The 72,089-nt window shown below is 34.0% G+C and overlaps 4 protein-coding genes across 4 annotated transcripts; 2 read left to right on the top strand and 2 right to left on the bottom strand.

Annotated features, from left to right (window-relative positions):
- Nucleotides 1-9,928: 9,928 nt before the first annotated feature.
- Nucleotides 9,929-10,582, top strand: LOC126710192 (uncharacterized). Its single transcript, XM_050410575.1, has one exon. It carries the CDS (start codon nt 9,929-9,931, stop codon nt 10,580-10,582), a length of 654 nt encoding a protein of 217 aa, XP_050266532.1.
- A 7,316-nt stretch (nt 10,583-17,898) lies between these two features.
- On the top strand, nt 17,899-19,524 carry LOC126710191 (uncharacterized). Its single transcript, XM_050410574.1, has 2 exons — nt 17,899-18,095; nt 19,086-19,524. The coding sequence occupies exons 1-2, from the start codon at nt 17,899-17,901 to the stop codon at nt 19,522-19,524; spliced, it is 636 nt and encodes a 211-aa protein (XP_050266531.1).
- A 25,196-nt stretch (nt 19,525-44,720) lies between these two features.
- Nucleotides 44,721-46,860, bottom strand: LOC126709364 (dehydration-responsive element-binding protein 3). The gene is made up of 2 exons (XM_050409577.1): nt 45,904-46,860; nt 44,721-45,063 (listed from the first exon to the last, which is right to left on the bottom strand). The coding sequence occupies exon 1, from the start codon at nt 46,623-46,625 to the stop codon at nt 45,936-45,938; it is 690 nt and encodes a 229-aa protein (XP_050265534.1). The 5' UTR covers nt 46,626-46,860; the 3' UTR covers nt 44,721-45,063; nt 45,904-45,935.
- Nucleotides 46,861-62,057: 15,197 nt separating this feature from the next.
- On the bottom strand, nt 62,058-70,479 carry LOC126709317 (uncharacterized). The gene is made up of 5 exons (XM_050409517.1): nt 70,321-70,479; nt 69,969-70,224; nt 69,317-69,517; nt 69,141-69,211; nt 62,058-62,482 (listed from the first exon to the last, which is right to left on the bottom strand). The coding sequence occupies exons 2-5, from the start codon at nt 70,128-70,130 to the stop codon at nt 62,236-62,238; spliced, it is 681 nt and encodes a 226-aa protein (XP_050265474.1). The 5' UTR covers nt 70,131-70,224; nt 70,321-70,479; the 3' UTR covers nt 62,058-62,235.
- Between the last annotated feature and the right edge of the window lie 1,610 nt (nt 70,480-72,089).

Below are 72,089 nucleotides of genomic sequence, written 5' to 3'. Positions count from 1 at the left end.
CTTGTCCCCATAAATCATGACAAATAAAATCGATCCCCTTTGTGGACAATTTATCAATGTGACTCTACCTTTCCGACTCAGAATACTAATTTAATGTGCCACTCACAAGTTCTTCCACCAGAATGAAAAAGAAGACTATCATGATTTGGACCTTTTTTTAATTCTTTGTTAAGTCGGCAATAAAAATATATACCCATAACTTTTTCCCTTTTGAAGTTATGTAATAAATTATTTTGTCAAGACTTGGCATAGGAGTTGGTCTCATACAGTCATCATCGACCACACGATTTTTTAGATGATACATATGACTCAAAAACTGCATGAAAACTATAGACATATCTCTTCTTCTTCTTTTTTGGTTAGAGAAAACTATAGACATATCGCGATGAATGTCTATGTTTTTAGATATTTTGTGTCATATGCGGCACCGACCAGAGGGGGACCAAGGGTGTTTTGGGGAAGAAAGGAACTCGTTTATTTAATTTTAGTTTTTTCTTTTCTTTTTTTCTTTTTAAATTTAAAGCCTTGCTGTGGGTACTTTCTTGCAGATTTTTTCTACCGTTGTAAATGAGTGGAGCTGAGAATTATAAGTTTAGGGTTATTCATTTAATTTTATTTCAAATATGAGCTGAGTTTAAGTTAATTCCCAAACAAAAATACATGTTGAAGCTAGATTCATTTTATTATTGCACAAACTTGAACTTGTTCATGGACCACTTGACTAACTTATTTTTTTTCCAGTATATATAAAAATTATGACTAAAAATTTTTGTGTTCACAAATCTTTAAATTTTACCATGAATTGACTAATTATATTATCAATAAACTAAAAATAATAATTTTATATTATATTAACCTATTTACAAACTTATACAATTCAATTTCAAGTTTATATAAATATATTTTTAAACAAGTATACATATAAAAGTATAATATTATGTTTAGTTAAATTGAGCCTCATGTTCACAAGTTTATTCACAAACATATCATTATGTAACTTGCTGGCTCGTTGAATAATTAATTCTAAACTTAGGCGTGTGCTTGACTTATTTACTAAAAAAACAAATATAATTTTTTTTTTTCATGAATCGAATCGAGCGGTTCATAAACAGCTTGCGGCCTAAGTTTTTTTCATTTATGCATCCACCAACAAGCATAGAACAAATATTATAATATAACTGGAACAAATGGAACTAATAACAATCATTTTCTTTCGGTTAAAAAAAAAAAAAACAATCATTTTCTTTCTTTAGAGTCAAATCAAAGGTCTACTAGCTAATTTTTCCATTATTACGAAGTAGACACAAATTTTGTCGCTTTGCCTAGCTATAATATCCAAGGCCCCATAACAAATTAACAATTATACAATAATTACAGATTATAAATTGAGTCATTCTTTACAATCATTATCGATGGAAGAATCTTGATTTTTAACACCCCCCTCCAAAGAAAAAAGAACGAAAAAAGAATCTTGATGAAATATATTTTTGATCACTATTTACACTACAGATCAAATCAAGTAGCCCATTTAATTATGCTACGTGTCTAATTGTACATAACATGTTACACACATTTATATTTTTAAAATTTATAACATAAATTTTTCAGTTTATTAAAATACAAAATGTGTGTAACATACTGTGTGAAATAAACAACACCCTTATAGCTATTCATATTTTTGAGTTGTTGTAATTTTTATTTATTACAATCCTAAGAACCTAATCATGCTTATTTATTTACATATAATTACAATATAAATACTCAATAGAGTGTGAGACGATTACTACAATTAATGACACATTAATTTCAATTTTATCATTTATGTGGCATGAAGAATTGTAAACTGTCATTAATTCACCAACTTAAAAGTTTGTTTGACATTAATTAGCTAAGTTTGTTTGACATTGATTAGCTTTTTTATTTATTTATTTATTTTTAGTTTATTAATTTATATACAATATTTTAATTAAATTTTAGTTAAAACTTAAAACCAATCAAAAAAAGGTCAATTAAACAAAATTTGGATCACAAACTTCCAAATTTAAAGCCGACTACTTGGTTGCGGAAGTCACAGTCATTCCAATCCAATCCCATCCCAATACAGCTAGAATTTGGAGAACAAACTTCCAAATTCTTGTAAACCGTGTAATGACCTATGATTAGATAAACCAATTAAATAAGGATGAACTTGAAAGAAAATATTGTGTGGTAATAAACAAAGACAAAATGTCATTTTAAGTACTGCAGAGTTGAGCTAATCTGCTGTTGATTCTCAAAAAAAAAAAGCTAATCTGCTGTTAGAGCGAGACATAACGCTGATAAGAATTAGTTAAACATAATCATATCGATACACGTGGCCTGAGTTAGGGATGCCGACAGTCGTTATCAGTTTCAGTCGTAACATGTCGTTGTCTGAGTGAAGAGACAACGATATTGACCATAGGTCGGCTTCTTCGCCGGTCGTGCACCCCTTGCTTTTGCGTTGTTACCAGATTTTCACACCAACAATGTCAGCAATGACATACCAATTTTGACTATCTCCAATCTACTTTGAATTAAAAAAAATAAACAAATAAATACTACTTCCAATCCGACATCTATGCACTGTACCACTTTTTTTGTGAAAAGCAGAAAGCTTTTATAGGTTGAAAAAGAAAGTAGGGAGACTATAATCTAAACTTTCACTTAAAATATACTAGCAATATGTCAAGGGCTAATATGCACCACCTATGACCTATAACTGATGCCGTTGCCACCCATTGTCTATCTATAGGGAAGGATAGGGAAGGATAGTCAAGTAAAGTGTCTAGTGTGGGGAAAATTGTATAGTCCCCGACAATATTCTCTCTCTCATATAGGATGGACCTCATGGTAGGTGAGACTTATCTATCTATGAAAAGGAAGTATAGTTTGGGACTATACAATAACAACCTCTAATGTAGTATGTCTCGAAAGTTGTACTACCACATATTTTATTTTATTTTTTTTGAGTGAGTCCATTTCCCATTTTTTTGGAATTTTTTTGAATGGTTATAACTTTATTAAGAAAAAGATAAATTCAGAATACCATGAGTAATAACAAACTCAATTAGCGATGAATTTTCCTCTATCCATGTTACAGAATTGTCCCTATTAACTATATCTTTGACATGTTTTGTCAAGATATGTGTTGGTCTATTTCATTTTTCTAGAATGCCAGTAAGCATGAGGAAAGATAAATCTCATTTAAAAAAAGAAAGATAAACCCTAATGCTCAAAAGAAAAAATAGCATTTAAGGAAACAACAAAGAAGCACTACTGATTATATATGTGTTGCTCATCAATCTGATATTAACATGGAGTCGACTAAGGTGATAAGGTTGTGGCCTGTGGGTGTGGGAGTCACTATCGAGTAATGGACTAATGGGATATGCCCTGTCTTATGCTATGGGGAGCGTCACCATCTCACAACCAATTGTTATCAGGGTAAAAATAAAATAAAAATAAAGAAAAAAAGGAAACAGTAGAAAATTCTGGCAAAGTTGGGATTACTCTACCTAAACGACCCTTTAGGCTTTAACTTAACAACATGAAACTTTGCTTTGGTTCCAACTGAAAATAACATGTTTAGACCCTAAAGTACGGCGCTTACTACCAATTTGACTAAGTATGTAATTAATAGTCTAAGGATTTAATTAATTAATTACAAATGTGATATGGATAAGGTAGTAGTCAACTACATGAACAACCACACGCATGAGACGGGGAAATTGTTTATGAAGTGAAAACCTAATCAGGAAAAACACTCTAGGTCCTAACCCATGCTCGTCAAATTTACTATAAAAAAGTTACGAGACAAGCTAACTTACAAGACACCAAACCCAACACATGTAATAGAAAATATTGTATCTAAGCTCCCCGATCTTATTGCAAGTCAATCATCTTCATAGTGATCCAATGTTGCAAGTGGATCGCCAATCGCAAAACCCATCTCTTAGTTACTCTAAGGTCACTGGAAATTTTTGTCATCTTTGTGTCATCTTAGTGTTTGAGTGAAAATCTCCTCTAAAAGATTATCAAAGGGCCGGGAGAGGGTTGGAAGACAAAGAATTAATGCTCCCAATAGGGTTTTCTTTATTTTTTAGTAACCTTCTATCTTCTCACAATATTAGGGGTGACATAGGGTTTTTATATAAGTATGATTTGGTTTTGGGTTAGAGATGGTTACAAAATCGAATTTTGGAGAAAAAAACATAATTTTTGTAAGAGTTTCGGTTGATCGAGACTCCAACAAGAGTTTTTATTTGATTTTACATGATTGAGCATGTATGACCTTCACATAATCAAGCTTGTCTTTCTTGCATAGTAGATAGACGTTTCAATATTCAACCTTCATTACCACATATTACATTACAATATCAAAATTCGACAACTACAAATGAATTTGTAATGAAATTTGTGGGAGGATGAACTTGAGCTCGAGTCGAGAGCCAATAGTCTAGCATATCATGTCTTAAAAGATGGGCCCAACCCAAATATATGGATACAAGGATGGAACCAGGATTTGAACCTAGGGGGGCAAAAGCATGAACCAAAAAATTTCATGTAACATGGTTTATTAAAAAAAAATCATGGTAGACAAAAAATTGCACTTTATTACCTAAATATTTAAGTCAAGAAGGATATAATATGAACCAAAAAAGTTGAAAGTTACAACATGATATTCTAACCTTTTTCGAAGAAGAAGAAAAAAAGAAGAGGACTTTTGATATCCAGATTTTGGGTAATTAGAATTAATATGTTGATTTTATCATATTTACCAACTCACCAATATGATAATCTCATACTTTTGGATGCAACTGAAAATCATACTAATAAAGTTTTTCAAAACTTTGTTTGAGAATTTTAAAAAATTGGGATATTAATATTAAGAGTTGGCAATGCTAAGTTATCAATATTGGCTTCTAAAAGAATTTTGGCATTTTATCTTTTGAAAAAAATATAAATATTGTAATTCACTTTCCCTTAGTTTATAAATCAATTAAAAAAGTCATATAAATTGTTGTAACCCCCATAAGAGAATTTTTTTTTTCTATGAGATTTTTTTGGTTATGAATTATTGAATCATGATATTGGTGAATCGGGGATTTTTTGTTCATCCTATATACTATTTAAATTTTTCAAAAAAATTGGGGGGGGGGGGGGGGGATGGCCCCCCTCAACCCCTTAGTGGGTCCGCCTATGTATGGATAGGGTTGAAGAAGCTTAAGGAGTAAAAGATAACTCCCCATAATAGATCCCGGGGAGATCCGAGGTAGTAAATAGGGCTTTTCCTATAGTAGGTGCGTAAGGGACCATTAGTAACCGAGTCCCTTTTTATCCGAGATGCTATCGTCACTAAACTCGCCTCGGGAAATGTCACGAAAGGATAAGGATCACAGAGGCAGTCACCTCCGCATTAATGAGATGTTTTCTATCTAATCTCTTTTGCATTAAATGCTTATAGACTAGCCTGAACAGTGGAAACACCTCCAAAAGTCCTATTTCATGATGAAAGGATGGCATAACAAAGGTGTGATTGGACAAGTATCCCTTGAATCTAGTTGGAATCAGGTCAGCTAAGGAGAGAAGAAAGGGAAAGGTGCCTATAAAAGGAAGGGAGGTGCAACATGAAAGGGGAGTTAAGAAAAATTGAGAGATAATACTTAGGGAAGAACAAGAGAGAGAAAACTGTAATAGTTGAGTAGATATAAGAGCTTTTAGCTTTCAACCCAACTCTTTGTACCTCAGGAAAACAGTTTGCCTATCAATAAATAGTCTTCTTGTTCCTCATCACAGTTTGCCTATCAACTCTTTGGATCTCCCATTGTGGAAGTTTTATCTTGTAGTTTATATAATTAAGTCATTTACATAGTCATTGGAATCTAGTAGTGTTTGTTTTTGACGCCCACAAAATTAACCAAACATAAAGAGCCTAACAAATATTACAAGACTTATGCTTAAGAGATGTCTTGTGTCACTCCATGGTGCAAGTGGTCTTCAAGTTAATTTTGAATATGAGAGACTACAAACTTCTAGCCATTGGCATGGTATCATTTATCATGGTGACAGATTGTTTTGTCAGTCAGTGAAGCAAAGGAAACTCCAATATGGAATGTGGTTATGAGCAGCAAGATACGGGGGCAGGCACAGCCCATGATGAAGCATAATTTCATCACAAAGTTGAAGCAGGAGAGGATCTGGGAGTTTTAGAGTAGGAAGAAAAAAAAAATTATGGAACAGTGTTAGTAGCTCTGGCCAAGTACAAACAAGAAAACTAACTACAATATTTGCCTTTTTCAACCATGAATATTGTAACAAAGTGGAAGAAGATTTTCTTACAGATAGATTGATTTTGCACATTGAAAGAAAAATTGTAGTAGTATTTAGGAAAAAAATAATAATAGATGATTTTATTGATTCAAAAGAATATTAGGGCATGTTTGGTAACTGTTTTTTCCCCTTATTTTTTGTTTTTAAAAACAATTTTCTATTTTTGAAACTAAAAAACTTGTTTGGTAACCCAAAATGGACAAAAAACAAAAACTGTTCTCAAAACTTAGTTTGTGAAGAAAACTAAAAATATGTAAAATGTTGTTTTCAGTTTTTAGTTTTTAAAAGTCAATGAAAACACGCATTTGATTAAATGAATCTGTCTCATTTAAGGAGTTAGCATTAGAATTCAAATTCTAGTAACAACATATTTTAGTATTTTCTATTTTTTTCTTCAAAAAACTATTTTTTTAATTTCAACTAACCAAACATGTTTTTTATTTCAAAAATATAAGAAAATTGTTTGTGAAAAAAACTAAAAACATGCAAAAGGTTGTTTTTAGTTTTTAGTTTTCAAAAGCCAATGAAAACATGCATTTGATTAAATGAATTTGTCTCATTTAATAAGTTAGCATTAGAATTCAAATCCTAGTAACAACATATTTTAGTATTTTCTATTTTTTTTTTCAAAAAACTATTTTTTTTTTTAATTTCAACTAACCAAACATGTTTTTTATTTCAAAAATATAAGAAAATTGTTTTTTCTTTATACTTCCAAAAACAAGTTTTTGAAAATTGAAAACAAAAACTGTTACCAAACATATCCTTAAGTTTCACTTTACCATATGTCAAATGATTAAGTTGAAATATATTAAGAAACCACTAGTTTTTTTTTTTTTTTTTTTTCCTTGTTTATGTTACATTGATACAGCCTGAATATTGATTTCAATTTTCATATGTTAATTTAGGTGCAGATGTTATTATATATTTTACTTTCAATTGATTTAGACAAAATACAATACTTTGAAACCCCCTACCCCACCCCCAAAAAGCGATATTTTGATAAGATATCTTTTAGGAACCGTCTAGATGGTAGGTTTAATGGACTTGAAAAATGTGTCCTAAATCTAAAAGTTACAAATTCATCCCCTACGCTATTGGGATTTCCGATTATATCATAAAAATGAAATGGATTATGTTGACAAAGTAGGGATGAAAACTTCTTTAACTAAAAAGGAAAGATTCTACCCCTACCTCAAAAGAGTAAAGACAGATATACCTGGCATATTTTGAATCCCCGCAAGACTCACGGATTACTACAGTTGCAACAACAAACAATGTCTTGGTGACAATACAACATTCTCTAGAGGAAATTCTCAGTTCCCTCAAGAGTCAAGATTAATAAGGCAGCACCACCATATTACTAAGGTAGAAACAAGGTATTGGCTCTGGACACCACCCCCACCATGCACAGGAATATATATATATATATATATATATATATATATATAGAAACAAGATGTTGGGTCTGGACTCCACCCCCACCATGCACAGGTATATATATCTGTACAAAATGAATTACAACGCAACCATGTCGAATGATTAACAAATGCATCCAAATTGGAGTCACTATTAGAGATAAGATAGGGAGATTAGAGATTTTATTGCAGGTGCGAGCTATTCTGAGAGTTTGGTCACAGATTTGGTAGCAGCAAAGGCCCATGCAAGCAGTAGTGCAAGCCATTGTGTTTGCAATATATGGATGTAGGAGTCGGAGATGTCATCATAGAGTTGGATTCTCAACAAAAATGAAAAGACAATTGCAGCAGGAGGAGCAAGATTTTTCTAGCATTGGTCATATCATGGTAGAGACTGAAAATGCTCACTCCTTGGGTATATTCAATGTACATGTATGGTTGTACATTTTCAGTATATTTCAATAATGTTTATAACTTTTTTTTTTTTAATAGATTCAATAGAATTTTAACTTATAGTATTTGCTATATTGTAATTGCTCTTTATCATCAGACCAAGATACAAATTGGTTTCTAGTATAGGCAAGATTTGAATCTTATATCTCTTTTTTGAGAAGAATTGAAGTAATTTTATCAGTTAAGTTAATTGTAACTCACAATTATAACTTATTTGAAAAACATAATATACATTAAAAAAAAAATCAATGTTTCATAATAACAAAATATTACTTTGATTAAGTATATACACAGGTCAAACTAGTTACTTAACTTCTAAATAAAATATAACATTTAAGCTTGATATCTTCATTAGAAAGATTTCAATAATTGGGAAAAAAAAAGTAATTTTTTTTTTATACATTCACACAAATATTTTCAAATATGGTTTTTGAAGAGGGTAAAATGGAGGTAGACGGTCTCATTCTACGAAACCAGCCACGAGTGACGGTACTTTGGCTCGTGATCAAGATGAGGGAAGAAGACGGAGGCGTGTACACAAGAGGATGGACCTAACATGGCAGATGGATCAGAAAGCCAACGGATACAAAGTGGATGATGATAAGGTCACATGGCATCTCTATGGTTTAAGTAGTCCTCAAGAAACTTCAAAAAGTAATACCTTGCGCCTCACGATTAACCTTAATCAATAAAATCGCTATATAAAAAGGATCCCATAAAATATGTACTTTGATGAGGATTTTCTTTATAAGGAACAATTATTCTTCACCAAGAAAGGAAAAGGTTGGTTTTACACTACTATAAAAACTCCAAAGTACTCCCAAACCAAGGTACGTATAATTCACCCCTAACTCTGGAACTCTAGGGTTGTGAAAAGCTTTCTAACATAACTTTCGGAGGGTTTTTTACCAATACCACACCGGTACTCTCCTAAGGTCTTCTTCTTCTGTTTTGTGCAGGTGTTGTCTTGAGCACATGAGGATTGTGTGACTTACTGAAGATTTTCGGCATCATCAGTTGGCGCCGTCTGTGGGGAAGAACAAGCACAACTTGCAAACCATACTATTGCTTCACAGACAAAGAGTTGCATGGTGCTTATTCGCTCAATGGCGACCACTAACAATGTTCAAGGAGACAAACCATGCACCGCCACACTTAAGAGACAGGTTCAGACTCTCACCGCTATCGTAGAATGCCTCACCAAGCAAAACCATAATCTAGAAGAGCAATTGTTCTAGAAGAATGCAGGGCTTAATACTCAGGAGGAAGATCAAGAAGGCACCAGCGCTAAGAGAAGGGACCACGAGGGGCCGGAAGGTAGCAACATCCCAAGCAGACCAGAGCGATAGGACACGAGCCATCCATTCGCCGCAAATACGGTTCCACATTATATGGTCGCGGAGATGCAGATGATGAAGGAATGAATGGACTTCATGATGAACGCCCTCAGAGGATGGGTATTTAGAGACCTCAATGACTTGGTCCATCGAACTAATTCACCATTCACCGCATCTATCACATCTTTCCCTCTTTCACCGAAGTTTCGTATGCCTCAGGTGGAGAGCTACGACGGATTTAAAGATCCACTGGATTACCTGGAGTTTTTCAAGACACTGATGCACCTGCAAGGAGTGGCGGACAAGATCATGTGTAGGGCCTTCCCTACTACGCTGAAGGGCCCCGCAAGGGTTTAGTTCAGCAGGTTGATGTCCAACTCCATTGGTACCTTTAAGGAGTTGAGTGCCCAGTTTGCCTCATACTTTATCGGTGGACACATGTATAAGAAGTCCACTGTATGCCTGATAAGCATTAAGCAACGGGAGGATGAGACGCTGAGGTTGTACATAGCCCGCTTTAACAAGGAGACACTCTCAATTGATGAAATTAACCACAAGATAATTGTGGCCGCATTTACAAATGGGCTACGGAAAGGTAAGTTTCTATTTTCCTTATACAAAAACGACCCAAAGGCTATGTCGAATGTACTCTACAGGGTTACTAAGTACATGAACACGGAAGATGCACTGCTGGCTCGCGAAGAGAAGCCCAAGAAAAGAGAAAGACATGAGGAACCACGACAGGACACGGGGCGGAAGATAGCGAGGACAAGAGATAGAAGGGAAGATAGACGCTTTAAGCCTTCCACCGGAAGGTTCGCAAGCTTCACCCCACTGAACATCCCGATTGATCAAGTTCTGATGCAAATCAAGGACAAAAGAGCCCTGACGTTCCTTGGCAAACTAAAGGGAGACCCTAGCAAGAGGTCTAGAGATAAGTACAGTCGTTTCCACCGTGACCACGGTCATGACACATTTGACTGCTGTGACTTAAAGCAGAAAATAAAAGCTCTTATTAGGTAAGGGAAGTTGCAAAAGTTCATTGGTAAGGAAAGGACGAACTAGCCCCAAGAACCACCTACCCGGAGAGAAAATAAGCATCCCAGACGCCCATTAGGAGACATAAGGATGATCATAGGGGGAACCATAGCATCTGGCTCATCCAAGAAGGCAGGCAAAGCCTACCTACGGATGGTTCAAAATGTCCAATTGATAGGATTCGTCCCAAAGATGGCACAGATCGATAACCCTATCATTGGGTTTACAGAGGAAGATGCCAGGCGTCTCCACCACCCACACATTGATGCACTTGTAGTTAGCATTCAGGTGGGGGACCACAACATGCATTGAGTCCTTGTGGATAATAGGAGCTCTACCGACATCCTCTACTACTCAGCATTCCAGCATATGAAGATTGATAGGGAACGGCTAATTCCAGTTAACGCACCACTTGTCTGATTCAGAGGAACAAGGGTACACCCCTTAGAAGTAGTCACTTTGTCCATAACAGTAGGAGATTACCCACAGCAGATCACTAGGGATGTCACGTTCCTGGTTGTAGACTGTTCATCCGCTTACAATGCCATATTAGGTCGTCCTACTTTGAATTCATGAAAGGTGTTAGGTTTTAAATGTTTAGAACAATTGGCAAATTGTGAACACAAACTTGTCTAGATATAGATCTTAGAGTCTATAGGTTTTATTAAACAATGCTCAATGTAATTCAAGTCAAGATTCAAGAACATACAAGCTGCAGGAAGAAGATTTCATAATCAGTTTGGTTCGATCGATCGAAAGATAGGCTCAATTGATTGAAAGTCGTATCTGCAGAATTTTAACTAAGCACAAACAGCAGTTCAAGCCCATTAAGGATTAGGGTTTATAATCTACTTCTCCCAGTATATAAAGGAAACCCTAAGCACGTTTTTATGTAGCTTTTCAGAGAGAAAAGAGTGTGCCTCTTTTGTATTTAGGGTCTTGTTCCTAAAAAACTCTCTTATGTCTTCTACCGGTATTATTCCTTGAAGAATCTCAAGATCCGATATTGTAGAAGTTGCTGTCTTCTCTTGTCATCAAAGGTGTTGATGATCTAAACCTTCAAGGGTGGTCTTGGAGTCACAAACAGGAGAGTTTGTGTTGCTAAACCTTTGAGTGGGATCTCAAAGTCACAAACGGGGGTGTTTGTGTTTTGCAAAAGCCAAAGAAAGAAGGAGTCCGTGGATTCGAAGCTTGCACGTGCTCGTGTCAGTAAGTTCTACTGGTGGATAGCAATAAGAAGTCGAGCATGGGGGCTTGTAAGTCTTATTGTATGAACTTCGATTCTTTCTAGTGGATTTGCTTTTTACCTTGAGGATAACTAGATTAAATCCTCCCCAGGTTTTTTACCGGTTTGGTTTTCCTAGGTTATCATATCGTTGTGTTATTTATTTTTCCGCTGCTTTGCATGATTTGATCTTTGTTATTGTGATAACCTAGATTTGTTAAATTGGACTAAGTAATAACTTGGTTAATTACCTAGGTTAAATCAATTGTTTTAAGGGGTCTAAAAACTAACAAGTGGTATCAGAGCGGGTTGCTCTTTTGTTTAGATCTTTTGATCTAAGAGTTGATCCTTGACCCCTGTTGTCATGGATAATTTGAAGTGTCTTTCTGATCATGTTTCTGCTCATGCTTCTATTGATTTTATTGATGCCTGTGAAACCCTTCGTAAAGAATTTTTGAAATCTATGAAAATTGCTAAGAAATTCAAGGAAGAGTTAAAATTGGCTATCTTGAAAAAGAGGAATTGGTTGTTAGATTAGATGAATTTCATAAAAAGAATGAATTTTTGAGAAATCAAATTTCCTCTCAAGATGAGAAGATGAAAAGCTTGGAACAAGAGTTAGTTGAATCTAAAGCTAAAATTGAAAATTTGACTTGTACCAAGTCTGCTATTAATAATAGAAGTGTTTCTGTTTCTCTTAAGTCTAAAACTGATAAAGTTTATATCCCTCCTTTCAAAAGGAATAATAAAGAAAAAGCTTATTTTGCTAGGTTAGACAAAGGTAAAAGTTCTAATGTAAACGCTGAAATTTCTAAACCTAAGTCTAAACCTACTGTTAGAGAGCATAATAAATTTGATTTTGTGCCTACTTGTCACCTTTGTGGTGTTGTTGGTCATATTAGACCAAATTGTTCTTTGTTGAGGCAAAAACCAAAATCTGAGACTAGATTTGCTGTTAGGAATACTGATGTTCCTAAATTTGTTCTTATTTGTCACTTTTGTGGTGTCCATGGTCACATTCGTCCTAATTGTCATAAACTGAAATTTAAGCATTCTGTGTTTCAATCTAGGATTTGTGATGATATTTTTCCTGCCATAAGTCCATATAAATTGTTTCATATTATTTTGAAAAATTTAAGCTTGTTGGCTTGTGAAAGGAATTTGCAGGATTTTAGTCTTTCTCAGAAGATTGGTGTAGTTCCTCAAATACACTCTGCTTCTCATGGATTTTCACCTACAAAGCCGAAGACTCGTGCTATATGGGTGAGAAAAAATTCTCTAAGGTGAGTGTTGCTGACTTGGCCCTGATTGAATTCTTTCAATTATTTGTGGACATGTCTTGTTTTTTTTTTTTTTTTTGGTTGTTTTGTTTCTTTTAGAATTTTTTTTATTTAATAAAAAAAAATCCAAAAACATTGAAAAATTTTCAAAAAGACAAAAATATTTTATTTTGTGTCTAGTTTTATTTTTCTTGAGGATTACATGAGTTATGATATCTCTCTCTTGATTTAGAACATGCTTGATATTGTGGAGAAACTTGAATAGTATGTCTTAAATAAGTGCTAAACTATTTCTGATTTTGTGTGAGTATGTATTAGTTCGTACATGTACTCATGGGTTAATTAAGAAATTGATATTTCTTGTTTGTGTACCCTCTATAACTTAGTTAAACACTGTCATGCATTGCATTTGCATTGTTCATTTAGCATAATGTGTGCTTTTTGTTTTTGGTCATAAATTTTTTAAAACCAAAAAGATTTTTGTGTTTTGTATTTCACATCTTGGATCTATAATCAAAGATTGACCATATTATCTTTACATAACAAGTTTATGTACCTTGTTTAGCTTTGATGAGCTTACTTATTGCACTTTACTAGTTGAAACTTTGTAGTGCATGTTGTGTGGGAAAGATGTCTATGGTTTGATCACTTTGTCTTGATCTTAAAGTCACATGTTTTTTGACTGTCGGACTTGATCCTTTTGAGAAAGGCATAAATAACCATCTCACCACTGTTTACTAGCCAATCATGAACACCTTAGTGCATATCATAAGATTTTGTGCTCGAGAAAGTGTAGCACATGCACAAAAAGAATATAAGGTGTAGCTTCGATTATAAATGCTAAAATTGGTGTGTACATTATCCCGGCTATTTTAATAAGTTTCTGAACAATTAAAACTGGTGTGTATATTATGAGGCAAAAATCAAGAAATTTACATGATTGCAAGCTTGTTTTCTAGGAGATGTGGGAGTTATATGATGTATCTCTTTAGGTGATAGTCTCTTTCAAATTCTCTGTGATAAATTTTGTAGACTTTGTGATTGATTTCTATTTATATATCACCTCACATGTATCTTAAACTTTTGCTAGTTGCACACACTACACAAGTTACTCTCTGCTAAACTCGGTACATTATATTGTGTGTGATCTTGTTGTGGCCATCCAAGATTACATGGTCCTGGATTTTGATGCAAAATGTCTTTAATGATTGAGACTTGAGGTCAAATTGTTTGAAAAACTTGTTTTTGGAAAATCTGGATTGAATTCAAGTGTTTTTGAAAAACTTTTAATCTCATACTCATGCATTTCATTCATGAAATATTGTGCTTTGAGGAGTTTCTGCATTAAATTGCTCTGTTTTTTCAAAAATTTGATTTTTCCATGCATCATTTATATTTAGGATTCACATGCATTGCATTGTTTTTGTATCTATCTTGCAGTTTTGCAGTCATATCTCTCATCGTTTTCGCACATAACATGCATACACTTTACTACATTGGGTACTAAACTTGATCAAAAAATTGATTGATTAATTTTTGAGTTATGTACTTTCTAGTATATGCCTTTTTTATGTGTGAACTGTAGAAATTTTTTTCATAAGAGATATGATGGATAATCAATGTGCAAATATTTTCTCTACTCATGCAACTATTTATGGGTCACATAGTGCCATGTTTGCATTTTATTGAAAAAGAGAATATTTTTTCTTCATGTGTATCCTCAACTTAGTTTTTTTTTAAAACTTGGTTTGTGTCTTTTTATTTATCCTCAACCCCTTTATTTTTCCTTAAAACTGTTTTTCCCAAAACTTGTTTTGTTTTTCCTATTTTTATAGGGGGAGAAATTTTTTTTAACCTTTGTGGTTCTTAGGGGGAGTTGTTGTTCTTCATAGGGGGAGTTGTCTCTATTTTCTATTCTCTGTTGCGTATGTTTTCTGTCGACCTTCTGATTGGGTTGTTTTTGTCAATACGTGACAAAAAGGGGGAGAGAGATTTAGATGAGAATCTGTGGGAATCCTGTTTGTTTTGTTTAGGGGGAGTTGAATTTGTTTTTGAAAGGGGGAGAATATAAAAACTTTTTGATGTATCTAACTTAAGGGGAGAGTTAGTTTACTTTTATTTTTTTTTTTATATTCTATTTCATATTATTGTTTATATGTCTTTCTTTCCACACATGTGGTGATGTGTTTGTTGAGAGTTTCAGGAAAGACAGGTGCATTCTGATCAAGACCTTCTACCTCTTCTTGCAACTTCTAGGTTAGGAGTCTTAGATTGGGATTTGTGATGTAATTGGGCATTTTATTGTATTGGGTTGTTCTTGTATTTGAGCATTTCATTTTGTATGAAAGTTTTGTCACGAATTGCCAAAGGGGGAGTTTGTTAGATTTTAAATGTTTAGAACAATTGGCAAATCGTGAAAACAAACTTGTCCAGCTATAGATCTTAGAGTCTATAGGTTTTATTAGACAATGCTCTATGTGATTCAAGTCAAGATTCAAGAACATACAAGTTGCAGGAAGAAGATTTCATAATCTGTTTGGTTCGATCGATCGAAAGACAGGCTCGATCCATCGAAAGTCGTATCTGCAAAATTTTAATTAAGCCCAAACAGCAGTTCAAGCCCATTAAGGATTAGGATTTCTAATCTACTTCTCCTAGTATATAAAGGAAACCCTAAGCACGTTTTTATGTGGCTTTTCAGAGAGAAAAGAATGTGCCTCTTTTGTATTTAGGGATTTGTTCCTAAAAAACTCTCTTATGTCTTCTACCGGTATTATTCCTTGAAGAATCTCAAGATCCGGTATTGTAGAAGTTATTGCCTTCTCTTGTCATCAAAGGTGTTGATGATCTAAACTTTCAAGGGTGGTCTTGGAGTCACAAACAGGAGAGTTTGTGTTGCTAAACCTTTGAGTGGAATCTCAAAGTCACAAACGAGGGTGTTTGTGTTTTGCAAAAACCAAAGAAAGAAGGAGTTCGTGGATTTAGAGCTTGCACGTGGTCGTGTCAGTAAGTTCTACTGGTGGGTAGCAATAAGAAGTCGAGCGTGGGGGCTTGTAAGTCTTATTGTATGAACTTCGATTCTTTCTAGTGGATTTGCTTTTTACCTTGAAGATAGCTAGGTTAAATCCTCCCCAGGTTTTTTACCAGTTTGGTTTTCCTGGGTTATCATATCGTTGTGTTATTTATTTTTCCGCTGCTTTGCATGATTTGATCTTTGTTATTGTGATAACCTAGATTTGTTAAATTGGACCAAGTAACAACTTGGCTAATTACCTAGGTTAAATCAATTGTTTTAAGGGGTCTAAAAACTAACAGAAGGCCGTAACTTCAACTTACCATTTGATGATCAAGTTCCCAATGGAGTATGGAGTATGACAGGTATGAGGAAATCAAGTAGCGGCGCATGATTGCTACATTGCTATGCTGGAAATGGACGATCATTTGCACTCTATGTGTATAGAGGAGTAGCGAATAGTGGCAGAACCAGTGGAAGGATTGGAAGAATTTCTCCTTGACGACTCAAAGCTGAATGGATTACGAGAATCGACACTCTGACTAACCTGCCAATCAGACAAGCACTGACAACATTTCTAAGGGAAAACCAGGACATGTTCGCCTAGAGCCATGAGGACATGCTTAGAATTGATCCATCCGTCATAGTCCACAAGTTAAACGTGTCGCCCTCTTTCTCTCCCACATGCTAGAAAAAACGTGTGTTCGCGTAGGAGCACGACAAGGCCATAGCAAATTACAGGAAGCAGACTTCGTACGAGAAGTGTACTACCCTGACTGGTTGGCCAACATGGTGATGGTCAAGAAAGCCAACAGAAAATGGAGGATGTCTGTGGACTTCACAGACCTAAACAAGGTCTGCCCCAAGGACAACTATCCTCTCCCGAGGATTGACATCTTGGTGGACTCAACAACAAGACACCAACTTCTAAGTTTCATGGACGTGTTCTCTAGTTACAACCAGATCAAGCTGGATGAGGCCAACCAAAAGAAACTTCATTCGTCACCAACCAGGGCCTCTTCTATTACACAGTGATGTCGTTCGGGCTCAAGAACGCAGGCGCTACGTATCAAAGGCTAATGAACAAAATGTTTGCACATCAGATTGGGAGGAATGTGCAAGTTTAAGTGGACAACATGTTGGTAAAAAGCATACGGGAGGACGACCACTTAAACAACCTTCAAGAGACCTTTGACACCCTGAGGTCTTATAACATGAAGTTAAATCCGAGCAAGTGTGCGTTCGGAGTGACGGCAGGGAAATTCCTGGGGTTCATGGTATCCCAAAGGGGTATTGAGGTCAACTTGGAAAAAATACAGGCCATACTGAAGCTAGCTCCGCCAAAGACCATGAAAGAGGTGCAGAGCCTGAACGGTAAGATAGCCGCACTAAACAAGTTCGTCTCAAAAGCAACAGACAAGTGTCTGCCTTTCTTTCGCACATTGATGAAGTCCTTTGAGTGGACAGCCGAATGTCAACAAGCGTTTGAGGAACTAAAGAGATATCTTTCTTCCTCGCCATTACTAAGCCCGACCAAACCAAGAGAAGAGTTTTTCCTATACCTAGCCATTTCCCTAGTTGTTGTTAGTGCAACTTTAGTCAGAGAGGAGGACGGAGTTCAAAAGCTCGTATACTTCACGAGTCGAGCGCTCTGGGTGTAGAAGAAAAGTACCCACCAATGGAGAAGCTAGCTTTTGCCCTGGTGACAGCAGCTCACAAACTCAAACCCTACTCTTAGGCGCACACGGTGATTGTTCTAACTGACAAACCTCTACAACGAACCATGAGCAGCCCCGAGGCAGCCGGACAGATGGTGTTGTGGGAAATTGAATTAATCAAGTTCGATGTACAGTATCGCCCCCGTACAACTATAAAGGGACAAGTGATCGTTGACTTCATCGTAGAGTTTACTCTTGTGGAAGGCCAGAGGGCAGAGATGAGCCCACAATGGAGCGTCCACATGGACAGATCTTCCAATAAGTAAACAGGCGGAGCTGGTGTGGTACTCCATAGCCCAGAAGGGGATAAAATTGAATGCATGGTCCATCTAGATTTCCCTACAACTAATAACGAGGTGGAGTACGAAACTTTAATAGAAGGGCTGGATCTCGCCAAGGCGGCAGGAGCTGCAAATATGGTCATGTACTGCGATTCCCAGGTAGTGACCAGTCAAGTTAATGGTGACTATGATTGCGAGAACGAATGAATGAAGAAGTACCTCGAGTAAGTGAAGAATAGGGTAAGCGACCTCCAAGTAAAATTTGTTCAAATACCAAGGGAGGAGAATGAGAACGTTGACCGTCTTGCTAAAGCTGCGTCAGCAGAGTACATGCTCGTCCCTAGTCAGGTACTATCCTTTGTTCAAATCTCACCATTAATAGACGACATCAGTGTACAAGAAATAGATTTCGAGGACTATTGGATGACACTAATAAACTCATACTTAAAGGACGGCGTGTTGCCTGACGGGAAAGAAGCAACGAGGAGGTTGAAGGTTCAAGTGGCATGTTTTGTCCTGATCAAAGATGTTCTATACAAAAAGGGTTTTTCCAGACCGTACTTGAGGTGTCTCATCTCCAAAGAGGTAGACTATTTCATGCAAGAAGTCCATGAAGGAGTCTGCACAAACCATTCTGGGTCACGGTCATTAATGTACAAACTCATCTGAGCAGGATACTATTGGCCTACCATGCGGAAGGATGCCATTGCTTATATCAAAGCATGTGACAAGTGCCAGAGGTTTGTCAACCTCATTTAGCAGCCAACGGAAGAATTCACTCCATTGACGGCCCCATGGCCTTTCGCGCAGTGGGGATTGGACATCATGGGTCCATTCCTAATAGCAATTCAACAGCTAAAATTCCCAGTGGTCGATATAGACTATTTCACCAAATGGGTAGAAACTGAAGCTCTAGCTACCATCACAGAGAAGAATGTGTGAAACTTTGTCCAGAGAAACATCATCTATAGGTATAGTATACCTAGAGTATTAGTTTCAAACAATGGGAAGCAGTTTGACAATGACGCATTCAGAAAATTTTGTTCACAACTAGGGATCAAGAATCACTACTCATCGCCTACCCACCCTCAAGCTAACGGACAAGTTGAGGTTATGAACCGATCCTTACTCAAAATTATCAAGACTCAGGTCAAGGGGGCAAAGGGGATATGGCCTGAAGAATTACCAAGCATCCTATGGGCTTACAGGACAATTGCAAGGATGCCTATAAGAGAGACACCATTTCGTTTGGCGTATGGAAGTGAGGCAGTCATCCCGGCCGAAGTAGGACTCACAAGTTACAGAGTGGAAAACTATGACGAGAGTAGGAATGATAAAGTTATGCGCCTACAACTTGATCTGATAGATGAGATCAGAGCAACTGCCGAGCAAAGACTAGCACGATACTAGAACCTTATGGCTAAGCACTACAACTCCAAAGTCAGACGCAGAGACTTCCAGGTTGGAGATCTTATTTTAAGAAAGGTGATGGGCGCCACAAAAGACACCTCCCAATGGAAGCTTGGACCTAACTGGGAAGGACCATACATAATCGCATCATGGCATAGGAAGGAGACCTACCACCTAGAAACACTAGACGGGCAAAGACTGCATCACCCATGGAATATAGAGCACCTAAAAAAGTACTACCAGTAGACAGTAGCAGGGACAACGACACTCCTTATTTCCAGTTTATTTTCTTTTAATTAATTTTTTACAGCACTTTTAAGCCAGAACGGCAATTTTCTTTCTATTTTTTAAACAATTATCTATGCATATTTATCACAATATAAGGAGTTATTCAGAATTGCCATGTGTATGCTATCTACATTTCTACATGATCATTAAGCCATAAAAAGGACGGGTTCCTCCCAGAGGGATGACTCTTGTTTAATAAGTCCCTATATAGTAGATGGGTTCGTCCCAAAATAATGTCCCAAGTTTACCTAATCCACAAGGTGGACAGGTCTCATCCTTAAGGGATGGCTCATGATAAGTCCATAAAATGGACGGGTTCAAGTTTGCCCAATCCAAAAAGGGGACGAGTCCCATCCTTAAGAGATGGCTAATGATAAGTCCATAAAGTAGACGGGTTCAAGTTTATCCAGTCCACAAAGTGGACGGGTTGGGTTCCATCCTTAGGAGATGGCTAATGATAAGTCCATAAAGTGGACGGGTTCGAGTTTATCCAGTCCACAAAGTGGACGGGTCTCATCCTTAAGAGATGGCTTATGACAAGTCCACAAGGTGGACATATTGCACCCTTAGAGGATGACCTATAAGCCCATCAAGTCCATGAAGTGGATGGACTAACCCTAAAGGGATGAAACCCAGGAATTGGACGAGCTCAATGGTTAATTTATAGCGCTTAGTTTGCAACATGGACGGAATCATTCTAACCAAAAGACTTGTATTTATTGAAGTTTACAAGAAGTCCCAAGAGTTGGTTTGCAAATACTAAATCCCAAACAAATGGATATCATGCACAAATATTTATATTGATAAGCATAAAATTAAAATTTTATAAAAGCCCATAAAGGGAAATGTCTACATGCCAAGTAATAGGCGACGGATAAATTAAGCATAAATATTGTTTTTCCAGTAGATTTTTACACTTTAACAAAAAGCTAAGTAAAAAAGGAAAAAAAAAAAAAATGAAAACTACTACTGAACGGTAGGGGTGTCTTCGTTCTTCTCTTCCATGATCTGTACATCTTCAGATTGACAGGTACCATCCTCAACGAGTTTCTCTTGTTCACTAGAAAAGGCATCCCCATCACCCTTAAGGTCGACGGTTGCGTTGTCAATGAAGAGCTCATCTGTTCCTTCCGAATCAACTGGACGGGTAGAAGTCTGGCCTCTGGCATCAATTGAGATGCAGGAAAGGTCCAATTCATGAAAAGAGGCTTTGACCTGCCGGAAGCAGTCATCAAAGCCATTAGCAAAGGAGCCAACGAGCTCCCTGAGGAGGTCATCGGAGTCGTGATATTCCTTAATAGCGTTCTCCTTTGCTTGACGGAGTTGATTATTCACCTCCGTAATCTCGCCCTCTTTATCCTTCAGAATTTTCTTTAATGCTTCAACTTGAGCCTCCGACTCCATCAGGAGCTGTTTGGTCAAGTCAAGCTTTCCAACCTAGACATTCTTCCAGGCCAGCAACTCCTGTAGCTCCGTCTCCTTAGCACAAAGCTTCTCCCTCAGACAGCTCAGGACCGTCTCATGAGAAATACAGCGGTCCATCAACCCCTTCATCATATCCACCCCCTGCAGAAACCAAGGACAAATTTTAGACAATACAGCATTAAAGCAAAGCAAACACAAGTAGATGGATCGACGTACCTGTGCCAAACTAAAAAGGCCCATCTCCCCCATGGCCTCCGTCGCGTGATTACCCAAGTCTGAATAATCATTGTCCTTGATGATGGACAAGAGCTGCTTGAGGGCAGAGCTTGAGTCTTCACGGAGGAGGATGGGGCGCTCCTCGGTGGCAAGAACCTGGTCCTTCATTATTCCTTTCCCTTTACCTGGACTAGGTTTAGGGGGCAGCTAACTGATGGCAGGGGTCTTAACAACAGTTGACCCCAACCTAACCTTTGGTTTTTTGGGTGGACGGTCCACCTTCTCTGACGGTTTTCTCTTGGTGGACGGGTTAGCCTAGCCCGTCTTAGGGGGTTGGCTACCCTTCAACTTCTTCCTAGCAACAGCTTGCTGCTTGATGAAGGCTCTCCTCTTGCTATCTTCCATTTTTGCATAAAAATGGATGGGTTAAAAAATAAGCTGCTAAAATACAAAAAAGGCAAGTACTAGGCAACGGACTTACATTGACCACAACCTCTCCAATAGCTTAGTGGTCGTAAAGATTTTTTCCAAAAAGCTCCACTCTTCATGGGTGACTTCTAGACGATCCCAAGTTGGAAACAAAGACGGTTAGAATATCAGATGAAATAAGTAGAAGTAAATAAAGACCTGAGACAGACGAATACATACCGGACGGGGGCATTATACCCCAAGTTTTGTCCACAGGCATATACTCCTGATCGTCGGGATGACACATCCAATTGTCCCCTTGAATGAAAAAATAACGACTCTTCCAGTTTCTATTCGAATTCGGAGTGTTGCATACTAACCTAAGCAATGGACTCCTAGGAACGAAACTATACATGCCCCTTGATTGGATTATCTCGGACGGACGATAACAATGAAAAAATTCTTCCATCGTCATCCTCCGTGCCTTGTCGGACATGACCCCGTATAGGACTTTTGCACCCAGGAAGACTCTCCAACCGTTCAGAGAGATTTGGGTTACAGATAGTCCAAGGTATTGAAGAAGATGACGGTGAAGGGCACTAAGAGGAAATCTCAGGCCCGCTTTCAGCATCTGCTTATACACACCAATGTCTACCAGGCCTTTATAATAGCACTTTTCATGTTTAGAGGGTATTTCTCCCTCTAAGTGTGTTAAAGTGTGTTTGCTTAATGGAAGAGTTTAAGTCATTAATTGTCCACAATGGAATCATAATAAACTCCCTAAACCGGTCAGGGCCTATGACGGATTTAGTGGGGGGTTCAGCACCAGTTAAGTCATCACTGGAATCACTCTCTGACCCATCCACATCTAGGTCCTCATCCTCCCCCATGAAAGGCGAGTTGGCTGACGAAACCATTTCACTGTCGGAGGTGCGGGGGTCACCTTAACCTGACGGAAACACCTCATCATAGCCCGCTCCTTCGCGGACCCACGATTGATCACTCGACGCCTCACTAGACATTGGTCACCTACACATGACAGATAAAAACCCTAAGACTCTACAGGTCTATACAGGCGACAGGCGTGCAATATTTAAGTAAAAAATTGAAAAGGGTGGAAGTTAAGTGTGAGAAGAAGGGTACTTACAATTAAACAGTGCGAAGCAAGGGGATGAATGAATTATAGCAGACAGTCACACCAATTGGATGGCACAAAGGTTTATTGAAGAAGACGGTAGCTCTCTGATCAGGAAATTGGCTGTGAAAAGTAAAAAATGAAAGGAACGAGCAACATATATATAAGGGGAACAGCATAGAAGATGAAGGGACGCTTCGGTCTGAGCGATTAGCCGCTAAAAATATGACATGTGCCCTTATTGCATTAATGAGCCTAGGCTAGCTTGTCAATTAGAACGCATCTCCCAAAGTTGAGGTTAGACCGTCACTCCACGGATCTGTCCCAACATTATGCGACGGACTCGTAAAGTGAGGGGGCAACTTAAGAGGGTAAAATGGAGGTAGACAATCTCATTCTACTGAACCAGCCACAAGCGACGGTACTTTTGGCTCGCGATCAAGATGAGGGAAGAAGACGGGGGGCGTGTACACAAGAGGACAGACCCAACATGGCGGATGAATCAGAAAGCCAACGGATACAGAGTGGACAGTGTTAAGGTCATGTGGCATCCCCATGGTTTAAGTAGTCCTTAAGAAACTTCAAAAGAAAATACTTTGCGCCTCACGATTAACCTTAATCAATAAAATCATTGTATGAAAAGGATCCTGTAAAATATGTACTTTGATGAGAATCTTCTTTATAAGGAAAAATTCCTCTTCCCCAAGAAAGGAAAATGTCGATTCTACATTACTATAAAAACCCCAAAGTACTCCTAAACCAAGGTATGCATAATTCACTTCCAACTCTAGCACTCTAGGGTTGTGAAAAGCTTTCTAACTTAACATTTGGAGGGTTTTTAGCCAGTACCACACCGGTACTCTCCTAAGGTCTTCTTATTCTGTGTTGTGCATGTATTGTCTTGAGCACGTGAGGGCTGTATGACTTATTGACGATTTTTGACATCATCAGTTTGTATAGGTAATTACAACTTAAATTCAGTTAAAAGTTTCCACTCTAACAAATGTCGAAGTGTAATTGTTAAAGAGAAATCTAACAAATTTCATTACATTAGAAAGTAGCAAAGATTAATAATCAAATACCTCTTTAAATAAAATTTGAGCAACTCAAAAAAATAAAAATTAAAAAAAGCCAATTACAATAAATAAAAAAATCAATCTTAACTAGTACTCTTAACTAGTGCACCCAACACTCATTAACAAGACCCAACACATACATTTCATTAAAAATTCTTATAAATAATATTTGTTAGAATAATAGAATTTCGATTTTCCTCACTAGGAAAAGAAATCAACATCGATCCGTACATAAACAACTAACAATTTATTCGAACTTTCCGAATCAACCAGTCAATAATGGATTACGTACAGGATTAATATTAGAGTAAGTGGTTCTTTTGTGTACGTGGGGTACTTACAAGGAAGAACAGAACAATTTACGTACCCTGCTTTTTAAGACAAAGATGTCAGTGCTCAACATATATAATTGGATCACAGCTATGAGTGTATGACTCTGAAATGACATTCAGTTGCCCTATCATAATCAAGAATCTTACGCTGTGATAAATCATAGATCATAAATGTTACGGGAATAGACTAGTACGTAAATTATACCCTCTTTTTTTTCTTTCTGGAACAGTAAGCTATGATTACAATACTCAAGGAAAGTGACCGATCGATGCTCTAAGTCAAAGGTCATGATTAATTTCTAAGACTGTAGATATTGGTACCGTACTAGCTAGTGTTCGTGATTTCGCTCCTGTTAACGTAAGGCTTAGGGATTACATTAATCATACATTTTTTTTTTAAAATTATAAAAAATTATAAAAATTTGTTAAATCAATTAATAATTTTTTTATTTTTTCATAAAAAAATCTCCTAAAATGAAACACTAACACATGCTTCTAGGGAATATGTTAGTAAAATCTGTTATATATAAAAGATTCAGATTATAGGACATATTTATCATTCATTTTAGAAATTTTTTAATGGAAAATTGAAAAAATTTGTTTATAAAGTTAATCACTTTTTCATTATATTATGAAAAGTTTTTAAGAATAATTTATTAATATATGCCCTATTGGCATATGTTAGTAAAATCCTATATACGACTAGACTTGTTTGGGTTTAATTAGGTATCTGATCAGTTTTGACTTAGATAGGGGCGGCTTAATGTATTTGGGGGCCTAAGGCAAAAACTGAAATTGAGGCATTTTATATATTTAAATATGATTTTTAAAAATTTAAATTCAACTATCTTATTTTAGATGTAAAATTACTACTAATTAACATGAACCATGTAGATTTTTTTTTGAAAGTTTATAGACAAAAAATTTGACAAAACTTTTCACACCTATTAATGTGACATATTGATAATTTGATAGTGATAAGTAAAAAAGTAATGTTAGTGGTAGATTTAGATAAAAACTAGTAAAAGTTTGTCAACTCAATTTGTGAAAAATGTTGTTTTTTTTTTTTTTTTTTTTGTATATTGCTCTTTTTTTTTTTTTTAGAAGTGCTATATTCATAATATTTTCATAACAAATCTTAGGAGTTAATTTGTTATTGGTTCTAATTTGAACTCATCATTGAAATTAATTTTTTATCATTAATAATACCATGTAACAACTTGTCTCTTAGGATTTATTTTGAAAGTGTTGTAAAAAATGACGTGGATGTAACATTTTTTTTTCTTTTTTTTCATTTGATAAAAAAATATTATTTTATTCATTGGCTAATACTTGGACTTAATTAATACTATTATAATTTTTTTTTAAACCCTAATGATTAAAATTTGGGGACCTTTTTTCTACTTGGGACCTTAAGCGACCGCATCAGTTGCTTTATATATAGAGCCGGCACTGGACTTAGATCAAATTCAGGCAAAAATTGGTAGTATTAAATGGTTCTAAATCGTATAACCATTCTTCATTCTTTTCATGATCAAGTCAACCTGATGCAATCCGTGATTTATTATATGCCAAAAAGAATAAAGAAAAAAAGTAAATAGTACATAAATTTGTAAATATTGTCTAAGAGTTATTAGTGTTATCACCACAACAATATTTAGGGGGGGAAAATGACCATATCAAGTTATTAATTTCCTTAGGTGCACCTGTCACATATAAAATATCAAATAAAGTTAAATTACGTATATGTTAGGTAGAGAAAAAATAAGTATATATTATCATTTCATTTCCATCTACTCAAAATTAGTAGTAGATCCAATGGTTAAAATATTCATACTTAAGAATTGCACCCCAAGTTGGTGAGAGTAATTTCATTAGTATTTTCATTTACAAAATAGAAGTTTAATATAACTTTAGTATACAATGGAAACGGTTCAATAAATAATTAAAATTTTAAAATGGATTTAGTATTACCATCAAATCTCTACAAACAACTTTAAGTGCAACTCAAAATTTGGCAAAAAAAAGGAAAAAAAGAAAAAGAAAAAAGATTGTTATTTGATACCAAGTAGGAATTTTACCTCAAAAGCTAAAAGTTCATTCATACGCACCAACAATTACATGAATACTTAAGAGATTGTGTGTAATTAAAGAGAGCTCAAAAAATCGATTTAATTCTCCTTCCATCAGGAGAGAACATCAAACATTGCATGTTTCTTTCGATTAAGTCTAGGCTTGAAATACAAATCCTATTGAGATTTTTTATTTTATTTTTTATGTTGACATAAAGTGAACTTTCATAATAGTCAAATTCCTAATCATTCAAAAAATTAAATTTTTTTAAGAGAAGCAAAAAATAAATTTTAATAATAGACAAATTCCTAACATACAAGTCAAATTTTAATAAATTTTAATGTGTGAGCTTTTGTTTTATTTAAATCTTTCTTAAGACATTGCCTTTTTTTATATATGTTGTGGAGTAAACGCTCACCTATGGATTGAAGACTCCTCTCAATAGAGCTGGTATCCTATAAAACAGTTTCATAAGATAATTTTTTTTCTTTTGGGTGAGGGAGTTAGAGGTGTTTAAGCCAAAATCTCAAGTGCATCTTCTTTTTTAAAGATTCTTAGGCATGACATGCTACAGGGATGCAAGATATTGACATAAAAAAGAGGGTTATGTCTTTCATCTTTGGACCACCTTTACAATTTTCAAAAGGAATCCTTATAAAGGAGTTACAAGGAAAATGTGTAGGAGCATCAGCCTTATATGACTCAAGACAAAAGGGAGGGAGGGAGGGGAGGTAGGTACACATGAGTAATGACCCATTGAAAAATGTCATGATTTCTTGGTGAAACGTTTTCCCGAGACAAGTTACTATAGTAGGACCATATTCGTTTTTTGGATTCTCTTATCAACGCCCAAAAATTGATGTGTTCTTCTTCACAAAATAATTAAGCTTTTCGGTGCTTTAAAATTTAAGATGTTTTTGAAAGCTTTCAGTGCTTTTTACACTTTCCCGCACTGCGCTTTCCAAGTTTCTAATGAAATAATGTGGTTGGTTCTTCAGCATTTAGAAAAAGAAGTTTGCGTACGAACCATCTGTGATGAAATTCAATCTTGAGAGAATGAGAAAGAAGAAACAAAACTGAGTACACATCTACTAAAAGGAAAGTTCAACACTTAACCTAAAATTCTACATTTTTTTTTTTTTTTTTTGGGGTGAAGAAAATTGTATTTTTTAAAGTCCCGTGCACTACAGGAGAATCACATTCAGAAGCCATTCTAAATACCCAAAAAATTGCTGTTATATATGAGCAAGCGGTCGGATGACCCTTGTGCAAATCCACTTCTATAAATCGTCTGTTTTTAGTGGTGGTTTCATTTAATTGGAAATGCAACAAAATCGTTTTGTGAAGCCCTAGATTGATTGGATATTGAATTAAGTTAGTTCAGTCATGAGCATGTTGAGTGGTAGGTGAATGCTAAGTTCTACATTGAACATATACTAGATTGACCATGACTTTATTAATAATTATGAGGAGCCTCAAATGTGATTAGACTCCTTGCTTTGTGTGCATGTTTCACAAATACCTACACAACTTGCAGGGGCGGCTTGATGCATTGAGAGGCCTAAGGCGAAAAAAAAAAATTGAGACCTTTTATATATTTAAAAATGACTTTTAAAAAAAATAATCTAAATATTGCTTAAAATTTATTCTCTTGTTAGATTCAAAATTACTAATTAATATGAACCACCTAGAATATTTTTTTTAGAATGTCTGTAGACGCAAAAAATTTGACAAAACATTTCACGCATGTTGATGTGGCAGATTAATAATGGTAAGTAAAATAGTGACATTAGTGGTGGACTTGGATGAGAATAAGTAAAAACTTGCCAACTCAATTGTTATGAAAAATCTTGTGAAAATTTTTGTGTATTACTCTTTTTTTTTTAGAAGTGCTAAATTCATAACATTTTCACAACAAATTCTAGATATTAAGTTGTTACTAGTTCTAATTTGAATTCATCATTGAAATTATTTTTTTAACCACCAATAACAGTTAGTAACGTCCTGCTATTTAGAATTTATTGTAAAAATATTGTGAAAAATATTGTGAACGTAGAATTTCTTTTTTGTAAAAAAATACTATTTTATTTATTAGCTAATATTTGGGCTTAATTAATAATATTAAAATGAAAGAAATAACTCTATTGGTTAAAATTAGGGGGCCTTTTTTTTACCTGGGGCCTTAGGCGACTGCCTCTCTTACTTATATGCTAGAGCCGGCTGTGACAACTTGCTAATTTATTGAATGCTTGATTGGTAACCATGTGGCAACTCCTTTTCATGTTCCCTTAACATAGCATTCTTGCCTCTTCAATCACACAATAAATTAAGTAAATAAGTTTTTGCCTCTTCAGTCACACAAGAAATCAAGCAAATAAGAATCTTTACGTAGTAGATTTGGTAGCTTTAAAAAGAGCTTGATATCAACTTTAATGAAAAGTGAAAACACGTTCACTAACTGAGTATCTAATTTTTTTATCGATTAGGCCATGATTGAAAAATTGTCGAACTCGGTTCTTCGATTGACTTTAGAAGTGAATGAATGCTTGTCGAAAGGTAAATTTAGATTGATCGAGTGTCGGTTCATACAACAATCAAAAACTTGATAGAATGAATTTTTGAGACTCACTAAATACTAGTGCATTGTCATGAAATTTGTCAATCTAAAACCTAACAAATAACTATATGCACAATAGTCAACGAGGAGACGTAGTTCGCCACAAAATCATAAATTACAAATGCAGACATAGTTTTTGACAAAGTCTATGTAGTAATAATTAGGCCAAAGGTGTGAGGTATCACTGTCAGCTTGATGTCTGGTGCACCAAACTTGGGTCCATGCCTCATACGACGCAGTTTGCTACGGCAGGCCTTGGAAGACATGCAAGGTGAGGCCCTCCCCCTTGGAATTGGAAATAAATTTACCAAACCTTTGGAGATAACAATGTACCATCAAAATCATCACAACCGCCTTTAGCCAGGGATGTCAGGATTTTCAGGATACTTTTACAGCCATCCGAAAGTGAAAATTCAAAAAGAAGTCGAGAGAAAAAGATTTTCGTAATCTTGTGATTGCAATTGGATTGAGTTTGTGACCTTAAATTAGATTTTTGTAATTTAGTATCAGATTTTGATGTAGGACACAATTTACTATTTAATTATTGTAATTTATTAATTTTGGTATTTGATTTGTAATTTTTGTTATTTTAAGTTTAGTGTTATTATTTTCTTATTTTTAGGTGCTTTTAATGCTTTTTAGGTCAAATTTGATTCCTATTATGGTTATGTATTAATTAGGAGTTATTTTAGAATATATTTTCTTATCTGTCAAGTTTTACAGAGTACTTAAATATGCCCCTAAGTCTAAAAACGTTTTTTGAACAATTGTTGATATTGAAGAAAAATTCATACTTTTGTCTATTGTTTCTTTAGTGAATTCCAAAACCCTTTTAAGGAATTTTTGTGGATTCAAGGTTATTTTCAAAAACAAATGTGTTTTGTTTCTTATTTTATAGAAGTAGAGGTGTTCTGCTTCTTGACGCTTCTGCATCCCGCATCAAATTCACAATAAATTACGACTCCTTTTGATTCATAGATTGAGATTAGCTTCTCTTATTTCCAGCCCAAAGATTAGAATGGACTACATAGGTTTGCATTATTACATATTTAACTGTGAGGTAGGGAAGTCTTCACCGCAGGTTCATAAAAGAAGTAATGTTATATAAACAACAATTTTCAAAATATTTTTACGAAACAATTGAGTTAACAAGTTTTTATTGGTTCTCATTTTGGTCCACCACTGACATCATTTTATTATCTAGCTACCATTCAAAATTTTTCACCTCAACAATAGAAAAATATTTTCTATGACTCCAAAATTATTGTTATTTTTTTTTTTAAAACCACGTTATATTTACAATTTTTTTTATATTATATTTTTTATCAGAGCCCAATACAGGAAAAAATCAAGACTTTTTCAATCAAAATTTATCAATTAATTGTTCCTTTGTAATCGAAGTCACTTATGATTCAAAGATATGAAACACTGCAAGAATATTATTGCAAAAATATTATTACTGCTGGGTAACCCCACTCTCTTTCTCTCTTTTTTTTTTTTTTCTTTTTTTTTTTCTTTTTTTTTAATCTTTATGTTAAATAGTGGGCAAGATGGAATGCAAGATACGAGTGGTCACCACTTTGCTGGGCAAGCTTAGATCATTAAAGACTAAAGAGCATGCGCAACATGTTAACAATTGATTAATAATTCTAATAACCCTGTTAATCACTTTTTAATTAAAAAAAAGTGGTTCTTTTATATATGTGGCTTATGTATGACCCTTAGTATAATCATAAATTAAAAGTGGAGAATAATATGCGGATCTAGCTAACAGCCAAGGGAATTGTAAGGTTGAATTTATTCAATCAAGTGTTGGCTTTATTTCGTGCCAAATTTGCTTGTATTTTAGTAATTAGATACCCTGTATCTAGGTGGGATTTATGTAAGGGTTATATGTGAAAGAGTGTGAAGAAAACTCAAGATATGTGCAATCAAAGGAGTCTCGCGACTGGATCTCGCGATTAACTCACGATTGGCAAGTCGCCAAAATGGCACACGTGTGAAGCATGCAGGGAATTGAAGAGTCACGATAGCTGGAGCACTACAGGACTGTCAAGGGTTCTTTTTACGTTTCTTTTTCTAAGAAGGAAGTTGGGTCTGGCGCTCCACGGAATGGGCTCTAAAGTATCATTCTGCCGCTGCCAGATTGTGCGCAAACGTTAAGTTCAAGTCCAAAGGAAGACACTGCAAAGTGGACTTATTCTCTATTTCTGCCGCAGAAGGAACTTTTCTCCAATTTCTGCTATAGGACTGACTTTTCTACTGTACAGTAAAACTTTTTGCTGTGCGGTAAAACTTTCTACTATGCAGTAAAACTTTCTGCTAGTAAAACCTTCTACTGTGCAGTAAAGCTTTCTGCTGCGTAGTAAAGCTATTTGCTGTGCAGTAACACCTTTTGCTATGCACTAAAACTTTCTACACTTTTCTGCAACATGAATGACTACTCTTCATTTTTTTCTGCAAAAATACTTTTCTACTTCCTGCACATAAACAAATCTAAAACCTAAAGAAAATATCAATCAAGCAAATGTTAGTTTAAATGGGTTAGCATATTCTCAAATATATACATACATATATTCGTAAATACACTTATACGTATTCACACACACACACACACACACACATATATATATATATATAATATATGGCAGAACATAAGCTACAAGGCATATGTATATATACTTATGGCAGGATAATGATTAGTTTGTGTCAAAAGTAAAACACATAATAACAAAGAAATAAGAAAGCTTCAACAAAAAAGTTTTAGCTAGTGTAATAGCTAACACGGTAAATATAATACAAATGTACTATAGTAGAATAACTAGTACATCAAGTAAAAATATTACAGCAGGACACTAATGCAGCAAACGTGATAAAAACGTGTTACAGCAGAATGACTAAATACAACAGATATAAGTTCTAATGAGTGAAATCAAATATATTTGCAATCAAAATCAAGTATTGAATCTTCCCATACGATAAGTAAACCAAGAAATAACCCAAACCCCAACTTGAACAACCTTGTCATAGGCTTTTGCCATCAAAGTTGTGCATTTTGGAGAATATGCCTAAATGGCTACTACCTATTACTTTTGGGGACTTCAAAGAGTGGGTTTGCTAAGAGGGAGGGAAAATATGGTCTATTGATACATGCCCCTATTCCTGCCGTGTTTTCTCTCTTCGTTTTTCCACTTTCTTTCTCTCTATTCTTTTATTCTTAGTTTCTTACTACTCTCTTGCTATGGGTTATTCCTCATTTGGTCTTTTCCTTTCTTGGATCCCTCTCTCTAAGCGACTCTCTCTTTCTAAGTGTCTCCCTTAGGTGCTTCCCCCCTTCATCCATGACTACCTCTTCCTTTTATAGTGAGTTAATTCAATGAGATTTCTCCATTTTACCCCTAGGGCTTCACCAACTGTTTTTGATTTGTTGTGGGCATCCATTTAGGACTACCCACCAACCCATTGGTTGCCCTGACCATTGCCATTGCTCAGTACATGTTTGCTGCAACACTACTCATTTCACGATAAAATTCCCTTTTGTTTGTTCTTACTGTATACTTCTATCTCTAGGTTCAAATGGATAAGGATTGGACTACCTCACTACCTAGCTCTATGGCATGCATCAGATGGTCACAACCATCTATTACTTCCTTTGGTTAAGATACCGTCCTAGCAAGGTATATTCCCAAAAGAAGTCATGTCTGGAAACCAAATATAGACCTCATTTTCCCCCCACTACCAAACCACACCCTCTAAATGTCCTTAACCATGGGCCTACCTCCCTTGTATTGGCTAGGTACAGGTTGGTGGTGCTTCGGCCCTTCTGTGCTTGCTCCACTATCTTCTGCTTTTGTCTTCTTTCATTCCCATGTTGTTTCTGCCATAGCAGATTAGTTTTGTTTCGTTCTGCTGCGTGTTTTTGTCATGCGTTTCCTACTGTGTTTCTCATTTCCTTCGGTTTGGCTTTTCTTTCCTTCACGCAATTCTTGTTGCCGACACTTCCTGCTGTTCCTTGTTTCTTTTCATTGTGCTTTTTCATATTAGTTTTCACGCCTATCTTTTTATACAAAAGGATTTGGGCCTTTGTGGGCCAAATAATGTTGACTGGATCAAAAGGGTCTTGGGCCCAATTTGTCTTAATCTGCCAAAATCATTTTGCTGAAGAATTGTATTCTGTGGCAAATCTGTATTCTATTACAAATTTGTAATCTGCTGCAGATCTGCGTTTTGCTATAGATCACTTTCCCTTGCACTTCTTTCTTTGAACCTTTCTTGCTCTTCGATCTTCTTGGTGGGTCTTTGGGTCTTGCTTTTCATTGGGCTTTCCTTCGTATGGGCTACGTCTTGCAACTTATTAGGCTTTCTTCCTTATGGACCTTTGGGTACGGATTTGCAAAAATGGGCATCATCAAGGACAAAATGTACAGTCTGGCCAGGCAGTTAGTTCGCGACTCAAACTCGTCACTCGTTCCACTCGCGAGGCTGAGTCGCTAGAATGCCCTGTTTGGATGAAAACTGACTTTTCACATTCCTCACATACACTACTATAAATACCCTTATACCCACAAAATATAGAGAGCTTCTAGAGAGAATTTTGAGAGAGAAACCCTAGAGAAAAACAAAATTAACTTATCCACAATCTTTATCATTTGATTCTCCAAATTCCTCTATTCTTACCCTCTCCATTGACATATCCTTGAGAGGTTCATTTTGCCAAATCCTTATCTCACCTTACCCATATCAGTGAGAAGGTATTTTGGTGCTTTGGAAGCAGTTCAAAGATGACCAATTTATTTGGTTGATGCAATGGGCTTATTGCGGGATCCAGAAAGCTAAAGAAGACAAGGTTAGGCGTAACATTGTTGGAGCAAGAAGCTTAAAGGGCTTAGGTGTATTGGGTATATTAGGCTTGGAGGGTCTTCTACTATTCATATATCTCAACTTTATTCTTTAGTGGATCATTTGATCGCGCGGTGAAGAGGTTTTTCGTCGAGTTCTTTGATTTCCTCTTCGATAACACGTGCCGGTGTTATCTTTGTGTTTGCATCTCTCTTCCCTTACTTTTTTATCTTTAATTGCTGCTGTGTTTGTGAGTAATTATGGTATAAAGTGTTTTACCTATTTGGTTATAACTTATATTCATCATTCCACACATATATTGTTTATGTATAAGGTTGTGTTGGTATTGTTAAAATTAAAGACCTAAACATTCATTAGTGTTTTATACACTAATTAAACTTTCAAGAATGAAATTATGGCTTGATGGCTGAGGCAAGCAATTAATAGCAGAGAAAAAATGGTATTTATTTAAGTGCTCGTTTAATTAATTAGCGGGTCAGTCTAGCCCACTAACCAATGATGTAATCGCTTATATTCCATGAAGATTTTAGCAAAATAAAATTTGGTTCCTTGATAAAAATAATTGTCGGACAACGAGATTAATTGAATGATTGACATGACTCAACTGAGGGTACATGACAATTACCTGTTTAATATGTTGTGCTTAAGATGGCACAATACATTAAACAGGTAATTTGCAATTAATGACACGTGATTAACGCCACTGTCCTCTCTGTCAGTCTAACGAAGAATTATTGTTGTTGCTCACCCTCAATAAGTTGTTTTGTTTTGTTTTCTGTTTTCTGTTTTTTGTTTTTTTTTTTTTTTTACGGCTCCTTAAAAAGTTGTGCATAGAAAGTTGGGAACGAACTATATAATGAATTGTGATCATTTTCATTTAAAATTGATCATGTCACTAAATTAAGTATCAGAAAAACTTAGGCCAATAGTATGTCAATGTACCTAAAGTAAGTGTGCAGGTATATCACGATTTTACCCGAGCTTCAAATGACTATATGAAAAAAAATGTTATCTTGAAATGACACAAATCATGTTGTACAAATGCTCACTAATCATCGATTGAAACAATCATAGTAAAAAATAAATAAAAAAACAGCCATGAATCTCCAAATAGACATAATATGATAATACACTTCAACCTAACGGAGAAGTCCTATTTTGTAAAAATTGTTGCTCTAAAATTGTACTATTGAACTAGTTTCAGCTAATTTTTTTTTGTTCGATTTGGCATTCTGCTATAGTAATTGTTAGGTTTTAGATTGTTAGATAAATTTTTGTATCAAAACAATGTGTTGTAAGGGTTATAATATAAATAAGTTTGGTTTGCATGTATTAAAGTTGAGTCACTAAGCAAATTGAAGATTACTTGCTCAAGCGAAATCATTCTCGCCGGAGTGAATGTTAAACAAGAATTTTTTTTTTTTTTTTTTTTTTTTTTTTTTTTTTTTTTTTTTATAGAGTTTCTTGTCTTGAGCATAAAATGATGATTCATTGAAACCACAAAATTAATTCTTCGATTATGGGGGTCATAGTTGTTGATCATTGGAGTTCCTAGTTTTTGTAAATGATCGAGATTTGTTTACGGAGAAAATTGGCGTAGAAAAATTTCGGAATTTCGAGACATTGCAGTGGGAAGGCAAATGGGTCATATACTAAGATTACAATAGTTTAACTTCAAAGATTTTGTAAATAGACTATTATAATTGCTTCTCCTATAATGAATTGTCTCTTATAATCCGTTACTTAATAAGTTATTAATGAGTTTAAATAAATAAATAAAACTTCATTTAATATTAGAACTTGTTGAATACATAAGAGTCAAAACAATTTTTTTTTTCTTTTTAAACTTGTTAAGATGGAAAACACTTAATTAATTTCGAAAAAGTACCTCAAGACTACCTAAGAATTATTATATTTTATATATAACAACACGCACCTTCTTTATAATACATTTTTTTTTTAATAATACCTTTTGGCTTGTGCACAGGTGGCATGTCCTGTTTTTGTTGTTTTGCTCAACGAATAATAATATCAATCCATTTTTTTATTATTTTTAGAAGAGCAATAATATCAAGATCCTAAAAAGTAAAAAAAATAATAAATGGTGCGAGGCTATTCTAAAGTGACGTAAGATTCGATGATTATATTTCGATGACTTGATATAGAGGAAATTCCATGTATTTTGTTGACGCAAGATGTAATATTTTTATCATTGTTGGAATAAAATGAACTACTTTTCATCAAAAAAAAAAAAAAAAAATATGAAGTATACAACTTTTCGCAACGTCATTTGAGGACCACTCATTTATACCCCGAAGTCCAACTCACACAATAAATATGTAGAAATAGAAATAGAAAAATAAGAAATTGATCTCAGACTAGCAACACGTCGACTTATCAGAAAGAAGCCAAAATAGAAAATGGTGCAAAGACAAACATATATAGAATGATATATTAATTAAAAAGACAAAAAATGCGCCACAAGTAGCTCATCTTTTGGCTTTGGAAGAGCACCCAAAAGCCAAAAGCCAAAAAAGCTATTATTATAGACTATTGCAATGTAATGGGGTCGTGTGGATTTGGTTCCCGTACAAATAAATCTCCAACAGGTGTAGAAACCGCGTTCCATAAAGAAAGATGGGAAGTGGGCTTCAAAGATTACGGTGTCTGGTATGGCCTGTGGGATCATACATTTTTTGATTTTAGAACATGAGTGTGCGTGTGTGTTTTTCTTTCTTTCTTTCTTTCTTTTTCAAAAAAACAAAGGATCTACTTGGGAAATCAAAAGAAGATTCACAAGAAAAAGGTTTTTCTTGATGAGTTGAGCTTTCCTCAATTATTTGGATAGCCAGAAAAGCGGAATTGTCCTTGGCGAAATGAACAAAATCCCTTAACAAATTGGTGACCTTTACGAGTTGTGAAACTAGGGAGATATGTACAAAATATGTGTATGCCAAATACGTTATTATTATAGGCTTTAACTGGTTATTCTGGCACTCTAGCTAGGGCTGTCCAAACGGGACGAGGCTGATTTTTTTTTTTTTTGGAGACAAAAAGAAGCTTGTTTATAAAGGGTACTTTGTCCTCTTTTTTTTTCAACCTTCAGTTATTTTGTGGACCAACCGATAAATTGGGTTGGAAAAAGATTGCAATTTCACTCTGATTATGTCTTCTAGTTAGAGGGCAATCATATTTTCTTTTATGGATTACTGGCTAAACAATTTCGTAAATGAGGTTCCGAGATATGTATGTAATCGGGTCTAGACTCTAGAAACGAATAACGGTGTTGTACTAACCAATTGATGCTATTTTCTTGTTCAATATAGACTGACTCATGACTGGCCCAGTGAAACTGGAGTGAGTAGAAAATCATTGTCAGAGGTACAATTCATAATTTTAGCAAAATAAGTAGCTAGGCATAATTAATGCTTCCGATTCATAATTTCAACCCTATAGAATATCATGCTGCATTTTCCTTTCCAAGGTATAAATGCTTCACTTCATTGTTGCAGGGGTATTGGCAAAAGAAACCCCCCCCCCCCCCCCCCCCCTCTCTGGAGTCTGGACCCTCTTTGTTATGAAATTTATTGAGGTAAATAATAAAGATTTAATTTTGATAAGAGTAAATTGTAAATTACACCGCTAAAGTTTGGGGGTGATTAGATTTTACATCTTAAAGTTTCAAAATTTGGATTTTACCTTCTGAAGTTTGGTGGTGTTTAAATTTTACACTCTAATCATGTTTTAGAATTTTGGATTTTACCCCCTATATTTTAGAAGTGTTTGGATTTTACACTTCCAAATTATAATAAAGATTTAATTTTGATAAGGGTAAATTATAAATCACACCGCTAAAGTTTGGGGGTGATTGAATTTTACACCTTAAAGTTTCAGAATTTAGATTTTTTTTTTCCTAAAGTTTGGTGATGTTTGGATTTTACACTCTGACGTTTCAAAATTTGGATTTTACCCCCTATATTTTAAGAGTGTTTTGATTTTACTCCATAAAATTTTGAGGTGTTTGGATTTTACACCCTCAAATTATAATAAAGATTTAATTTTGATAAGGGTAAATTGTAAATTATATGGCTAAAGTTTGGGGGTGATTGAATTTTACATCCTAAAGTTTCAGAATTTAAATTTTACCTCCTAAAGTTTGGTGATGTTTGGATTTTACACCCTAACGTTTCAGAATTTAGATTTTACCCCCTATATTTTTAGAGTGTTTAGATTTTACTCCCTAAAGTTTTTGGGTGTTTGGATTTTATACTCTAAAGTTTCAGAATTTTGGGGTGTAAAATCCAAACAAACCTAAATTTTAGGGGGTAAAATTCAAGTTTTGAAACGTAAAGGTATAAAATCCAAATATCCCAAATTTCAAGAGGTAAAATTCTAATTCTAAAATTTTGAAGGTGTAAAATCTAGTCATCCTCAAACTTTAAGGATGTAATTTGCAATATTACCCTTTTGATAAATCTAAAGGTTTAAATGTACCACACAATTGAAAATCAATTACCATTAATATCATCCCTTACGCCTATAAATAAATTTATTTGAATTAGGTTTCAAAAAAAAAAAATTATTAAATTTATCTTACCATGATCGAGAATGACACTAGCTATTTCACGATGATTTAGAGTCCACACATTTGGAATGAAATCATTACAAGTTAGAGACAGGGATTCGAATCTTGAATTTTTCATTTAAAGAAACTTAAGTAATGCCATTTAATCAGAAGGTTTTTGATATAATTATTTCCTTTTTTCTTTTTTATTAAGGAAGTATATTCAGTTATTCACAAGAACTTATTGGTTAGTTTCTTTTCCATAATGGCTTTGTTGGTCGAACTAATGTTTGATTAGGCTTGGGAAACGAATCGAGTCAATCAAATTTGGGTAAAAAGAGGGGGCTGTCTTATACGTATTGTGAAAATTATGATCAACTCAATACGATTTTTTTTTTTTTTTTCATACGCAAAAAGTGATAATAATATATATAAATAAAACTTAATAATTTTGTTTTGTTTTTCATTACAATAAGAGTAAAAATAAATAGAAATACTAAAAAAATAAAAGCTAAATAATACATATTTTTTTTGAAAAAAATACACAAGCCAAAGTTCTCTAAACTAAAACCTTCAAGGCCAGACATTGCTTAGAAAGAATATATGAGTGTTTGACTCAAACACTCATATATTCTTTCTAAGCAAATAAAGAAAATATTAAGAAGTGAATTTGTCAAACATGTTTACACAGAGTTAAAAATTCAAAACAACCAAAAAAAAAAAAAAAAGCGAATAAAACATTCCGTTTGAAAAAAAATGGTCAACTTGTGTAATTTGTAGGTTAAATGTTCAAGTCGGCCCATTTTTCATGGGTAAAAAAAATCCTACTCAAACTCATATATATATATATATATATATATTTTTTTTTTTTTTTTTTTTTTTTTGAGTTAAGGTAGATTAACGAATCCGCGTCCATTTTTCATAGATCTACATTTGATATTTCTTGTAAATACAATAAACCTTTATAAATATTTTCCGTTTTTTATGTCTAATTTTTAGATAGTAATTTAAAAATCCTAAATGTAATTAAATAGACATATGTTCTATACTGTACATATTTCATCCCAGGTATTATTAGTTATAGATATGTGTTTTTGGCTAAATTACTATCTATAATTTTTTCTTTTTTGGTCAATACTATCTAATTGATAGATATATATATATATATATATATATATAGATAGATAGATATATAGTAGTATTCAGCCAATAAAATAACTACGGAAAGTGCAATTAGGATTTATTTTAAAAAAAAAAAATGGCCTATAGTGGCATTTTTTTTTTAGTAGTGTTTATAAAAAAAAACACCACTATAAGGTGCTGCTATAGGTTTTCTATAGCCACATTTTCAAGGGTCTATAGTAGCATTGTAAAACACTAGGCTTATAGTAGCATTTGGAAGGGCCTATAGCAGCATTTGATTTTGATGGTTTTGGTTATAGTGGCGGTTCGAAATGCTGCTATAGCCAATTTTTTTAAGAAAAATATAAGGATCTATAGCAATGTTTTAAAAACGCCACTATAAAGTATGGACCTATAATAGTGTTTTTATAAAACGCCATTATAAGTCTATAGTTATGATATAATAGTGATGTTTTGTGGTGCCACTATAGAAAGCGACACTATAGTCCAAAGGGACCTATAGTGGTATTTTTAAGACTTAGAGTGATGTTTTTCAAATGCCACTACAGCCATTGATTTTTGTACAAATAAGAATGACAACATCAAAACCGCTCTAACAGTAATAAAGTCTTTATCATGACCACACTAATTAGATCATTGATCATATCAAAACATTATTTCATTTTTTATTGATTTGTTGTCTTATACTCAATTTGGCTAATTCTTTTTAGCTTAAATGCTTAATATCATGAGGCAGGATTCCAAATGTGGAAATATTTTGGGTAATCATTGAAGAATTATAATAAATATCTAATTGGTGTTAGGTATCAGAGCACTAGAATTTGGTTTGGAGGTTGGGATGGACAGATCAATAGTTGAGGGTCACTCTGAGTTAGTGGTGAAGGCTTTGATCAATGAGGAATCATATTTGGCGTCTTATGGCTTACTGATTTTGAATGATCGTATTCGTGCTAGTTGTTATTCAAAATTTTCTTACTCTCATACTAAGGTAGACAGTAATAAAGTTGCTCATCATAGTTTGGCTAGATTAACAATTGATTTTTTAAATTATACGGTGTGGATAGAGAATGTTCTACCACAAGTTTACTCTATTTTTCAGGTTGATTTAGCCATTTTACCTTAATAAAAGTAGATGTCTTTCTTTCTTAAAAGAGAAAGAAAAAAAAAGGTTCACATGCTTTTAGTTTTTTGAATATGCACTTTTCCTCTTTTGCTAGTTTATTTATCAACCACCAAAAGTGACATCTATGAGGATGATATGTAAAAGAAATTCCATTTTGTCTCATTAATTAATGATAAAGGTTCTAGATTGAGAAAAAAAACAAGTGGCGATAATAAAGGACCCCCCCTATATGATACTGATATTAATGAATGAAATTGATAGCTTAATGCATTAGATAATACTCAAATCTGACATGGATTAGGGTGACAGATAGGGGTCTTTTATTAATTGTATCTCCTTTGCTGGAAGCGTACCATCCATGCATTTGCAGCTTTTTTATTGGCATAGATGAAAGTTTACTAGTATGTTGTTTTATGTCTAGATATAATTGTTTAAGGTACTGAAAATTTTGGTATGTTCTTGTTCTTGAGTAGAGTTTTACACGATTTTGTAAAAAATATTCATTATTTATTTATTATGAAGAATAATTATGAATGAGTATCATACTATCATTACAAGAGACGTTAACTCCGTAACTACCATTTAACACTCTCCATAATATATTCCTCCATTGTGGTTATATTTCCAACATTTGTGCGAGGTTTTTTTTTTTTTTTTTTTTTTTTAAGAAAAAAAAAATTATTCACACTAGTAGCCTCAAAATATTTGTTTACGACTAAAAAGTCAAATTGGAAGAGTTTTTCTTTTTCTTTTTCTTTTTCTTTTCTTTTTTGGAATAAGTCAAAGAAAAATATAGTGATGAAGAAATGACGTTTTGGGCAATGTCAAAGTGTTTGTTTGTTTGTTTTTTTTTTTTTGGTAGAAAATTAATAAAAAAAAAAAAAAAAAAAAAAAAAGAGAGAGAGAGGTAGGATAAGAGAGTGGCAATGGAAAATTTTATGTCTTTAAGGAAACACGAAAAGAGATAGACACCAACACACTCCCAAAAAAAAAAAAAAAAAAAATTTCTAGTATCTGATGATACCTCGTTAGTCGTATCAAAATTCAATATGTATGTACAAAATAATTATATCAACATTTCATTGTTACTTTTAGGGGTGTTAGTGGGGTGGTTAATTTTACATACAAATCTCTCTTTTATTGAATTTTGATACGACTAACATGGTATCATTTTGTGTTTTGATTTTTTTAAATAGTTACAACTTACAATATGTTGCTAACCCTGTAACTTGAACATTTTCTCTCCTAAACCTCTAAACACTTTATGCATAAAAATGTATTAATTCAGTTACAAGGTTCTTGGTTGGTATCATTTTATGTGAGTTTACATATTGTGAAAATTGTCATCTTTGACGGTGCATCGATTGAGGAAAAAAACATGCTACTCCAAATTTGTTTGCAAAAGTATAAAAAGAATAAGAAATCATTCTCTACTTCGTTAATATTTGAATAATGATATATAAGGATTTTTTTTTTTTTTTTAAGTATAATTTCAGTTATGCCATAATCAGAAAGTCTTAATCCTAAAAGATCTGGCCTAAACACAGGTTCCACGTCATGCTATATGATAATAATATTAAATAATTGGAATAATAAAACCTTTTCAACCATTTGTTTGGATTGGCTTGATTTTATTGGTCAAATTGAAGTTTAAAGGTTACGTTAATTGTCTTACCAAAAAAAAAAGGTTGCGTTAATTGTCCACATTAAATTCATCTAATTAAAATATGAAAATGTAAACCATATATATAGAAAAAAATTGGCATACTCTACCAACTTATAATGATTAAAAAAAAAAGAGATACGTACAACGACTTAATTTCAAGAGAATTTCTAAAAAATATTTTCTTATAAGTGTTCAAAAATTTTCAAACACTCGTTTATTTTTACTGACAGAATGACAGGTGTAATCTACTATCTCACACAATTTAAAATAATTTTGACGTCAAATTTGAAATTAGTAAATGGGTAAAATTTTAGAACAATTTAACAATACTAAAAATGATTTTAGATTAATTATTTTACGTCCACCATTTTCACGTCCTCTTTTATGTTTTAGATTTATGCATGTGTAAAATTGTAAATGCAAACAAATAGAATCTTTGATACGACTAACATGGTATCATTTTGTGTTTTTGGTTTTTTTAGATAGTTACAACTTATAATATGTTGCTAACCCTGTAATTTGAACATTTTCTCTCCTAAACCTCTAAACACTTTATGCATAAAAATGTATTAATTCAGTTACAAGGCTCTTGGTTGCATGGTATCATTTTATGTGAGTTTACATATTGTGAAAATTGTCATCTTTGACAGTGCATCGATTGAGGAAAAAATACATGCTACTCCAAATTTGTTTGCAAAAGTATAAAAAGAATAAGAAATCATTCTCTACTTCGTTAATATTTGAATAATGATATATAAGGAATTTTTTAAAAAAAAGTATAATTTCAGTTATGCCATAATCAGAAAGTCTTAATCCTAAAAGATCTAGCCTAAACACAGGTTCCACGTCATGCTATATGATAATAATATTAAATAATTGGAATAATAAAACCTTTTTAACCATTTGTTTGGATTGGCTTGATTTTATTGGTCAAATTGAAGTTTAAAGGTTACGTTAATTGTCTTACCAAAAAAAAAGGTTACGTTAATTGTCTTACCAAAAAAAAAGGTTACGTTAATTGTCCACATTAAATTCATCTAATTAAAATATGAAAATGTAAACCATATATATAGAAAAAAATTGTCATACTCTACCAACTTATAATGATTAAAAAAAAAAAAGAGATACAACGACTTAATTTCAAGAGAATTTCTAAAAAATATTTTCTTATAAGTGTTCAAAAATTTTCAAACACTCGTTTATTTTTACTGACAGAATGACAGGTGTAATCTACTATCTCACACAACTTAAAATAATTTTGACTTCAAATTTGAAATTAGTAAATGGGTAAAATTTTAGAACAATTTAACAATACTAAAAATGATTTTAGATTAATTATTTTACGTCCACCATTTTCAAGTCCACTTTTATGTTTTAGATTTATGCATGTGTAAAATTGTAAATGCAAACAAATAGAATCTTTTTCCTTTCTAAAAATGAGCACCAAGTCTCCAACAGTTTAGGTTTGATAATCTTCCGACTCTTAACCTTTTTTTTTTTTGGTTTAAATGCTTTCAAGTTTCAACACGCACATAACGTGTTCTGCGTCATGCGTGACTAGATACAGTAAAAGCGCCACACTTGTCTAAAAACTAAAACTTTGCATAAAAAAACGAAGCATCAAATCATCAATTATATCTACCCTCTTCTCCAAAAGAAGAAATGAATGGAGGACTTTGTTTCTAATAATTGAAAATTACTATTTGTTACAAATATGGAATCCTTTATTATCAGGAAAGCTGTACTCAAGTCTAGTCTCTTACCGCTTCGAAGCATATGCAAATTCATGTGGGTCTGTGATCACTTTATACACAAGTGCTAATTAATGGTGTCATCCACCCCTAAATTATTCAGCAAATTCTTCTTGGGAGGTCAAACATTTAAATCAAAGCAGGGTCCCTCCAAGATATGATTATTTATGATTGTGCTTTTAAAAATCCATGGTCGTTTTGTTTTGTGTTCCATTTCGCAACAAAAAAAGATGATGGCTTCGATTTCCTTTGTCATTATAAAATTCTTGCAAAGACTTAAATTGAACACACTTTTCACCCATATCACAGTACAGAAGGAAAATTCCTGACACTTGTTTCATCTTTTTTTGAGTAAATTTATTGTCAGGCCCTCTATCATCATTAGAAAAAGAGTAATGCCAAGCTTTCAACAACATAATTATTTAAGAGAGAGAGTTTTTCCTCGGTCTATGGCTATAGAAAGGTCGTGTGGCTTGGCTACTGTACTGTAATTTGTCTCTTGTCCACCATAAGAAAAAATTTTAAAAAAATATCAATGGTCCATCATAGATGGACACTACTCGTCTTATTAATCCTTAACAGAGAAATGGTCCAAATTATAGCTTACTACTATATGTCAGCCCTGTTCAACAAAATGCAAGAGATAACATAAAGAAATGGTCAAATGGGGGGCAAAAACAAGTAAAAGATAGACACTTGGTGGGTACCCCATTGGGAAAATTTAAGTGTCACTTCAGAATCCCAGCTCACAATGTTTCACCCATCTGTCATCTTCTGCCAATTAAAGCTAAATTCTGCATTACCCAAGCGGTACGGTCCCCTCTCTCTCTACTTTGAGTAGAATTACACATGAAACCAAATCCTGCACATTCAAAACCATCAGAATTGAAGTCCATGAGTGAAAGGGGTAGGGGAATAGCTAGGGACCATTCTTGAGCTGAACCTAGGCTATTTGGCACAGCATTTGTTGACGTTTTTTATGTTTGCGATTGCTCATAAGACTGGTAGGTTAGTATCACTTAATTATGAAAAGAACTAAAAGTGTTTGGTACATGATTAAAAACACGTATTTTTAATTTTTAAATAATATTATATATATTTTTACATATTTTTTTATTTATAATTAGTAAAATAATATCAGAAACAATATCGGACGGCTCTCAAATCTCCATCTCAATTTGTTGTCAAAATTGAATATTATAAATATATATTTGTGATTGCTTTTTCATTTTAACTTAATTCAATAATGAAAAGCACAATACGAAGGTGAAGGATATCAAGTTAACAACATGGTAAATTTCACATTTTTTTTTTGTTTACCAGATTTTTCATAGAATTTCGTTTACGTTTTTGATACAAAACCAAGGACAAGATTATATATCTTAGACGAGACTTTGAACCTTTTTGGGAGTTCGAGCTACATTATTATATTAGAGAAAGAAGCTTTGATTTGCTAACACTTTACACCAATCAAGCCAAGCAAATTATTGACATTTTCTGATTTTCCTTTTTCCCAATCCTAACACCGTACAGTTAGCTAGATAAAGAGAAGATTAGTATTAATCACAGAAAATACAGAGACACACACATAAAACCCACGCGGAGACATAGACAAAGAGAGGTTTTAGACCCTTGAGAGAAAAAGAAGAAGGGTTTTAAACCAAAAGAAAAAAAAAGAAAAAAGATTAGATAAGACACTCACATTCACATCCACAAATGACAAAAGCAGAGCAATTAACATTCCCACAATAAACCTTCAAAGCTATTTAGCATCACATTAGTCTCTGCTCCAAAATTCTCCATATTAGTCTGAAACCATGGCGGCGAGTACATCCCCCATCCATCAACCGAGTCAACAAACACAAATTCCTTACTAAAATCCTGCTCTGACTCATAACTCGTCCCCAAACTCGGCAACTCAACAATCTGACTCAACTCCTCTGACTCCTTAGACAAGTCCATCGCTGAAACCAACGTAGACAATGAAGCCGAAGGAGCTAAAGAATCAAACTTGGTCATCTGGGCTGCTTTGGCTGCCGCGGCTTGAACATCACGTGGGGCTAGTGAAGCAGGGCGTGGCAGAGAGTCAGCGAGCTCTGGGAAATTGAGAATGGCAGAGTTACCTTTGATGCTAAGAGCAGCAACGTCATGAGCTCTAGCGGCCATTTCTGGAGTTGGGAAAGTTCCGAGCCATATGCGTGATTTCTTGCGTGGCTCGCGGATTTCAGACACCCATTTGCCCCAGTTTCTCATGCGGACTCCACGGTACACTGTGTGCTTTCCTGAGTCACGCTCGTGAATATTACGCTTGGTTTTTTTTGGGTTTTGTTGTTGTTGTTGTTGTTGAGGTGAGGATGGGGATGATGGGTTTGAGTTTGAAGTGCTTTCTGTTTCTGAGTATTGTTGGAGTTCATTCATGCTCATTTTTATTCACTTATTGGTCAAACAGTTTACTTGTTATTGTTTGGAAGTGAAAGAGAGAATAAAAAGACAATGAGGAGGACTAGTTTCAGTTTGGATTGTATACAAAGATTGAAAAGATCAATGAAGTGGGTTTAATATGCAAAGATAAAGGAATTGAATTGATGAGAGGAAAAGAGGGTTATATAAGCTGAGAAAGGGAATGCACCTTGTGATTGATCATTAAGGCCTTTTTTTCCATCATTTCCCAATGAGTCACACAACACTTATAAGGTTTGAGAGAGAGAAAGAGAGAGAGAAGAGGTTTGCAAAAGAAATGGGACACCCTGCTAGGCCAGTAGACCCTATGGAAGAAGAATGGGGTCCCCTCTCTCTGGTACCACGCAACCCCATTAATTTTCAACTTTTTGATCTTTTCTACTTTCACCTATGTTGCACTGTTCATTTATCCCTTATCTTCTTAATCTTATGATCTCATCTTCTTCTCTATTTACCAACCCCATACACCCACGCAGATCACCATTTTGCCCTTTTCATTTTCATATATATATATATATATATATATATATCTTTATCACAAGTTTAATCAAGTTGGGATTATCAAAAAAAAAAGTTTGATCAAGTTGGTTGGTGCGGATTCGGTTACACATACACTCTATTTTCTTTATAATTTGAGGTAGCCTAAGAGGTTTACACTTCCCACTTACGTATTATTTTATTGAGATCTCTTTGTTATGATTGATATTTTTGAGGTCCTAGAAACTATTGTTAGTGTATAATTAGCAATGCGACAGTAATTTTAACACATGTTCTTATGAAAATCATCTGTACAAATCTTTATCACAAGTTTGATCAAGTTGGGATTATCAACAAAAAAAAAAAAAAGTTTGATCAAGTTGGTTGGTGCGGAATCGGATACACATACACTCTCCATTTTCTTTATAATTTGAGGTAGCAACCTAGGAGGTTTACCCTTGCCACTTTCGTATTATTTTATTGAGATGTCTTTGTTATGATTGATATTTTTGAGGTCCTAGAAACTATTGTTAGTGTATAATTAACAATGCGACAGTAATTTTCACACACGTTCTTATGTAAATCATTTGTACAAATCGCGGCTTTCATTTTTTAAATGTAAAAAACTTGAAATAATGTAGACATCGGATGTAAAATCATGAACATTATATATACTGTGCGTACATTATAATATTTTTCCTTAACACTATCATCTTTTATCTTTTCGCTAAAAGTCAACAATATGACATTGTTCAAAAACAGGAGGCCCATATTCATTTGGTCCGGACTCAAACCAAAACAGCTTTTGAGATTTCACCATGGACCCAATTAATCAACCGAAAAATCATTGCGATTAATACAATCAATCGCTCGCAAAAAAATCTTTTCCAGTTATTCATTGCACCAAGCTTCTACAGTTCTGCTAACTGTTTTTCTTTAATGATATCCCACAATGCGTCCTATATATTCAATCTATGAAGCACGGGTGCGTTTCGGGACTCGGGTGCGGGTGCGGGGGCGGGTGCGGGACTCGGCAATTTTTGAAAAAGTAGGGTGCGGGTGCGGCGGGACTCGGCGATTAAAAAATTATTAAAAATATTTTTATTTATATTTTCTATATATTTTTACTATAAAAATATTCTTAAAAAACACATTAATATACTTGATTCATAAAACAAAGAAAGAAGAAGGCAAAAAAACACATCTGAGGTCAGAATTTCGGCCGCTCCGGCAAGTTTTAAGGCCAATTTCGGCCGTTTCCGGCCTGTTTCGGCCGTATGGGTCGCCGGCCGATACAACCCGATATGGCCGATACGGCCCGATTCTGACCGAATCAGCCCGATTCGGCGCGAATCGAAGCCGATTCGGTGCGAATCGAGCCGCGTCGGCGCGAATCCAGCCGATTTGGCTCGAATCCGAGAAAAAAAAAAAAAAAAAAAAAAAAAAAAAAAAAAAAAAAAAAAAAACACTCAGACGCGGCCGGACTCGCGGTCAACCGCGTCGGACTCGGGTGCGCCACCCTCCCAGTCGCGTCCGTGCTTTCTAGTATTCAATACAACAAAGAGAAACTACAGTAGTTTATCTCATTTATTGGAGAAGTGCCGTCAGAAACAAGTTTCTACTTGAAGCATCTTGTTTTTCTAGCAAGCTACTTCTAAAAATAGTCATGGCACTTACAAATATGACTTAAGGTACTATGCCATATATTTAGCACAAATAATGAAACGAAAAAGGTATTATGGCGTATTATTAAACTTGGTTTATGTTGCTTCCTCTCTTCTTCTTTTTTTTAATTTTTTTTTTTTAATTTTTTAAGATAGTTTTTAACATATGACGGCCATTACTGATAATAATTATTTATTATCAGATCAAGATATCAATTGATTTTTGGTATAAGCGAGAATTGAGCTTCAAATCTCTTATTCAACTATCAGAAACTTTACCAATAAAATAAATTATCAAGACCTATAAATTTATTTGTCTCATTGAATGAACAAGACCTTTAAATTAACCTGTTTGTCAAAAATGTTTTCTTATCAGAATCAATAAGTTATTGTACAAAAAAGACCATATCCCTACAAATTCTTTTTGGCCTCGTGTAACAAAAGTGAAAGGATACAAAATATAAATTGACTTAATTATGTTGTAACCATGAAAAACAAAGGCAGTTTGAAGCACTGAAAAATATGAAACAGATGCCTATATCAACATGTAGTTTCAACTTTCAACACATATATAAAGGCTTGTAGAATTTCCACAGACATAGACCTGAATTCATTAAGAGGACAACAAAGATAGGGTGTTGATATGAACTTATCCTTTTCCGCACTCTTTTATCTTTATTCTTTACCTTGCTCCACGGAAAATGTCCCAAAATTCTTTTTCGGTAGAGTACTAAAAGATAAAGACATTATAGGTGCAGAAATATCAGAAGCTTCATCAAGCACTTGGAAGTCTTGAAAACAGAATGATGGTTTATTGGGTCGTGTTAATGAGTGCCCTTAGGATAATGGTTAACAATCTATTTTAGGAAAGTTTTGACACTATTTTTATGGATAATAGAAAAAGTTGTCAAAATATTAATTTTTTTTTTCTTTTTTCATAAAAACTTTATTTAAATAAGTTGTTAACCATTGCTCTAAAAGCATCCTTGAGCATTTTTCCTTTTTGTAAACCTGATTTTCCTTTTTCTTGGGGGTGCATAGTGCATACCACATAATTGTTGTAGGGGCCTATAAGAATGGACTGATTGTCCAATACAGAGCCTTCTAGACTGGTAGTAGTTGCATTGATCTCCTTACGTACATCTGTGCCACCAAACATGAGTCGATCCACACCCTATCTGGGTCCCAACCACATTACAACTATGTCGCACCCAAAGTCCATCTGTGGCACTCAATTTGTGGTCACCCACGATTACACAGTGGCTTAATCAAAATTCATAATAAATGAACTTACCCTACATGTTAATTGTTATAGATGATATGCCGTAAAAAAGAAAAAAAAAAAATTATTAAGCAGTTTCCGTCATAGACATACGATCCTTATCATTGTAAGACTTTATGAATCGTACATTTTATGAATAGTACATTTTATTGTTGTAAATGCATAAAATCTGTCATTGTGAATGCCCGGCCAAACGATAAATACAAGAGCTTCATAAAATGTGTTATAATTATTTAGCCATGCCATCGTATCTGTATGGATTTGAATTTTTTATTTCACAACGACTCTCTACAAAATCTTCTGTTTAAAATATATATATATATATATATATGATGTGACTTTAATTGGATGATCAATGATGTAAATACATTGGATTTTATAGAGAGTCTATATAGCATTTAGATCCTATGCATATTGTACTCATTCATAACTCCGAGAAGTTGGAATATACTTCTACGTACAAGTCAATTGAAATAGTACAGGACAAAAACCAAAAAAACTTGAAATGGGACTGCATGCGTTTTGGAGAGTGACTAGAACAGTATTTATGTTAGGATAATCATGGAATTGATTTTATGATTCATGAGTACGGCTTGATATGTGATTACTAGATTACCTAACCTGAAATTAGGTTAGAGATAATATTATTTAGATAAAAGTCTCACGCAATCAGTCAAATGTCTAGGCAACTTATAGGTAACTTTCTTGGCTTCCTAGGGCGGCCTCAATAATTATGTTGGGAATAAACATATGAGTAATACCTCACGTTAAATAATGATAAGAGTGTGTGAGTAATATAACATAATTGAGTTCAAATTCATAAACTTAAGTTTTGGTTCAAGGAATGAGTGAGTATGACTTATTCATGGCCTAAATAGAGGTCTGGAAGCTCATAGATAGCCAAAGACTTATATGTGAGGGAAAAATTGTAATTGAAGTCTCACATTCACATTGAATAATAATGATAAGAGTAAGTAATTAGTATAACATATTTGGGTTCAAACTTATAGGGTTAAGTTTTGGATCAAGGAATGAGTGAGTAGGATTTGATCATGGCCTAAATAGAGGTCTAAAAACTCATAGATATTTAAAGACTCACACATAAGGAAAAGATTGTTATTAAAGTCTCACATTGAATAATTAATATAACATAATTGGGCCTAAGTCATAGACTTAAACTTTTGGGTCAAGTGATATTCCTATACGAATATATATTATATTAACTACTTAATTAGAGTCTCTCCAATATGCTCTTGCCGCCAACGACCTACTTTCTTACCTAGCCAAAAGAAAATTACTAAACAATACTTACTTTCCTGGCTTCCTAGGCGGCTTCAATACTTACTTTCTTACTCAACCTAAAAAACAATAAACAATACTTAATTTTCTTGGCTTCCTAGCTAAGGCGGCCTCAATGATCATGTTTTAAATTCTATGTCCCAGTAAATAGTATCATATATCCTCTTACATCCTCATTTTGCATATGGTATATACTTCTAGAAAGTGATGATTGTACCTTCACACATGAGCTGTTAATGAAAAACTGTGTTTGGTCCCATATTCAATTATCAGTCGCCACGGTTAAAATTTGTGAATCCAAGCGCCTCTAGCTATCATACAAACAAATGAATGATAGGGAACTTAAATCCACGGCCACACTTTTTGATTTTCCAAATCGTTCCGTGGCTTCAATGCCTCGACCACCTGGGTCATACCATATGATATCGAATCAAATATAGATGGTAGAAATAAGCCAAGCTTGATAGGCTGATATTGTTATCACCATCTCCAAATTTAGGGTTGGTTTGGTTTGTGTTGAGGTTGTATTCATTTTCTTTTTCATTTTCTGTACTCAAATCTTGTACTTCTTTTTTTCCATCTATTTTTTTTTTTATATTATTTTCTGCTTTGTCTTTCTCTTCACTTTTTTATTTTTTATTTTTTTATGATAACCACCAACAGAGAGAGAGAGAGAGAGAGAGAGAGAGAGAGAGAGAGAGAGAGAGAGAGAGAGAGAGAGAGAGAGAGAGAGAGAGAGAGAGAGAGAGAGAGAGAGTTCTTTGACGTGACAAGTCAGTGATAGTGGGACTCACAAATTTGATTTTTTTACGAAAATACCACTATATTCATTTTCAAGAAAATAAAAACACCAAAAATTTATTCAAATCTTTTTTTTATATATACTAAAAATGAAAACTGAATACAAATACAAAGCCAAACAAATTTCTTAGTGATGGGTCCCACAAAAAAAAAACTGAAAATGAATACAAAACACACCATTTTTTGCTCAAACCAAACAGGCCCTCAAGATCTTTAATTTGATATTTCTCACCACCTCCAACATTTGATACGAAGATATTCAGTTCTAGGGGCCAAAATTAGGTTTTACCCCTTTCAGCCAAACTTTCCAGTAAAATGCCATTTGTCTGAAACTATTTAGGGATATGCCCTTGTTTTGAAACTCAATTTTTAGAAAATTGAGTTTCTTGAAAAAATTTGCATGGTACTCGAGTTCCATGCAATTTTTTTTTTTTTTTTAAAGTTTGATTACTCGTAACTCAATTTTCAGCAAATCGAGTTTTTCATTGAAAACTTGATTTTTAGAAAATCGAGTTTAAAACAGGGGCATATCCCTAAATAGTTTTAGATATGAAGCATTTTGCTGGAAAGTTTGGCTGAAAGAGGTATATCCCCATTTTGGCCCAGTTCTAGGATATGCGCACATACAGAGGCAGTGACATATATGGTGAAATTATTTGCCGGCGATCGAGCTAGCACTTGTATCATGCATGTTTTAATACAAGATACACCAATAATATTGTACTATGATATATTCCCTACTCGAATGTAGGGTCATGTAATTTTGGTGGTATACATGAAGATCAAGACGAAGATTTGAGAGCATCTCACCTAAAATTCTGTTATTATTAGCTAGATTGCATTGGAAAAAGAGTAGTACTACAAACACACATTATTTTATAATATTTTTACAAAATATTGATATGATCAACCTCTTATTGGTTTTCATCTAGGCCCATCATTAATATCATTTTTTTATTACCAATAATCACCTACCACATCAGCACTTTGTAAAATATTTTATAAAATAGTTTATATCTCTAGCATTATTCCTTGACAAATTGAGTTTCACTTAGACTTGGGAGAAAATTGGCCTCTGCCCTTTTTAAAAAAACAATCCAGGGTTTTGCCCCATTTCCCAAACTAATTAGGGAAATGCCCCTCTTTTGAAACTCGACTTTCTAAAAATCGAGTTTTAGTTTAAAACTCGATTTTTGGACAATCGAGTTATAACAAAATGAAAATTAAAAAAAAAAAAAAAAATTGGAGCTCTATAGTGGCATTTTAAGGAGCTCTATAGTGACGTTTTAAGACCCTATAGCGGCGTTTTGGAACTCAAGGTCCATGAACTCGAGTTCCGTGCACTTTTTTTTTTTTTTTAAGTATAATTGCCCCATACCTATAGTGACTTTTTAAGGACCCTATAGTGGCGTTTTGAAACTCGATTTCTGGACAATTGAGTTATAACAGGGGCATTTCCCTAATCAGTTTGGGAAAGGGGGCAAAATGCTTGATTTTTTTTTTTTTTTTTTGAAAGGGGCATTTGCCCATTTTCTCCGTTAAACTTACTATAAACACAACAACACTTGACCTATCGAGCTTCGAGATTACTGAAATTCAAGCCCGCCCTTGATCGATTACTTATGCCTTGGCTTTTGTATTCTATGCATGCAAAATATATAAGGTAACACTTAAGTCAACCTAAGCAGATATTAGAGAGGGAGATTGATTCGTTTATTTGTTGTGGGCCTAAGGTTTTGTGTCAAGTAAATCTCTTCATCACCAACTACATTAATGAATCTAAACTCTAAAGTGCAATATTGGTTATGTACATTGTTTAATGCAATCAGAATCCAAGTATAATTGGCTAACTAATTGAATTGACATAAAAAATTGGTAAAATCAACCTACCGGGCTCTAAATTTCCTAACAATGAATAATTTATATATCTATATATATAATAATAGGTAAAGCTGAGAGAGAATTCAATTAGATTTCAAATTAGAATTCAATTAAAGTCTAATTTTACGCCACATGTCATATCTAATCTAAGTTTTTAAATTGAGTTAATTCAATGTAAAAATTAAATTTCAATTAGAATTTAATTTTGCGACATGTGTCCCATCTAATCTAATTTTTTTAATTTTTGTTCAAAATAAATTAATTTAGTGTAAAAAACAAGGAGCCCAATATAAGTAAACCATAAAAAAACATAATTTTTGAATGATTATATATTTATGAGCCTTTTTTTTTTTTTTTTTTGGATACTAAAATTGAAAACTGAATACAAATAAAAACACCAAATATTTTTCAAGAAAATAAAAACACCAAAAATGTATTCAATATTTGTATTTAAATCTAATTTTTTTTGGATACTAAAATTGAAAATTGAATACAAATACAAAGCCAAAGGAATTTCTTAGTGATGGGTCCCACAAAAAAAACTGAAAATGAATACAAAACACACCATTTTTTGCTCAAACCAAACAGGCCCTCAAGATCTTTAATTTGATATTTCTCACCACCTCCAACATTTGATACGAAGATATTCAGTTCTAGGGGCCAAAATTGGGTTTTATCCCTTTCAGCCAAACTTTCCAGTAAAATGCTACCTGTCTGAAACTATTTAGAGATATGCCCCTATTTTGAAACTCGATTTACCAAAAATTGAGTTTCTTGAAAAAATTTGCATGGAGCTCAAGTTCCATGCAGTTTTTTTTTTTTTTTTTTTTTTAATTTTAAGTTTGATTGCTCATAACTCAATTTTCGGCGAATCGAGTTTTTCATTGACACTCGATTTTTAGAAAATCGAGTATAAAACAGGGGCATATCCCTAAATAATTTTAGACAATGGGGCATTTTGTTGAAAAGTTTGGCTGAAAGGGGTATATCCCCATTTTGGCCCAGCTTAGGATATGCGCACGTACGGAGGCAGTGACATATATGGTGAAATTATTTGCCAGTGATCGAGCTAGCACTTGTATCATGCATGTTTTAATACAAGATACACCAATAATATTGTACTATGATATATTCCCTACTCGAATGTAGGGTCATGTAATTTTGGTGGTATACATGAAGATCAAGATGAAGATTTGAGAGCATCTCACCTAAAATTCTGTTACTATTAGCTAGATTGCATTGGAAAAAGAGTAGTACTACAAACACACATTATTTTATAACATTTTTACAAAGTATTGATATGGTCAACCTCTTATTGGTTTTCATCTAGACCCACCATTAATATCATTTTTTTTATTACCAATAAATCACCCACCACATCAGCACTTTGTAAAATATTTTATAAAATAGTTTATATCTCTAGCATTATTCCTTCACAAATTGAGTTTCACTTAAACTTGGGAGAAAATTGGCCTTTGCCCTTTTTAAAAAAACAATTCAGAGTTTTGCCCCATTTCCCAAACTAATTAAGGAAATGCCCCTCTTTTGAAACTCGACTTTTTAAAAATCGAGTTTCAGTTTAAAACTCGATTTTTGGACAATCGAGTTATAACAAACTAAAAATTAAAAAAAAAAAAAAAAAAAAAAAAAAAAAAAAAACTTCTGAAGCCCTATAGTGGCTTTTTAAGGAGCCCTATAGTGACGTTTTAAAACACTATAGCGGCGTTTTGGAACTCGAGTCCCATGGACTCAAGTTCCATGCAATTTTTTTTTTTTTTTAAGTATCATCACCCCATACCTATAGTGACGTTTTAAGGACCCTATAGTGGCGTTTGAAACTCGATTTTTGGACAATCGAGTTATAACAAGGACATTTCTCTAATTAGTTTGGGAAAGGGGACAAAATACTTTTTTTTTTTAAAGGGGCATTTGCCCATTTTCTCCCTTAAACTTGACTATAAACACGACAGCACTTGACCTATCGAGCTTCGAGATTACTGAAATTCAAGCCCGCCCTTGATCGACTACTTATGCCTTGGCTTTTGTATACTACGCATGCAAAATATATAAGGTAACACTTAAGTCAACCTTAGCAAATATTAGAGAGGGAGATTGATTCGTTTATTTGCAATGCCGGCTGAATAGTGGGGCAAGAGAGGCGGTCGCCTAAGGCCCCAAGTAAAAAAAAGGCTCCCAAATTTTAACCAATAGGGTTATTTATAATCAATAAATAAAATAATATTTTTTTACCAGATGAAAAACAAATAAGAAATATAGAAAAATGCAATTTCCACAATATTTTTTACAATACTTTTACAATTATGCTAAGTAGCAGGTTGTTACAACCTATTATTGATGGCAAAAAAATAATTATAGTGATATTTTCAAAGAAAAAAAAAAGCAACTTAAAACCTATGGTTTGTTGTAAAAATATATTGTGAATGTTGTACTTCTAAAAAAAATAAGAATAATAATAAGAGTTTAGTTACCAAACTTTTACTAGTTCTCATTTAAGTCTACCACTAACACCACTCTTTTACTTACTATTATCAATCTACCATATCAATAAGTATGAAAAATTTTGTCAAATTTTTTCTGTTTATAAAATTTCTATAAAAAGAAAAAAGAAAAAAATCTACATAGTTTATGTTAATTAGTAGTAATTTTGCATCTAAAACAAGATAATCAATTTTCGCCTTAGGCCCCCAAATATATCAAGCCGCCCCTGTTTATTTGTTGTGGGCCTAAGGTTTTGTATCAAGTAAATCTCTTCATCACCAACTACATTAATGAATCTAAACTCTAAAGTGCAATATTGGTTATGTACATTGTTTAATGCAATCAGAATCCATAGTATGATTGGCTAACTAATTGAATTGACATAAAAAATTGGTAAAATCAACCTACCAGGTTCTAAATTTCCTAACAATGAATAATCTATATATCTATATATAATAATAATAAGTAAAACTAAGAGAAAATTCAATTAGATTTCAAATTAGAATTCAATTAAAAGTCTAATTTTACGCCACATTTCCTATCTAATCTAAGTTTTGGACAATCGAGTTATAACAAACTAAAAATAAATAAAAAAATAAAAAACTTCTGGAGCCCTATAGTGGCTTTTTAAGGAACCCTATAGTGACGTTTTAAAACTCTATAGTGGTGTTTTGGAACTCAAGCTCCATGAACTCGAGTTCCATGCAATATTTTTTTTTTTTTAAAGTATCATCACCCCATACCTATAGTGATGTTTTAAGGACCCTATAGTGGCGTTTTGAAACTCGATTTTTGGACAATTGAGTTATAATAAGGGCATTTTCCTAATTAGTTTGGAAAATGGGACAAAATACTAATTTTTTTTTTTTTTTTTTGAAAGGGGCATTTACCCATTTTCTCCCTTAAACTTGACTATAAACACGACAGCACTTGACCTATCGAGCTTCGAGATTACTAAAATTCAGGCCCGCCCTTGATCGACTACTTATGCCTTCGCTTTTGTATACTACGCATGCAAAATATATAAGGTAACACTTAAGTCAACCTTAGCAGATATTAGAGAGGGAGATTGATTCGTTTATTTGTTGTGGGCCTAAGGTTTTGTGTCAAGTAAATCTCTTCATCACCAACTACATTAATGAATCTAAACTCTAAAGTGCAATATTGGTTATGTACATTGTTTAATGCAATCAGAATCCAGAGTATGATTGGCTAACTAATTGAATTGACATAAAAAATTGGTAAAATCAACCTACCGGGTTCTAAATTTCCTAACAATGAATAATCTATATATCTATATATATAATAATAAGTGTAGGGACACGATTATTCACGACCCAAGAATAACATTGGGCTCGTATGTAAAGGGCCCGAACAATATAATTTGTAGAGTGTGGCCTTGAAAGGCTTGGCCTTGGTCACTGGACAGCAGTGTAATTGTGGTTTTTATGGAAGCTCATACGAAGGTGGGCCTGGCGTGAATGACAAAACCTTTCTTCAGTGCGACCTATAGGGTTTTTGTCCTCGGACCCCGTCCGAGGAGCTTAGTGTTCTTTTCCTTCTCCTTCTCCATTTTTTAGGACCTCCCCCTCTGGGGGGATCTCCCTCCCCCTTGGTTCTTCTTCCCTTTTATACTAGTAGTTACTTCCCTTTCAATGTCCACGTGTGAGTTTTACTTTCTGGGATGGAGACTTGTCCTATCAGCCCATACCTAAAGTGGTTGGGAGTAGACGTAAAAGTTGAATAGCATGGTGAAGAGCATGGGCCTGTTAGACGCAGAGTTCTTTATTACAGTATTGGCAGCTTTTTCACTTGTCTTGTCCCTGCATTAAACTTGTCCTTCTTCTTTAGGTGTCTTGTGGGATGCTGGGCGTGAAATCGTCCTCGGCCACATCCTTGGGCCTTTTTGGGGCTTTCATTACGCGTCCTTAGCAATGGGTCTCCTCGGCCTAGGCCTTGGGCCCTAATATAAAGTGGGCCGGGACCACAAATTCCCCGGCCCCACAATAAGTAAAGGTAAGAGAAAATTCAATTAGAATTCAATTAAAAGTTTAATTTTACACCACGTTTCCTATCTAATCTAAGTTTTTAAATTGAGTTAATTCAATGTAAAAATTAAATTTCAAATATAATTTAATTTTGCGACATGTGTCCTATCTAATCTAATTTTTTTAATTTTTGTACAAAATAAATTAATTTAGTGTAAAGAACAAGGAGCCCAATATAAGTAAACCATAAAAAAATAAATAATAATAATAAAAAAATAAAAAATAAAACATAATTTTTGAATGATTATATATTTATGAGCCTTTTTTTTTTTTTGTAGAACTAAAAACAATTCAAGTTAATAAGTCATCTATATATATATATATATATATTAACAGGTAATGCTAATAGAAAATCTAATTAGATTTCAAATTAAAATTCAATTAGAGTCTAATTTTGCGCCACGTGTTCCATCTAATAAAAAATTTTAAATTTTGTACCAAGTTAATTAGTTCAGTGAAAAAATTGGATTTTATTTAGAGTTTAATTTTACGGTACGTGTCCCATCTAATCAAATTTTTTTAATTTTTGTGCCAAATGAGTTAATTTAGAGTAGAAAACGAGGAGTCCAATATAAATAAATAATAAAAAACATAATCATATATTTAACACTATATATAAAATTAGAGGAAGAGAGAGTTTGAATGATTTTATATTTATGAGCCTTTTTTTTATAACTAAAAGCAGTTTAAATTTATAAGTCATCTATAACCTATATATATATATATATATATATATAGGTAAAATTTAGAGCAAATCCAATTAGATTCTACAATTGAAGTCCAATTTTGTACCATGTTTCTTAAATTATTTATTTTTAAAGAGAGTTTTATTTCTTAATTTTGGAATCAAATATGAGGCTATATCATAAATATTCATTCAAGTGAGTTATTGTGTACAAAAACCAAATAATCTAGAATTAATGAACATAAAAATTTTAAAAAAAAATATACAATTTACATTTTCTACCTAATAACATTCTTACAAGACTTTAAAGAGTAAAAAAAAAATGACTATCAATAATATTTAAATTATATATGTAAGAATTATACTATGCATATTAATGTGTATCTTTTAAGTATATCCATGCATATGCATGGAGTTACAAGCTAGTTGTGTATAAATTTTATTGAGGCAAACAATGTAACAAATAAGATCTTAATCAGGCCAATTTAATTACATTTTAGGGCATAATTCCTTTGAGGGAAAAAAGAAGAGAAGAAAGCTAAAAATAGATTTTGTGTATTTGGACATAGGATTTTGTTTAAAACTTATTAATTAATCTGCTAAAATATTAGTTGAAATATAGTGGTATTAATTAGAAAAAGGGTTTTACTAATGTATGTCTTAAGGTATACATTAATTATCCATTCTAGAAAAAAAAAATTATGTGAAAATAAAAAAGTAATTTACTTATTTTACAGTTTTTTCAATTTTTAATAAATTAAAAAAAATAGATGATTGGTGCATGCCCTAACTAGATCAAAAATAAATAAATTTAAAAAAAAATTGTGCCTACACAAATAAAGTAAGAACCATGAAAACCCAAGACAACAGTCGGTACCCATTAGTTACTTCCTAGGATTATCTAGAAGAAGTCAGGAAAATCATTTAGCAGCCTTGGTCTGGTTTTGATTTTTCCCACAAGTACCTCAGACACACAGATTGTTTTATGAGCCTTTTTGGGCTGATGCACATTCGGCAATCGGCATATAGGGTTGCTTGGCACAGTCGAAATTCACTGTTAAAAGAATAACCGAATCAAGCCATAATGATAAACCTGGAAACCACAAAGCTGAAGTAACTGCATGACAGACAGTGAGAATTCTCAAAGTACACAAGGGTACCTTCGCTGAGTGTTTCATCTTTATCTTTATGTTTATCTTAAGCTTTTAGATGTAATAAATATAAATATAATGTCACATAAGTAGGACAAAATATACGATAAGTTAGGCATTTTACCAATTCCAAACCATTTTCCAGTCAAAGAAGTATGAAAGAAATATTGCATCAATCTCAATTTTCTAAAAAACAACTGTCAAATTTTGTGTGTATCCAACATTTTCTGTACCCACTATAAATCTAATCCATAAAATATTAAAGTTACATTATTAAGCACAACCTGGAACTGTCCTATCTAGCTAGTGTCCCTACAAGTTGAAAGCTATTGACACAATCCCATTCCCATGTACTAATTTAAGAGTTTACTTCTTTTCTTCCCCACCCCCCGAGACCTTTGCTTTCATTCAACAAAACCACGTGTAAGACATTTGTTACATATTGCATTAAATGCTTACAACATATGAATCTTCGAAATCTTCAAACTTGGTTGGATTTGCATATAAACGGGACTGGGCTGAAGTGGAAGGCAACTGTTGCGGCTTCATATGCTTATTTATGAGTCACATGGATTGCCCATACTTGAAAGAAATATTAATTAAGGTTCTACAAAATTTAATTCCATGCAAATCAGTGTGGGACCTGAATACCGGATCGGATAGCTCTTTTAGCTTTCATAATCATCACAGTGAATGAATATGTTAAGACTCTTTCGTTCACAAAATAAGTAAATTCACTGTACAGTATTCATGTGTGTGTGTGTGTGTGTTGTCAGTTGTTGGGACGTACAAAGATCCATAAAAGCCCATTCATGGAGCTCAATTCTAGGCATTAATCCCACACGTGGTCGTGGACCAGATTATCATATAATTTTCTTGCTGTTAATTGTATCACATTTAATGATACTGTTACTGTCAGTTCTATTCACGTGCAATTTCGGCACATATGATATTGAACATGCTTTTCCAGAAACCTGGTGCTTTTTCTAATGGTGTTCCCATAACACTCGTATGATTATTTAGAAGCTCCATTTTTTTTAATGCAACTGCTACTCGTGGCTATATATGTTAGCTTGAGGACTGGTCTTGAAGACATCGTAACTTAATTTGTCAAACAAGCAAGAAGCAGGTAGCAATCGTTCAATTTCTATCTTTTTGTAAAAAAATAGTCAAGATTTCATTGTAAGAGAGAAACTATTCAGAATTCTTCATCTAAATTATGTCAATACAAGCCATTTAGTAGCTCCTTTTGGTCAAAGGACATCCTAATTATATCATCAAAACCATCTATGATTCAATTTACGGTCAGACAGAAATTTACACTCCACGTTTGGCTTTCCCAGCTACACATGGTTAACATTGATGGAGAGCATAAGGGCCCATGAAAAAGCAGAGGAAACATTGCTATAATAAATTTGTTTGGTTACATAGGTTGTAGTGCCTATGAAGATTGCCAATCAGGCTATCAAGAAAACCAATAAAGTATAGTTAATAAGCTATTTTGAAGCGATAATCCCAGAGAAACAAGATATACTTTTAAGAGAGTTAGTTAAGAGTTGTGATGAAGGAACTAAATTTGGAACATCAAGTAGAAAAACACCATATGGACTTGAATTCAGTAATTCGTCTCTGCTCATTATTCCCATAAATTGAAAAAAATATATAAAGAATGTCTATTATTTGTTATGTTGTTTCACAACACTAGTCTTTTTGCAGTTAAATGTAAAGGAATCTAATGAAGCAATATCTAGAGTTACACTGCTAAAGACAGTGAAGGGGCTTTTTTCTTACAATTTCCTTCTCTTGGCACTTAGAATGAAGTCGTCATCATCATCACTCTCGTTAAGGATTTTTTTCTTGGCTTTTAAATTGCCATTCTTTGATGCCTGCTGCTGCCTCTGTGAACTTTCAGGTTTACTTGGAGGTTTTACAGATTTAATAGGAGTTCCCATTCGAAGTTCCTTTTGCCTTCTCTGCTTCTTCTCATATGCTTTTTTAGCTTTTTCAAGGGGTAACAAGCCATGCTCCATCATCCTGCAAGTTGAATTATGTTAATTATTTCCCAATCACTCAGCACTAATTATTTTACACAGGAAAATAATGGTAAATATGGCATATTCAGCAATAAAACAACTTGATAGTGGATACACACATCAACAATGCGTGATGATTGCCAAGTCAAGTAACTCTTTCAAAATCATTAAGAAACTCATCCCCATGTTTATTTCAGTTTGAACAAATTAAATCAGAATATTGATCTCAAAGGAAAGTGTGAATGCTATTAGAAGTGAGCTTGTAAGATGGCCATTAGGTCTTGCATGTATTTGGGAAGAATGGTATCCATATATGAAATGGTTGGTCCTGAAAAAAATTTGCCCCCAAGGCATCGTAGAGAACTGAGAATTCTAATTTGTTGTGTTGTGAAATATAATGGAGTTTAAACATGACAGTAACTTAATAAAGTAAAGAAAGCTCTGAGAAACCAACTCTGCACTTTAGTTCCATTATTTTAACCTGTAGTTCCCAGATTTCATTTATTTATTTATTTTTTGATAATCTTCAATGTCATTAACTTAAATGAGGGAAACACAAGGGGGGAAGTCTGCCTTACAAGCATCGGCTAAAACCGGTGGCAGACTATCCTTATTAAAACATAAAAGGCACGTTGGAGTTCAGAGCAATCTTTGCAGCTACATGGGCAGCAAAATTGCCAGCTCTCCGAACCCAAACAAAAGAGCATGAAAGGAAAGACACACTAGAATTGAGGACATTACTAACAATGTTGGCAATAGCCCAGCTAGGCTGAAAGTTAACCACAGAAAGCGAGTCAATGCACTCTTTAGTCTCAGAACCTATGGTTTAAACCATAGGGTCTGAGATGATTTATCAATGGATGCTACATTTTAACTAGTTGTAAAAGTTTAGTAGAAAATGTGGGGTATTTGGTGCATCTTCTACATTCTCTTATGCGTACACTCTGGAACCATTGGATCACAATACTAGAGAAGGAATGTGGAGGATCTGAACTAATTTAAATGAGGACTGTAGCTGAGGTGCTCTTGGGTCATGGTGAAGGCCAACCTCAGCACAAGAAAAAGGTTTAACGGCTTGCTCAGCTTGATTAGTTCAAACTACTTCAGAACAACCAAATTGTATAAACTGGTGCACAATGATTACCATTATTGTGGTATCCAAATATCAAATATATTTTAAAACATGATTTAGAATGCAAGGGGCCTGTAACAACTTCCAAAAACCCTTGGAAAAAACTCTAAAACTGTTGAAGGAGACTACCTATCTTTAGATTCCTAGTTATAGTTGAATTTTTAATATTTACACCGGTATAATGCAGATAGGTTATAATAATGTACATCAGATCAAAGCTTGAGTTGCTGAGCGCCTTGTCAGAAATGAAGTCTTAAGTTGGTTTGGATTTTCGAATCCTAGTCCACCTAACATCACAAAAGTTCAGCTACTGTTTGCCAACCAGTCAGGTCATGGGAGTTGGAGCACTGAATTTGTAGACAATGCTGAGCAGAAATATGAAAGGGTACAGCCAAATGAGGTGAAACAATAATTTTCCCTTTACTGACTACAATTTACATAATAAAACTTTAGATTAATGACTTAATTGCAGACTGCAAATTGCCTACATGAAGATGGAATCCAGAACTTAAGGTGCCAAGGATTAATAAATAAATCGTTTTGCAATATTTGCAACATTTCTGGAGTTTACAACCATTAGTTAAAAACTTTCAGCTCATTGTATTAGAAAAGTTACTGGAACACTGACTCCTACAACTGAAAACTAGAAACTTAGCCATTATAGTTTGAACAAATGGGGAAAATACTGCTTATATGATAAAGTTAATGTGAAATATAAAAGCAACCATATACTTGAATCTTAGGCCATTTTTTGTAACCTTTTCTTTTTTCAATTAGTTTTCAGGTTTCAAAACCAAATTTCTGTTTTCTAAGCCAGAAAACAAGTTTGGCTCAAAATGAATTTTAGAAAAGTAGAAATAAAAACATAGCTTCAATTCAAGAAGGATCGAAAAGCATCTTCTTGATGTATCATGTTTCCTTGTTTATGAGGAGACAACACAAACAAATCATAATTGAACAGTGCAAGTCTAAGTGCAATGTAGTAGATGACTTATATAAACGCATCATTGTCTATTGTAAAAAAATCACAAACCATACCAAAAAATCATAAAGCCATAAAGAGAGAGAATTTCTAAGGTGAGAGATAAGTTTTTTTTTTTTTTGGGGGGGGGGGGGGGGGGGGGGGAGGGAGAGGAGGGGGAGTGGGGAAGGGAGGTAGAGAGTACCTGATTTGTGAAGTGAGAGCCAGTGGGGATGTGTGAGTGTGTGCGAGCATGCGTGTGCAAGAGAGAGAAAGAGAGCACTAAGAGGAGAGACTGGTAAGGATTAGGATCCTCTAGAGTTCTTAGGGTAACTCTACCATTGAGTTCCTAAATTCCAATCCATCCATTTTGAAATGGGTGAATTAAATGTTTCACATCCATCATCTAGAGTTCTTAGGAGTCTAATACCCCTAGCACCTTCATACCAGTGATGACTGCTGATGCAAGTCCTAAGGCCTTTTTATGGGTATATGTTATTGTGGAAAGAATTGGAAAGGAGGTCAGAAAGATGGGAGGGAATATATTTATTAGAAGGATGAAGAGTCACCTTAATCAAAAGCACTGTATCTAACTTACCTACTTACTTTATATAAGCTTTTCCCATACTAGGTGCCAAGAGATTTTGAGAAATTGCAAAAGGATTGTTTATGGGGAGGGATAGGGAATGAAGTTAAGCACCACTTGGTGATTTGGGCTACAGTTTGGTCCCCAATACAATGTAGAGGCTCAGGTATTAAAAAGCTTTTCAACCAAGCTCTTTTAAGGAATTGGCTTTGGCAATATGCTACAGTTAGGGATCTTCTTTGAGGCAGGGTAGCAAAATCCTTGGGTTCATGGATGCCCTGCAGAGGTTAAGGATACATATGGTGTAAGTTTATGGAAGCACTTTAGAATTGGCTGGTATATGTTTCGAAATTTATTAAATAAGGATAAATTATACTTTTGGTCCTAAAATTTGGTGTAGGTTCCATTTTGGTCCCTCAAATTTAAAAAGTTCAGTTTTGGTCACTAAAATTTAAAAAAGGGAACAATTCGGTCCCTCCGTTTTTTCTGTTTATTATGTGACTAACAAGATATTGAGGCATCACATTTTTTTAGGGGCCAAAATCGAACCAACCACATATTTAAGAGACCAAAATTGAACCAACTCCTTTATATAGATAAATTGATCCCAAATTGTGTGAATTTGTGTGAAAAATTGGACTATATAAAAGCATTGCATAGGCATGTACTAAATCTTACATTGAGCATGTGCTAAGTCCCACATCAAGCGTTTGATTGAGTCCAAATTGTGTGAATTTGTGTGAAAATTTGGACTATTAAAGCATTGCATAGGCATGTGCTAAGTCCCACATCAAACGTTGATTGAGTTCCATATTAAGCATGTGCTAGGTTGATCTAGGCTATTTAAGCTATTATGGAGAGCTCTAATTGTAACTAATTTTTTGGAGTATAGCGTATATGTGGCCAGTGCATCCCCAAGTCGTCACAAATGGGTTGAACAATGTCTAGAAATCAGAATTTTGATGTGTGGTTTCGTTATCAAACTTTTTGCAAGGAGACAGTGGCAAATTTTATGACAAGCCATTTAAAACGGCAATGGTGCTGGCAAAGGTGACCTTTTTCTTTTGGAGAGTAGCAAAAGGTAAAAATCTAATAGTAGATAACCTAATGAAGCGCAAGAAATCAATGTTAAATTGTATGTACAATGAGAGAGAATTAATCACCTTCACCTACATTATGTTATTGCAAGGGAATTGTGGTCATTAGTTTTCTCTTCATTTGAGATTTCTTGGGTTATGCCTAATTTGGTAAGGGAGCGGTAGTTGAGTTGGAGAGACAATTTCATATGTGTGGAGTTTTATACCCTTACTTAAACCAGAGAATTTGGAGGGAGAGAAATGCTAGATACTTGCGATGGAACTAAAGTCTCTTTGCTAAATCAAAACCATTATTTCTAATCTCTTTTTGATTGGATGAGGGTGATCAGGGAATTTGTTTCCTTCTCCTTTTTTATTTTATTAGATATTTGAAGTTTTTTAGATTTTAGACTGTTTTTTTTTTTACTTGCCAATGAGCTCTAGCTCAAAAGGCACCTCCTCCCCCATAAGAAAGGGTGGAGGTTAAGGTCATGGGTCCATAACCTGGCATATAAGGAGTATAATTTAATGTGATGCAAACTTTCTCTTTTTTGATAAGTAACATAAAAATTTTATTAAAAAAAACACAGTCCAATACATAGGAAATGTACTAAAGAAGCAAAAACATCAAGAAACCAAATTACAATGATCAAGCAAAACAGGAAGGGAAAGACAAGAAAAAGATGGTAAAACTAAACACCATTCTAGAAGAGTAAAAAAGAAAAAAGACTTAAACTCAAGAATGGACCGTTCACATCCCTCAAAACTTCTAGTATTCCATTCCCGACCAAGAATCCAACAAATCCACTACCCTTTGTAGCATCACCCAACAAATACCAAACAAGCAAAAGACCATAATCCACATCTCATATGCTATAGGACAATGAAGGAGAAGATGATCTACAAATTCTCCGCACCTTTTGCACATATAACACCACTCAAGAACAACAAAATGCCTCTTCCAAAGATTATCCATAGTTAGAATCTTGCCTAAAGTAGCAGCCCAAAAGAAAAAAACTACCCGAGAAGGAACCTTCGATTGCCACATCATTTTCCATGGGAAAGAAACGACAGTAGAAGGGGATAGAGAAAGATAATACCCACTCACCTCGAAACCTCGACCACTGGCTGGCTTAGCAATGGTTTTATGTGTTAGTAATTGAAAATAGTGTTAAAAGCTTGTGGGACTGGGAAGACATGAGCATGTCTTTGGTATAACAGTCAAGAGACACTGTTGACGTGGTTTGAATCATGGAGATGCACCAAATGTACTTTAGTTTGCATCTGTGTACATTTGGTGCACCTCCATGATTCAAGCCACGTCAACAGTGTCTCTTGACTGTTATACCAAAGACATGCTCATGTCCTCCCAGTCCCACAAGCTTTTAACGCTATTTTCAATTACTAACACATAAAACCATTGCTAAGCCAGGTAAATGATAGAAAAAACTCAAAAAAAAATGTATTATGATCAATTCTATCAACCCTTAAGTTCTGGAGCATCCTGCCAGAAACTAGGGTGGAAAATGTGAAACAGCACATTTACTGTACCAATGACTGCAGATAACTGTAATCTGCAAAAGAAATCAATTCTATGACCCAACGAAGGCCCAAGAAGCTCATTTGGAGCAGCATCAGAGAATTGGATCCCATCATCAAGTGTGAAGTCCAGATATCTTAATTACCTAAACATAACCCTTTTGAAGGGGATATTAATCAAATTTGCTCTCCCAGCTACCTTCAGAGGCCCCAATACAGGCTACAAAACATTAATCAGAAATCATTTTTTCACCATCTTTTTTTCTCCCATAAAAGTTTCAGCACATTAAAATCATGTCCAAGCATCAATGCACCTCCCATTTCCAGTCCTCCAACTTCAACTCTCACAGACAGTCCAAAAAGTAATTACTACAAAAATTTGAAAATAGAACCCAGAGAATAATCAGCAGAGAGAACTAACATTTGACTTCTTAATCAGGCAATAGAAAGAGACTTCTCCCTTAGTTACTTACATCACCCATCTATAAAAGACCAACACCACCACGCTTCAGCCTATTCTCTTGCCCCAACATGAAGCAAAGTCCAAAGACTCATCAACATATTTTCCATCTTAGTTTTCTGTTTTCGTACCCTCATTATGTCTTCCCACCATTGAATACTTCTTTGAGAAGTTACATGTATATGATGAGAAAATTGAAAGAAATTTCAGCCACAAAAATAACAGTAGACATTAAGGAAGTAGTTTTGTGTGGGGTGTGCATTTGAGAGAGAGTTTTTTTTTTCTCTCTCTCTCTCTCTAGCTATCATAAATGAAATTTATCTTATCTTTGTCTTTCTACACTTCATATCTAATAAAGAGTGCACAAAAATAGACTTAAGTTCCAATACAGCTCTCTCCACTCCATTGAATATGATGATGTTTTGCTCCCTCCAAATTAACCACATAATACAATGAGAAGTTGCAGCCCGCATTGTACTATTATGATGCTTTCTATGCACCCTTAACCAACAAGAGAATATGTCTGTCACCTCAGGCAGCATCAGCCAATGCAACCCAAAGGTCAAAAACACCAAAGATCATAACTCATGTCCAACTGGGCAATGGAGCAAAAGAATCTCCTTCTAAATTTCTAACTAGTAACCATTGTTTTCATTTATAGTTAAGAAATTGCTTAAAAATTCTAAGTAACATGATTAATAGTATCTCAATGATTGAAACACTACCAAACCTCATAATATGACCTCCAATGGTCTAAGCACCAAACAATGAAAATAATAACAATACTCATAATAAAGCAAGTTTCAAATTTTTCAGAAGAACAGGCTCTAAAACATTTTGCTTCATAAATTCTCCATTATACTTTACAAAGGGAGAAAGGCTGTAAGAATAGAAGGAAAGCTCACCAAAACTCTGCCATTTCACTCGTTGGGATCTGTTTTGACAATGATTCATAGAAAATTCTCAGGGGTTCCCTCTGCGAACAAAAAGCAGCAAAAACAAGGTCTAAGTGGAATAAAATAACCGTAAGCATTTTTCAAGAAAAGAAAAGAAAATAGATTAGTTATCATGGATACACAACCTCTTCAGGAGGATCAGATTTCTGGCCAGGCAAAGTATACACTTTCTTCTCTCTCACTCTGGTAGCTGTCTTCTTTGTTGTTGTTGTTGTTGTTGTTGTTGTCTTTTTGGAGGATACTGATGTTGTTTTTGAGGATCCTGATGCTGGTTTTGAGGATCCTGACGTTGGTTTTGAGGATCCTGGTGTTGGTTTTGATTTTACCTTCACAGTTCAGAAAAAATATCCTATATGAAATCAAGATAATTGTTGATAGAGAAAAGAGGAGGATTTAATATAAAAGGGACCAGAATCCAATAAAAGACACAATAATACTACTCCACCAACCAGTTCTGCAGTTCAATTCAAAACCCTTTTTTTTTCATTGCAAATTGTACAAATTTATTTACAAAAACCACATCCATATTGACCAATTCATCACAATTTCTTGAACCCAATCCGCAAACTTCAGAATCCAAATCACCTCATCTACTACAGATTCAAAACCCACATACCAAACTCAAAAATCAATACACAGCAAAGCAATTCATCAATCCCACATACCCAAATCACCCAACTGAGAAACCAATCAATAAAAACACCATTCTAAAGCTCAAAAGAATTAATACAACTATACAAATAAAAAAAGCAATGAACTTTAATTCCAGATGGGTACCTCAGTTTTTGCGACGGCAGTGGCAGATTTCAGCTTTGAATCAACAGGCTGCTTGCTTGAGCTCACAGATTTCTGCTTTAAATCAATAAGCTTTCCCTTTGAAGAACCATCTTGATTTCCTGGCCTCACTTTCACCACTGTGCTTTTGTTCTCTGAAGCCATTGACACACTTTGCTATTGATCTGATTACCCCTTTTTTTATCTTCTTATCATCAGCCTCACTAGTGAGTCACTCCCTGTAACAATCTCTACGTATCTGTGTATAAAAAAATTAAATTTAAAAAAATTAAAAATAAATGCATATTTATTTACAAAGCAAAAAAAATAAAATAAAGACAGATTTTTCACGTACAATATTACGTAAGTGTTAGATTTGCTAGTTGAAGTTTGTTTAACTGCTTTGTTAGGTTTTTTTTTTTTGGCAACGGATGAATGATTCAAATCAGAGGTTCTGCCTATGTTGTACCTCGTAGCTGGTGATCGGTACTTTTAGCGTGAGTGAGTTGGTCGTAAAAAGACTGTTTTCTCCTCGTAGTAATGTCGCGTGAGTCGATGGGTAAAGGCTATATCGGTCATGTTACTATCCATGTCTAGACCTTGTTTAATTTTCTTTTACGTATGTAAGTAAAAAATAATAATAATAATAAGAGTAAAAATTTGTTTTCACTAACTTTCACGTGAACGGTGGTCGGAAAATGTGTTCAACATCGTTAGTACTTTCCCTGTCAAATCCTAAACGGTTTCTTTGCCCAACAAACGAAACAAAAGAAGGTCAAATGTGGCTGAAATAAATTTAAGTTCCCTACTATGCTTTGAATTTGTATGATGCAAGTATTCTAATGGGTAGTTTTTATCTTCTTTACTTTTGTATTTTTATTTTTTTTGTATTTTTAGAAAAAAGAGACATAAAAATTAGGTAAAATTACATATTTAACTCTATTTTTAATAGAGATGGATTATAAAAATCTAATTGAATTAATTTCATGTGGATAAAATATCTAATTTCAAATTACAATTAGGCAACTTAAATTTCAACTAAACCATAAATGTGTAAATTGTAATTCCCCCCCCCCCCTCTTTTTTTCTTTTGGATTTTTGATAATCAAGGGTGTTCATTAATTAGTCTCAAACCTCTTCGACTATATAATTATTTTCTCGAATGTATATAAAGTTATTATAGTGATTCTAAAAATACTAACAAGAAATTTCGAAACTAAAATACTAACAAGAAATTTCGAAACTCAAAATCTCACGGATATCGCAATTTTATTAGTAAAAATGTAAAATTTAAAAAGGTGTTTTACCTTGGTTGACTAAAGAACCCAGAAAATGATGTAAATCAAGCAAAAGATAGCACAAAAAAAAAGATCTATAAGAGCATCCGTAGCAGATGTTCCAAAAATTATGTCATTTTACCACATCAAATGCCTACTTTATTATTTTACCACATTATTTTAAAACATCTCATTTATCAGATGTTTTATAATTCAATTCTATACATTAAAATAATATTTACTACTCATTAACACAATAAACAAACAACAAATAATATACCACATATCTTCCGTACCGTGGCAAATTTGCCACGGTACTGTTCAATGTTGCAAAAAAAAAAAAAAAAATATCCCACATCTACTAAATGGGCTAAAATTGGGTTTTGTGTGAAATATGTGCCAAATATTTAGCATTTGGCACATATCCCACATCTAGTGTGGGTGCTCTAATGAAGTGTGAGAACAGTAGGTTACCTTTGGACATCGCAAACAATATAGCAACTGAGACTGAAATATAAAGGTCACCATTCTCCAACTCTTGAAGTAACCCAAATTCCAAAGACTTCCTATAAACTTACGCACATGACTCAATTTTTTATCGAGAGTTATGTTAATAGGTGCCTTTAAGACAATGATTAATAATATATTTTAGGAAAGTTTTGACAATATATTTATGAAAAATGAAAAAAAACTGTCAAAATATTGATTGTTTTTTTTTTCTTTTCTCATAAAAATTTTCTTTAATTAAATGGATTGTTAACCATTATCCTAACAACATCTGTTAGCATTTCTCTTTTATCAATCACTTGTTTCAATTTTCAATTCATATATAAAATAAATAAATAAC

Source organism: Quercus robur, chromosome 12, assembly GCF_932294415.1.
Source record: "Quercus robur chromosome 12, dhQueRobu3.1, whole genome shotgun sequence".
In the NCBI taxonomy this organism is placed as follows: domain Eukaryota; kingdom Viridiplantae; phylum Streptophyta; class Magnoliopsida; order Fagales; family Fagaceae; genus Quercus; species Quercus robur.
Note: the sequence above shows the minus strand (reverse complement) of the source record. Positions and strands in the feature narration are given on the sequence as shown.

Excerpts from the sequence above, each read along its gene's own strand:
- LOC126710192 (XM_050410575.1), top strand. The coding sequence starts at position 9,929 with ATGTCCAACTCCATTGGTACCTTTAAGGAGTTGAGTGCCCAGTTTGCC.
- LOC126710191 (XM_050410574.1), top strand. The coding sequence starts at position 17,899 with ATGAGCAGCCCCGAGGCAGCCGGACAGATGGTGTTGTGGGAAATTGAA. Across the intron at positions 18,096-19,085 it reads ATGGACAGATCTTCCAATAA|GTATAGTATACCTAGAGTAT; the intron begins GTAAACAGGCGG and ends CATCATCTATAG.
- LOC126709364 (XM_050409577.1), bottom strand. The coding sequence starts at position 46,625 with ATGAGCATGAATGAACTCCAACAATACTCAGAAACAGAAAGCACTTCA.
- LOC126709317 (XM_050409517.1), bottom strand. The coding sequence starts at position 70,130 with ATGGCTTCAGAGAACAAAAGCACAGTGGTGAAAGTGAGGCCAGGAAAT. Across the intron at positions 69,518-69,968 it reads CTGCCGTCGCAAAAACTGAG|GTAAAATCAAAACCAACACC; the intron begins GTACCCATCTGG and ends TGAACTGTGAAG. Across the intron at positions 69,212-69,316 it reads AATCTGATCCTCCTGAAGAG|AGGGAACCCCTGAGAATTTT; the intron begins GTTGTGTATCCA and ends TTTTGTTCGCAG.